This window comes from Chiloscyllium plagiosum, unplaced genomic scaffold (genome assembly GCF_037043375.1).
Source record: "Chiloscyllium plagiosum isolate Xiang-an unplaced genomic scaffold, Cpla_swu_hap1 HiC_scaffold_48, whole genome shotgun sequence".
NCBI classification, from domain to species: Eukaryota; Metazoa; Chordata; class Chondrichthyes; order Orectolobiformes; family Hemiscylliidae; genus Chiloscyllium; species Chiloscyllium plagiosum.
The window spans coordinates 9,925,560-9,997,648 of NW_028270186.1; the positions used below are offsets into that span (position 1 = coordinate 9,925,560).

The following is a 72,089-nucleotide window of genomic DNA, read 5'->3' on the forward strand; positions in this document are numbered from 1 at the left end:
TCTACTAAGAAACGCTGCACTCTCTCTTCCAAGATACTTGTTTGGCAATATCATTCATTTCAGGCAGAAGACCAGAAAGAGCATAGCTGCATTTAAGAAACTATAAAAGGAAGAAAGAATAAATAGAAGGTTTTATTGTCGACATATTTGAAAAACAGTTGGAGGAAACTGGTCAAAAACAAACTGGCCCTGTGGCAATGCTCATATTCGCAGTGCGACACCATATGAATAAAGCACTTGGATTTGTCGTGACTTTACTAACATCTATGAAAGACAGTTTTTTGCCAAAAGCCAAGCAAAGCAGTCACTTGGGCCAGCTTCTGTTGTTAACGGAAGGAAATGGGACTGAACAAAGTATTATTTTAACAACAACATGACACTCAAATCTGATTAAGTCAGGTCAACCTGCAGTTTCTGACTCCGTCTAAGCGTGGCCCACAAAAATGCTTTGCTTCATCGGTTCTCCAATCTGGTCCGCATGGCAACAAGTCTTGCACAAACAATTAAATCCTCCAATTTGGGATTACAAGTATCCCACTTTCTCAGAGGCAACAGAAATTCAAACATTCTCAATGAGTTCAGTCAATCGAGTGATGCCGACATGACATTGCACAAAACAATCAGAAGGGTATGAATACCAGAAACATAGCTATTCCAGGTGCTGGTCACATCTGAAGTGGAAAACACCAGCACCAATATGAACGCTGATGTGCAACAGAATATAGACTTCGAGGAAAATTCAGCATGTATGTCTCTTTATTTCTTATGAAATTAGCTGAACAATGTTTTTTAAATGACAAAGCAAATGTAACATTATTTCACAAGCAATTTCTGTTTTTTTTTAAAATATATCAGTTGCTTCAAAGAAAAATAAATCACAAAACAATTTGCACTGTGCACAGCAGAACAGCAAATCGCTCCATTTCAACAATATAACTATGGATCTGCTATTGCAGAGATTCAATACCTGCTCCATGGTTCACACTGGTACAGTGGCAGAGAATATGCAAGGAACAACAACATCCTCTAAATAAAGAAAACTTGGGTTTTCACTTCTTTGAACTTGTCGCAATGTCAATTATCTTCATTCAAATGTCAGGAAAGTCTGTTATACAACTTCCCATTTCTTCAACTCCTTAAAAGAAAACCAAAGAACTTTATTTGACTCAAAAAAATGATAATATCGTTGAGGTGATTCTATCAAACTTACAGCTCCCAGCTGACTTGCTGCTAAATCCAAGATTCAACTTGACACTTGGACTACTTGTCACATTGAATTTCTGTTATATAAGCCCTTCAGTGCAGGACAGAGGCCATTTGGCCCCTTGAGCTCGTAGTCTAACTCTGAACAGCCTCCCAAAGTATTTCCATAAGCCCACATCAACCACCTCTAATCTACCTAGCCTGCATTCCGCATCTGCATCTCCGGACACTACAAGGCAATTTACTTTGGCTCATCTACCTAACCTGCACTTCGTTGGACTGTGGGAGGAAACTGGAGCACCTGAAGCAAACCCATGGAGACATGGGTACAATGTGAAAACTCCACACAAGCAATCACGAAGTTGGAACTGAACCTGGATCCCTGGAAACATGAGGCAACAGTGCTGACCACGGTGTCACCATGCCAACTATTGCTAATTATTTTTAGTTTGGGGTGATAACATTAGTATCCCGGAGTATAAGTGGACAGGAAGGGCAGAGAAAGGGGCAAAAGGAAAGTCAAGTAAATCTTAAAATTGCAAATGAAGTTTGGTCAGACAAAGGCACACTTCCATTGCAATCTCCTTGCCTGTGTAACTTGCCAAAACTTTACTATGCTGCTGTTCCACACCCAACACGAACAGCATTTATAACAGTCAGAGCAGAAAGCAGTTGAAAAAGAAAAAAAACAAAATAAAGTGGCCCAATATGACCCAATTGTTTAAAATATATGTTTCTTAACACATTTCACTCCAGTGATCTGTTCAGATTGCTTTCCATTTATTCCACTGCAAAGCAGTCAGTCTCTGTGGCACTGTTTATTTAGTTTCAAAAGCACAATTAATTTCCTTTCAACTAGTTGCTTATCCGTGGAACCCTTCATTTGTTTTTTCTGATAATGTTTCATTGTCACTTCACTCAAGTTGATAGCTTGACCTGATGGGATTACATAGGGTCTAAACTAACAAGTGCAAAACTCCAGTGAACACATTTATGTTGCAAAATTAATTCTGTCAGCAGTGGCAGGCTGATGTCTATTAATACTTAGCACAGTTAGGCTACAAGCTCGAGTTGTGATACAACTTTACGAACAGAAGCTGTAATTTTACTGCTGTTTGTTTTCAAATTGTACAGAAAATCAACAAGCTTATACGTGACATAAATCCCCATGTTATTTCCCTGTGATATATGAAAATACCTGAGTATTTCTGCTGGTCAACTTAGTTCAACCATGCTTTTCTTCGGAGATTCCTCCAAACCATCAGTAGCTGTATTTCGGAGACACGAAAGTGACCGTCGCCTGAGAGTTCTAATTCTTGCTTGGGATTCAGTTTTACTCGCCAATTCTTCTGCACTGGAAATGTTTCCCCATGGTTTGGTGAGCCTGCAAGATCTTCTGGGAAGCATACTGGTCGTCATCTTTTCGTGTACCGGTTCAGTGCTGGATACCTCAACCCAGCTCAGTCCTGCCACATTTATCACACCGGACAGCCGGGCACTACGCCTCACCTTCTTTTTGAAGATTGAGTTTTCTCTTGAAGAACCTAAATATTTGATTCCCACTTCCAACTGGTCAGCAGTTTCAAATATATTTATATTCATCTGTTCTGATGAACATAAGAGGCCTGAGTTATCAAACAGAGCTCCAAAGTTGGTTTTTACTTCAGCCTCATCAACCTCAATGTTACTTTTATACTTGGGAACAATTCCATTGCCCATCATGCTGTTTACAAGGCTTTCTGTTTGTGATACATTCACAGCTTCGTGACCATTTGTATCATTTGCATCGAATGCCTCATGTCCTCCAAAATAGTCTACAAATGGCTTGTCTACCTGCTTTTTGGATGCCAATTCTGCTGCTCCAAATATTTTGCTCTTTCTGCAGCAAGTTCTGCTTTGAAATATCCCCTGAGTGGCTACAGGTAAATGACACACCCTTTGGTCATTAATTGCAACGGATGGCGCAGTTGCTGTTACAAGGGATTCTTTAGTTACAGTGAAATTACTGGCAGGAGTCAAGTTCTCCATTTTTGCTGACTCTGCTTTCAGTTGCTGGTCACTTTCTTGAACAACATTTGATTCAGATTCCAGGCAAGAACTAATGATTTTGTAATCAGCTGTGTCAACCGCCTCCTTGAAATATTGTTTGAGTTCAATGTCCTTTGGATATTGTCTCTCAAGTAGGGTCTGCACTCCATCTGTTCCTTTCTGATTATTTTTCACCATAGTGAACTCTTCTGAAAGATGCTTCCTTGTAATCTTGTTTGAAAATGTCTCACTCATCCAAGTAGGCTCATTGTCAAGATTCTTAGCACCTGAACTTTCCAAAGCTTCCAACTCATCAAATGTTGTATGTGAAAATACAGGCGATTCATCAGTACCACTGCTTAAATTGTTCTTCACTTTCTCAAGTGCACACTGGTGATCACTCACATTGTTAACCAAAGTGGTTCTTTGCTCACTGTCACTTTCAACAGATTCCTCAAAGTCGTGGAGACTGCTCTTGCACACTCTTTTTGGTTTTCGTACTTGTTCCCCTATGGACACTGCATGCAAAGCAGCATGTCCATCAGCTGGCTTTTCAGAGTTGAATGTGCTCTGTCTACTTTCTTCTTCAATAAGACGACCTGCAGGACAATGAAACAAGACAAGTACAAAACATTCTGTACTTTTGTTAGCTACTTGTGATTCAATGTGAAGCTGGAAAAAAGTCTGTCCAGGGAGAAAGCAATCATAAGACCTACATAGTCTTTAGCAAAAAAGATTTGTCTTCCACTGTGATGTCAGTACAAATCAGAACATTGGCCTGATAACCCTTTGTTGAGGAAGAGAACACAAAGACAGAAGACATCCTGAAGCTGAGACTGATCCAGCTCGAAGTTGATTAAAAAAACAAATTAACAACTGATCAACTAAAACAAAAATAAATAAATAAATGCAGGGCCAGGTGATACATTCTACTTGCATGAATCGGGAACTGGAGGACCCCAAATGTTCTTCCTAACTGCAACCCATGTCGGTTGCTCAAGGAACTCAAGTTAAGAACTGTTAAGCTGGACAATGAGCTTCAGACACTGCAACACACCTCAATGTTTTAGGAGGAGTCACACCCTTTAGGTTACTTGAAATTTGGCCAACAGTCAGGGACAGGACAGTGTGACACAATGTGATGTGCATGAAGGGATCTTCAGTGTAGCACTGGAGGATAGAGTCCTCCATGGGGTGCTACCTACCTGGTACCAGGTAGAGAGTTATCTTCAACTCGCTTCAAAGGATACTGGAAGCCTTGCGCAAGTCAATACAGTTTCAAAAACAACTAACAAGACAGATTAAATCAACAGCCAGGAATCTTAGTTCAGGCATGGCAGGTAATGGCAAAACTATACCAGTTCAATGATTGAACTCGATGACATAAATAAAACAAGTTAATAAAACATTAGTGCTGTGTGACAGGTTTGAGTGCTCAGCCCAAATGACAGTTCAATGCATAACATAGTGTATAAGGAATAATTTAAATGAGCTGCAGGCACAAATTCAAATTGGAGTGTATGACATAGTTACCATGACGAAGACATGGCTGCAGGACTAGAAATTATGTCAGAAACTTACAAGAGAGACAGGGAAAATAGTAGCAGGTCGGAGGAAAATTTGCATGTCACATTGTTCTAGATGGACAAAGGATATGAATCAAGAGGCAGTTGATGAATTTATGTGCCAAGGCACACAAGAGTTATAAAAGGGGAATGAGAACAGTTTAGTGGTTGGTTTTGACAAACACAACCTGTACTAGCGAAAAGGTGTTTCTATGCTCTGGGCGTCTACATCTGCCCAAAAAGCGAAGAGTCATCTTAGGAAGCAGTAGCAGCATTAACAACTACTTACATGAGGTCTATGGCAAGATCATTCTCCCTTTGTGCAAACTTGCTGCAAAGTTCCAATTATTTCTAATTTGTCAACAATGAACAGCAGCAGCAGACGCAACTATAAATTAGCCAGTGATGTTCAGCAGTCAACTGGGAAACTACTCTGCGCGCTTGAAAGCAAATCCTCTCCTTAGTTTTACATTCATCCACTCTGTTATCCCCGACACTTGGGATCACAGAATTGACCTCGTCAAATGGGATATGGTGACGACTGTTGAAAAATGTGTGTGGCACTTATTTTTTGTGAAGAAAATCTTCTTAATTATACCAAAGATACTAATCCCTCAGAGGCAACTTCAAGTGCTTACTTACAATATTTGAATTTTTTCAGTCAGTCAATAATCCGTTAAGTGACAATTAGTATTTCCAAAAATCCTTACCCTCAAGAGGGAGAAGATTGCTCATCCTTGAAGCTTTCCAGTCTGCCTTTCCATCACAATCAGGAAAATCTGCTGGCTCAGGCCACACATTAGAATCCTCGGTGATTGGGCTCAGTAATGGTTTCTTGGAAGCATATTCCCGTTTTCCATAAAGTTCTTTTTTGACTTTCTTTCTATATTTGCCTTTTGTTACCTGCAAAACAGTTTTGCTGCCATCATTCCTGTTTTCCGTCACATACTATTTGAACTGGAGGCATTTAACTTAGATTATGTCATGCTTTCCTCAGTCTCAAATTCAGCCATCACTCCACTGTACAGTACTGTACTTCAACATGTCCTGCATAGTTTCACAATATGATGGACTGAGCATTTGAAGGGATGAAGATTTTATGACCACTTGAAGGTCCTTGTTGTACTAAAACTACAGTCACAGCTGCTTACAAATTATAATAACTGCACTCTGAAAGGAAAATAATTGGCCAACATGCACTAGGGAATATTCTGAACAAATGTGTTGTTCAATACATCAAACACAGATTCCTTACTCATAATCTATTTTTCTGTCTGGTCTTTAAATCCCTCCATGGTTTTGCATGCTCAGTGAACCTCCTTATTGTGCCCTCATCCGAAGTGCTTCCAAAAGCCTACTTGCTCAACCAGACATTAGGTCATCTTGCCGAATTCTGTACAAGACTTGACGTTTTGAGTGGGTCTGATAACACACCTTGAGCAGTCTCCTGGAACATCTTGCTCCTTGAATACATTTTGTTATTAAGGCTTGCTAATGACGACTTCTTCACAACATGCAGGCCTGTATTACATTGCCAAGCAATCGCTTCAGTTTCTTTTGAACAGAGTAAGAATCATGCAAAATGCAAATGCCTCAAACAAGATCTCATGCTGTCCTTCGTTAGCATGCTCAGGCACCAGCTTGGTTCAGTAAATTTACTGATTTCAGTTCAAGGCATCTTCACAGTTTCAGAGCTGAAAATGTGTTGCTGGGAAAGCGCAGCAGGTCAGGCAGCATCCAGGGACCACAGTTTCAGTTTAGCAAACAATTCAGTTCATGACATACTTGATCCTTCAACTGAGCGATCTGCATTTGACTGTCCTGCTCATTGTCTCCACTTAACAAATCCCCTGCCACAGGGAAATATTAACTTAAAACCTAAGCATTCTGGATCAGTGGTGCTGGAAGAGCACAGCAATTCAGGCAACATCCGACGAGCAGCAAAATCGACGTTTCGGGCAAAAGCCCTTCATCAGGAATAAAGGCAGAGAGCCTGAAGGGTGGAGGGATAAGCTCGAGGAGGGTGGGGGTGGGGAGAAAGTAGCATAGAGTACAATAGGTGAGTGGGGGAGGAGATGAAGGTGATAGGTCAGGGAGGAGAGGGTGGAGTGGATAGGTGGAAAAGGAGCTAGGCAGGTCGGACAAGTCCGGACAAGTCAAGGGGACAGTGCGGAGCTGGAAGTTTGAAACTAGGATGAGGTGGGGGAAGGGGAAATGAGGAAGCTGTTGAAGTCCACATTGATGCCCTGGGGTTGAAGTGTTCTGAGGCAGAAGATGAGGCGTTCTTCCTCCAGGCATCTGGTGGTGAGGGAGCGGCGGTGAAGGAGGCCTAGGACCTCCATGTCCTCGGCAGAGTGGGAGGGGGAGTTGAAATGTTGGGCCACGGGGCGGTTTGGTTGATTGGTGCAGGTGTCTCGGAGATGTTCCCTAAAGCGCTCTGCTAGGAGGTGCCCAGTCTCCCCAATGTAGAGGAGACCGCATCGGGAGCAACGGATACAATAAATGATATTGGTGGATGTGCAGGTAAAACTTTGATGGATGTGGAAGGCTCCTTTCCGGCCTTGGATAGAGGTGAGGGAGGAGGTGTGGGCACAGGTTTTACAGTTCCTGCGGTGGCAGGGGAAGGTGCCAGGATGGGAGGGTGGGTCGTAGGGGGCGTGGACCTGACCAGGTAGTCACGGAGGGAACGGTCTTTGCGGAAGGTGGAAAGGGGTGGGGAGGGAAATATATCCCTGGTGGTGGGGTCTTTTTGGAGGTGGCGGAAATATTGGCGGATGATTTGGTTTTACAAATCCACTGACTCCCACAGCTCCCTGGATTACACCTCTTCCCACCCTATCTCTTGCAAAAATGCCATCCCGTATTCCCAATTCTTCCGCCTCCGCCGTATCTGCTCCCAGGAGGACCAGTTCCACCATAGAACACACCAGATGGCCTCCTTCTTTAGAGACCGCAATTTCCTTTCCCACGTGGTTAAAGATGCCCTCCAACGCATCTCGTCCACATCCCGCACCTCTGCCCTCAGACCCCACCCCTCCAACCGTAACAAGGACAGAACTGTCCTGATGCTCACCTTCCACCCTACAAACCTCAGCATAAACCAAATCATCCACTGACATTTCCGCCATCTCCAAAAAGACCCCTCCACCAGGGATATATTTCCCTCCCCACCCCTTTCCGCCTTCCGCAAAGACCGTTCCCTCCGTGACTACCTGGTCAGGTCCACACCCCCCTACGACCCACCCTCCCATCCTGGCACCTTCCCCTGCCACCGCAGGAACTGTAAAACCTGTGCCCACACCTCCTCCCTCACCTCTATCCAAGGCCCTGAAGGAGCCTTCCACATCTATCAAAGTTTTACCTGCACATCCGCTAATATCATTTATTGTATACGTTGCTCCCGATGCGGTCTCCTCTACATTGGGGAGACTGGGCGCCTCCTAGCAGAGCGCTTTAGGAAACATCTCCGAGACACCTGCACCAATCAACCAAACCACCCCGTGGCCCAACATTTCAACTCCCCCCTCCCACTCTGCTGAGGACATGGAGGTCCTAGGCCTCCTTCACCGCCGCTCCCTCACCACCAGATGCCTGGAGGAAGAACGCCTCATCTTCCGCCTCGGAACACTTCAGCCCCAGGGCATCAATGTGGACTTCAACAGCTTCCTCATTTCCCCTTCCCCCACCTCATCCTAGTTTCAAACTTCCAGCTCCGCACTGTCCCCTTGACTTGTCCGACCTGCCTAGCTCTTTTTCCACCTATCCACTCCACCCTCTCCTCTCTGACCTATCACCTTCATCTCCTCCCCCACTCACCTATTGTACTCTATGCTACTTTCTCCCCACCCCCACCCTCCTCGAGCTTATCTCTCCATGCTTCAGGCTCTCTGCCTTTATTCCTGATGAAGGGCTTTTGCCCGAAACGTCGATTTTGCTGCTCGTTGGATGCTGCCTGAATTGCTGTGCTCTTCCAGCACCACTGATCCAGAATCTGGTTTCCAGCATGTGCAGTCATAGGTTTTAATCAACGAGGTAAAAACAAAGCATGTCTAGTGACACATGCAAATGTTCCTAACACCATTGCAAGAAATCCCAACCTCCCTTATAATCCTTCCAGTGCTGATGCTATTTTCCATTCTTGGATATGTGAAGCATCATTATCCTGGCTTTCGGTGCCACTGTTGAGGGCTGATATTGTACATGAGTCGGGATGCGAATTAACCATGGCAGGGTATACACTTCTGACGTCTGAATTTTGACACCTTCCAACTTGAATAACTATTTTATTTGGAAAACCACTTCATCAAATTAGTTTTTGTCATTACATTATCAATACAGATTCTAAACTGTTACTCATCTACCTTGTTGAACTTGTAATGCAATTGAGCAAAAGGTGAAAGTAACTTTTCATTAACTTGCAAGAAGCAACAAGCCCAATAAGTCTGTTCAATCATTCAATGAGATTATTGCTCATTTGATAATCCTCCACTCCATTTGGCTGCCTTTTCCCTATGACTCTATTCCCTTCCTGAAATATTTTCATCTCTCCAACATGAAAACACATGATGTCAATCCTCTGTACCCGTCTGTGGGCATCAATCACACAGAATCATGACTGTCAGCAAACAAATTCCTGATAATCCGTTATGGACCTTATTCTGGAGAGTCAGCCATCTGGTCCTCCGCTTCCACACAACATCTCTGCCATGAATCCCACATTCTTCTTAATTCCAGTGAGGACAGACCCAATTGACTTCATCTTTTCTCACAAGACAGTCCCTCCTTTTCTGTTATCAACCTCGTGAACCTTCACTGGACAGCAGACAACGCCAGAGTATCTCTTGTGAAACAAGGCAATCAAATCTGTTCACAATATTCCACTTCGGGTCTGATTTGTGCCATGTTTCGTTTGAGCTTGGCCTTCATACTTTTATCCTTCTTTATCCTTTTTTGTCCCCCCACCAAAACTTCAATTTCCTCTAATCACCCACCATTCACTACATCTACCAGCCTTGCCTTCCATCTTAACAGGTACGTAGTGTCTCTTGATTCTGGTTCTCACATTTTTGAACGCTTCTCATTTTCCAGCCATCACATGACCTGCAAATATCTGCCCCTCGTGAACTTTTAAAAGTTCTTCCTTAATACTGTCAAAATTGGCATTCACCCAATTTAGAACTTTGACTTTTAGATCCAGTCTATCCTTTTCCACCACTATTTTAAAACCAATACAATTATTGTCGCGGGCCCCAAAGTGCTTCCTCACTGACACCTCAGTCACCTGCCTGCCTTTTTCCTCCTGCCTTATTTCCTAAGTGTAAGTCACATTTTGCACCTTCTCCAGTAGGTACATTAACATCCTGAATCAGAAAATTTTCTCATGTAGACTGAAAAAAATTCTCTCCATCTGAACCCTTTACACTTTGACAGTCCTAACTTGGTCTCGGCTTTGTTCCTGTCTGCCCTGAGTGTTTGCCTCACTCCTTTTCCCAACTTTACCAGTTTTAGCCTGATCTCTTTCCTCTGTATCTCCCTGGGTCCCACCCCACCAGCTTAATAGGTTGAATCCTCCCAAGCAAATTTCTCTGCTGGTATGTTCGTTCCCTTCCAATTTAGGTACAATCTATCCTTCTTGTAGGCCAGTTCGACCCCAGAAAAAATTCCAATGATCCAAAATGACAACCCATCTCCCTGCACCAACTCCTCAACAACACATTCATCTGCTTTATCCTCCTATTCCTACACCCAGCAGCTCATATCAGCAGTAATCCAGACATTACTAGTCAAGGATCTTCTTTTTGAATTCCTGCCTAACTTCCTATATTCTCCCTTCAGAATCTCAACTGTTTGCCTTTCCATATCGTTAGTTTCAATGTGTATAACGACCTCCTGCTGGTCACACTCCCTTCTGAAAGCATTCTGCACCACCTCGGAGATATCCTTGATGCCGGCACCAAGGAGGCAACACACCATTTTGATTTCCACTGTCGGCCGCAGAAACAAATGTCTGTGCCTCTGACCAGAGAATCCCCAAATACAATCCATCACTTGGATCCTGACATACTCTTCATTATACTAGAGCCAGTCTTGGTACCAAAAACTTGGCTGTCCATGATACATTCCCCTGAGAGTCAATCACACCCTACATTTCAACTTGGCCCATTTAGTTTACTGACAGTGTCAACATAGGAATGGTCCATGAAATAAAAGGCAACACAATCCCCATTGACTGATTTTCTGATTCAGTAAATTGCACAAGATGATGCAAAATTAGAAACAGTGTAGGCAAGATGATGCAGAGTATCTTGAGTGTTGTATCCCTGGCTTGTGCGTTGGCTGTTGGCTCAATTTGCATTCAAGAGGCAAATGGATCAATGTGCAGCACAAACAAATTTCCAGTTGAACAGCTTAACGCTTTGTCCACATAATCTCTGATTGATTTATGGGGTCTGATAGAGTTTTTACAGAGTATTTTCTCATCATTAGCTCAAGAATATCAACAAATTAGATGCTCTTTATCATTGCTTGCAGAATGCTCTTTGTACATGAGCACATCAATTTACTTAGTTACTCGGTAGCTTAGAACTTTGTTTCAACTTGAATGCAGTTGCTCTAATTTCTCTGAAGACAAAATACCGAATACTCGATTGACAGAATAGCAGCAAAAAAATTGGACTTAACATAATTGATCAAAGAAAACATTACCTCAACTTAGGCAGCACAAGGGTTAACAACTAAGCTACATTCCATGTGCTTGGCTCACAAAAATTCCTAACTTGACAATTGATCAATAAGCTCATTGAACTCTTCTCAATATAAACAGAATTTTGCATACCATCGTGGAGTTCTTTGAAGTGGTGTTAATCTTGTTCTTCATCCGAGAAGATCTGCGGGGTTCCTCAATTTTGGGCTTTTCTGACAGGTATTCAAGTTGGACCTCTTGCTTAAATTTTGGGCTTACCTCCACACTTAAGCAGAGAGATGGCACTGAAAACATATTAAGACACACTGCATCAGTAGTGACATTCTGAATCCCCAGGCACGCACCTTCACCACAAGACCAGTTTTGCTCCGGTTCATTGGTAGATTCTTGAATGGACACATCGGTGATCTGAAGGTCACCATTTTCGTACTTTTCATCAAGTATACAAGTCACTTGTTGCACATCAGGCTGAACAGAGGATGCTGCTTTAATTCCACAAGACCCCAAGTCACTAATTGTACGAGAACACTTTGACTCATCCATTACCCTTGACAATTTTGACTCATTCACAGAATTGGTTTTCTTTCCACTAAGCACATTTCGGCAAATGACATTGTTATCCCCAACTTGATTCTCTTTGCTATTGTGCTTCGATGAATGATCCACTACAACTTCTTTCACTTCTTCAACATTCATTTCCAAAACATCACAAGGATATTCATCATTTTTCATAGGCTTCTTCTGAAGATTTACATTGCGTTCTGACATCGGAGATGACAGTTCAAGGTTGTTGGGTGCTGAACAATCTCTCTCTTCATTACCAAGCTTAGTTTCAGCAGTTCCATTTTCCATGTAATCTACATAAAAACAAAATGTGAACGATTGACAAGTAATTTTCATGCAAATTTCCCCCTTAGTTATGACTGCCCACATGGCTCACAATCAAGCCTGGAGATGAAGTGCACAAAAATTAACAAGAGTCTCCGAATTCACGGTGTGAACTGACAATAAATATCAGCAAGTCATTCGATCTTGAATCAAGTCACAGTTCAGCACGAACTTACCTCACTTCTGGTCATGAACTCACCAGATATCAATGAACAATGAATTACTCCCAAATTCAGTGCTCTTCAAATCACTTATCAAAACTCAACCAATGCCATGGCTGAACTGAAGTGAATCCTCCATGACACAGTGTAGCTACAAAAGTAGGTCAGAGGCTAAAAAACCTGCAGCAAACAAGGTTCTCAATCCTGAAAGCCTCTCCATTATTTGGAGAGGTACACATCAGGAAGGTGCTGAAATAATCTCCATTTGCCTGAATGAGTCCAGGTACATCACCTGAAGAAGCTTGACACCAGGCAGAACAGCCTGCTTGAACGGCACAACACAAACACTTCCAACACCCCACCGTACCTCAGCAACGCTAAGTCCCACGTACAAAATACACCACAGCAATTCACCAAACATCCTGCCTCACATAGCACATTCCAAATTCACGCCCATTACCACACAAAGACAAAGCAGCAAATACATGGGAAGATCTCCACCCCAATTTATGATTCAAACTACTCACCATCCACCTTGAAACCCATCCCTCCTCTTCCACTATCACTGGTTTAAAATCCTCCAACCCCCTCCCTCACAGAATTGCAAGTCCACCGACACCAAACAGACTGCAACAGTTCACATATGGACATTAAGTGCTGATCTGGCCAGTAATGCCCACACCCAATCACAAAAAGAAAAAGGGCTTATATGCACTTATACCATGCTATGTGGTCCAAACTAAATGAAAAGGTACAAGTAAGACAAAAAACACAATTTTATTCCATTATTGTCATTTGCAGCTCTCTGACGACAAAAATTTCACTCCAGACATGGAAAAAAATTCAATTTCTGCTTATTTAAAAACAGATCATCCGAATTAATTTGTAGTTTCGTTATGTGCAAAGATCAAGCAGGATAGTTAAAAGTAATGCACTATGATACCTTACTTAATCGCAGTCAAATTTGTTGTTATCGCCAATTGTTGTTTCCACATCACTTTTGTTTCTGTGAAATAGGAACAGGATCTTCACTTTAAGGGCAAAGTACTCCATTTACCTGCAGACCATTGCTCTGACACAAGAGATGGTTGAACAAAACCATGTCTGAAACTGGATTGAAGGGTCACTTCCCATGACCCAAGACTCAAAGAGAGGAGGGGGGGGGGGGGGGGGGGGGGGGGGGGAATAGCTGCCACGTTTAGATCATTCGGCCCATCATCGACCAAATTAATTGTGTTTCTATACTTACCATGTTGAAAAGCAGATTTTTAATTTTTAATTAATATATCAAGTCAATGAACTGCTTTGGGTCTCTGAGAATTCAGAACTTCCCAATTACTAAGATGCAACTGACTTTGTACACCTTGCTACCTCATGTTTACACAATGATACACTGGGTTGATCTTTTCCTAAGTTTTAAGACCCACATGCCTCTTCATAGTATTTGTTTGTATGAACTTGTACTAAACACCAACAATCTTGACAAAAATACAGAGCTGCCAAACAAAGTACACCAATACGCACCACCTTCTTCAAATTCTACACGATATGCAATATTTATTTTGTAACACCCATCTGGCAATTGACACCATGAGCCCACAGGTTTATGAGTGGAATTTGACATCACAAACTCTTCTCAAACACTGGAAATGTAAAAATCATAAAGATAACCTGTTCTATAGGTGCAATGTCAGAGAATTCGAAACAAAATAACCTAAAGACACTGTATAACAGACACCTTCGAAGAACCCGTCAAGAGCAAACCGGGAATAATATCTATACGTGACTGCCATCTTTCAGAAATCAGAGGTGGATGATGCACTACCTCAACCAGAAACTAAACCAGGAACAACACCAACTACAAGTAGTCAGGGTTGAAATCAGTCTTTGCAATTCACTCTGTCATATTAAACATTGAAAAAGGTCTCAGAGAATGAAGAATCTCAGGTTGCAACAAATCAGCACATGAACTGGAGGTCAGAACTCCACAGACTTTTTAAACCACAAGGAAAATCCACCCCCACCAAGTCTCGTTTAATAAATAATTGCACCACATACCACAGTGGTGAGCAACACAGACCAGATTTCACTTGTTCTGTAACTGTTTCAAATTTCAAACTTATGTGGGTCAGGAACATCTGGGATACTACAAATGATCTACATCTACACAGTTTGTTGTTCTTGCTCCAGTGACCCCTGCTGAACAGTCATGAATTTTAAACATCCATTTGATGATATTTCAAGGTCACTTTTATTGCCTTCATCTGACTTACCTGTTAATTTTGGCACCAATTTCAGTGATGCGTCGTTGCATTTTTCGTGAACAGCAGGGCTGCTATTGTCAGCCATCTTACTGACCAGGTTCTAACAAATAGAGTTCAAAGTGGAAGCATTACATTGTTGCATCTTTTTAATTAGTTGAGACTATCACAAGCATTTATCAAAAATCTGGATACCTGCATTATATTTACAATCTATCTAGGTCAATAAAAAGTAAGGTTGAAAGCATGAGCTGTAATGTTTAACTTCAAAACAACAACCACGAGATGAAACACTCGAACACTGGTTCAATTGAATTGCAGCAAATTTGTGGATAACAGATCGAATATGAAACCAAAACCCAGTAAGTCCCTTTCCATGGCAATATTTGATGACCCCCCCCCCCCAAATGAAAATGTAGTATCTCACCAGAAAGCTTTCAACTCAAATCACAAACATGAGCTTCTCAAGAAGTATTTCTAAACTTAAACCAAAATATGACAAACATTTGAACACAAACATATTACAGTAAAATCATACTCTGCAAGGAGTTACAGTGGTAGCAGTCATGCAGACCAGTTTTATCCACCAGCAAAAACAGTACATAGTAACTGTTGTGGTTCTGTTCGCCGAGCTGGAAATTTTTGTTGCAAACGTTCTGTCCCCTGTCTGGGTGACATCCTCAGTGCTTGGGAGCCTCCTGTGAAGCTTCCTCCGGCATTAAAAGTGGCCTGTCCCTGCCGCTTCCCGGTTGTCAGTTTCAGCTGTCTGCTGTCGTGGCCGGTATATTGGGTCCAGGTCGATGTTTTTGTTGATGGAGTTTGTGGATGAGTGCCATGCTTCTAGGAATTCCCTGGCTGTTCTTTGTTTGGCTTGCCCTATAATGGTAGTGTTGTCCCAGTCGAATTCATGTTGCTTGTCGTCTGCGTGTGTGGCTACTAAGGATAGCTGGTCGTGTCGTTTCGTGGCTAGTTGATGTTCATGGATGCGGATCGTTAGCTGTCTTCCTGTTTGTCCTATATAGTGCAGTCCTTGCATGGGATTTTGTACACTACATTAGTTTTGCTCAAATGTACATCGACAAACTCCATCAACAAACACATTGACCTGGACCCAATATCCCGGCCACGACAGCGGACAGCTGAAACTGACAACCGGAAGCGGCAGGGACAGGCCACTATAAATGCCAGAGGAAACACCACAGAAGCGCTTCACAGGAGGCTCCCAAGCACTGAGTATGTCACCTAGACAGGGGACGAAACGTTTGCAACAAAAATTTCCAGCTCGGCGAACAGAACCACAACAACGAGCACCCGAGCTACAAGTCTTCTCCCAAACTTTGAGTACATAGTAACCTCTTGCAGCCAATTGTTGCTGGTCACCACCGTCATCTTCCTACCGGTCAGCTGACTGTACATTTTCATCTGTCAGGAAACAAAGAACTTCCTTCACGTCACTCAACTTTTCCTTTGGTGATTTTGTGCCAGTTTCTTTTATTGTATTTCTGATTAATGAAGTACTTGAGTGTATTTTTTTATTATTATTAACTGGACTGAACTTCACTGCCATCTACCTGCTTTGTGGGCTTTCAGATTTAGCAAGCCCTACTTTGAATTAACCTACCTCATTAAAATTCCCCACCAAGAGCTCTTTTCCCCTTCACTTTTACTACTTCACATTGTTCCCACAGCATGTGGTATGATCTGTTTTTACTTAAACATGTAAATCATACACACTTCAAAATATGCTCTCATTTCAGATGAACTTCGCAGTTTGCCACTCTGGTTGCACAACAAAACTTCAAACCCTACAAACTTAATCTCTCAACTTAAACAGGCCCTCGTCAACCAACAGAAATTTACCATTCGCGCTCCCAAACCGAATTGGACCAATGACACTTGCTTCGGAGCAGAAAGAGGACCTTCCCTTGACAACATCTTCTGACACATGAACGTTTCTCCCGCACGCAAAGGAGTGTTGGATAGGAGCCTTTTGTCAAACACTTCAGGACTCAGTTCTTCAAAAGTCACCTTTTTCTTCAGTGGTGGTTTACTTCCACTCAAGGAGAGGATATCACGTTGTGCTGAACAAGTTGGACCTGAAATACAAAAATCGTTTTTTTGGTTGGATTTAGGTAATCTTATTAACTGCTCACATAAAACTAAAATTTCACTGGAAATGCAATGATGCCTTTCTCTTACAAAAAGTAATGACACCGACTCAAGATCACCAAACTAAAAACCAATCACTTGTCTCCCCTGTTGCCTGCTGAACATCAACACTGTTTTAATGTTTATAAACCATTGTTGAATAACAGATTACTTGGTCCTTTTCATGATTAAGAATAACTTGTCCAATACATTGGCTACACCTTCAACCCAAATTAACACTGCTCTATGAAACATGCCTTTTGATTGATACAAATTTAATACAGCCTCCACTGCAAAACATGACCTCGGAATGCAATGGGACGTTTTCAAAGAGGGAACAAGATAATGGAGTACTCGATGCAGGCTAAGTCACAAGAAAGCTCAGAGGAATAGAGGGGATCTTGGGATGCTTGTCCACAAATCACTGAAAGAGTGATAGTATTGGTTAATATAGTACTTATTGCATTACATGGGACACTTGTCTTCATCAGTCATTTCATAGGCTATGAGAGCATTAAGATCATGCTGGAGTTTCACCTAACTTTGGTTAGACTACAGCTGGTTTACTGTATGCAATTTTGGTCACCATACAATCGGAGGGGATGCAAAGAAGATTCACCAGGACGTTGCCTGCAATGCAGCGTTTCAGTTATCAAGACTGACTGGATTGGGTTGGGTTACTTCCCTTGGAACAGCTAACGGAGAGAGGGGCAGCTCATAAAAGGTGCATTAGATTATTGAAGGCACAGAGTGAATAGAAAGCAATTTTCATCCAAGGCTTAATAACAGGGAGCATAATTTTCACGAAAAAGGCAGGACGTTTGGAGGCAATTTGGGGAAAACCTCTTCTCACCCAGAGGGTGAGAGGACCCAGGAATGCACTGCCTGGAGTAGCTGAGACAGGAAACCTTACAAACTTTTAAAGAAATACTTGCATGAACTCGAAATGTCATAACACCAGGCTATGGGCTTCGTGTTCAAACATGAGACTCGTAGGTTGTTGGACATTTTTAGTGGTGCAGACTTCATGGACCTCTTCTGTAACTGAATGATTCTATGACATTGCTAGCTTGTTTTTTGTTTGTGGGATGGTTCAATTCAAATCAAGAATGAAGTCCTGACATTCAGGTCAGAAACTGATCTCAGTAAATGATAATGTATAAGCAGATGATTAAGAAAACAAAACATGAAAACCATATCCTGCAAGAGTGAAACTTGTCAGCTTCAAAGTGAAATTATTTTGTAAAATAGTTGTAATTTAACACTTCTGGTACATGTTAACAGCTCAGTCAAGAAAATTAATTGTGCTCTTCAAAAAACAAGACTGAAGTCGCAAGAAATCAATTTCTACGAGATCTATTTTTACTGCAAAAGAATCAACCAATCAAACATAAACAGAAAATATATAACCTACAGTTTAACATCGAGAATTAACATGAATAAACAGGCAAATTACAGTTGAATGTAAACCTCAAATTGCAACTTCAATTGCCAGAGCAGATTAGACAGGTCATACAGGCTGATTCCAATTGCATCCAGTTACATTTTGTCATCTTACAGAGTCCAAGTTCTTCAAAACTTGGTCTCCTGCTAACTTCAGTAAATCTGTTCACATTTGCTTTTATGTTAAATTTCGACCAACCAACATGTCTATTCCATTGAAATTGAGTGTAGCGCATACAATATATTTGACAGACTACCTGTTCAGTTTCCATTTATAAAAAGATCTGCCAAAGCAGAGTGCCAAAGGCATAATCTAAAACACAAATGACTGCACAGCCTGCTTAACTTTACCGGCATGCAGTATGGAGTTTGACAGCCTTCTTCAGCTTCCAATGGACACATCAGCTGCTCGCATCCAGCTTGGTCTGATCAACATTTTTGTTGTAATTATGGACAGGATCAGTTATTCCTCAAATTTTGGTTTACCAACCTCAGCTGGTTTCAAAGACAAGAGGGTCAGTTTCATTGCTGTTTACATGGTCTGTTTCTCTTTGCAATTCAGCTTCTGTTTGGTTTTGCATTGGCCTCAAAAAAATGAAAGTTAAATTTGAAAACTCAAATTTCCTCTGCAAGGGAAAAGGTTGTGACATTCAGGTCAATGATTGCTCAGGGAATGGTGGCAATGGTGAATTTGGGTGCCAGACTCTTTGCTGTTCATTTCACATTTGCACAGACAATGCATAGTGAAAGTTTTCTCTGCCTCACTCAGATGTGTTGAGATCAACAATACTCAATGTGCCATACATACAACTCAACAGTAAAGCATAATCCAAAACATAACCCTCACTTGGTTTATCTTTATGCATCAGTCCTCCAGCTAAATAAGACAGCAGCCAACATGACTATGTTATTTCCACATCATCCAAGCCTTCATTCAGACCAACACAACATTCACTGGAAACTATGCTTAGGTCATGGTATGAATTCCATACCTACCATTATGCTGTACAGCAGAGGGATCTGGGGTGGATATACTCCTCTCATCATGTTCTGAATTTTGAAACACGTCCACAAATCCAGTCATCTTGCTCTTCAGCATCGCACCTTTATGGGATTCCTATTAAAAAATACAGGTATTCCATGAGTTATGGATGTTTGTCAGGTTAATGAAAATGTTAAGGTCATTAAAAGTAGACAACATGCATGTATTGGACAACCAAGTATCACAAGTTGTTGATTCTGTTTACTGTTTGAATGTAATCAAGACTAGTCAGTTTCACTTGCATCGTGAAACCTTTTTCAGGATTGATTTTGGAGTTGCATGCAAAAAAAAGGAGGGTTGATTCAACATGGATTTCGAAAAGGGGAAATTATGTTTTAACTCGACTGCTGGCGACTTTTGAAGATGGAACAGAAAAGCTTGATATGTGCAACATTTATCTTGTACAGTCTTCTCGAAGGCGTTTTGCACAACATGGGGTGGGGGAGCTTTCAATTCCACAACATGGAACAACCATGCCATAATGAACACAAGGTTAATAATTTCACTCCATGCTTAAATGCATGTTACCATTTCAACCATTAAAACTGAGCAAAGCAGCACATTTTACCCCATCAACATCTATTGCAGTCAAGTTATCCCAGAGGTCAACTGCAACACCAAACCATTTTAGCAACGAAATTCTGTTCTACCTCAGATCAGTTAAACAAGTAGAGGCTACTGTTTAAAAATGTTCTCGGGTACATTTTATCTGTCAAACATTCAGGACAAACACAATTGTCAAGATACATTGCGTCATTTCAGCAGTATCAGTTATACCTGTAACTGCATTCTCCGTTTGGCAATGTAGCAGATAAGACTATTGGTCTCTGGAGATCCTCTGGCTCCAACAGAAGATGTGCGCCGAGAAAACCGCTTTCTCTCTGCTAAAAACGTCTCTGGAACACAGGTTTAATGCAATTTTAAAGATATGTCATATGTCTCAGACAGCTAAAGGCAAAATCACTAACATAACTGGCACAGAAATTAAGGTCAGGAGTTGAGGGGTGACCTTATAGAGGTTTATAAAACAGTGAGGGACACGGATAGGGTGAATAGCAAAGATCTTGTCCCAAAGAGTAGGGGAGTCTGAAACTAGAGAGAATACGTTTAAGGTGAGAGGGGAAAGATTTGCAAAGAGACCTAAGGGGCAATTTGTTTTCACAGAGGATGATGCATGTATGGAATAAGCTGCCTGAAGAGGTTGTGGAGGTGGGTACAATTACAACAGCACTTAAAAGACACCCGGATAGGTGTACCAATAGGAAGGATTTAGAGGGATATGGGCCAAATGCTGGCAAAAGGAAACTAGATTAATTTAGGATATCAGTCAGCATGGACAAGTTGGACCAAAGAGTCGGTTTCCATGCTGTGCAGCTCTCGGATTCAATGATTGCCAAAGCTCAATTATTCAATTGCCACTTAGTGACCAGCCTTCTTTGCTCCACCATCTGATGGGCATTGTCTCGAAGAAAAAGGGAAATGAAAGCCTTTTGCCTCAGATTTGCTGCTATTATCCTGTCCTAATATCAAGCCTGTTTTGCATGGGGAAAAGGTATGGCCAATTTACATTTCCTTTCGTTTCATCTGTAAAAGCCATAATCTGACTGAGTTGTTTGCAAATCAAAACAACATAGAATCAAAGAAAAACACTAAAACATTGACTTGCCTTTCTTTGTAGTCTTAAAAAACTCTTAATCTTCACATCATCATGCAATTCTCTTTTGAAAGGTCAAATTCAGGTATTGACACTGGTTGTGAAAGAAAATGCTTTTCTTCACATTGATTCAGCTATTTTGCCCCTTCGTTCAAGTTTTGTCTTTTCTGGTTCTTCAGCATTCCAGGATGGAGAACAATTTCTCTCTGTCCACACTTCTCCAAGCTTTTAAACACAGCTCAATCAGAATAGTTCAGTGCCTCTTATAGAGGGCTGATGCAGATGTCATGATTTTATTAACTACATTCTGTTTTGTAACCATGATGATTGTGCCTGATTTGCTGTCATATTTCCTAGTGGAAATAGTTATAGTTACTGAGCTCAAATTTCTTTACAAGTGTTTTTTATATTGCATTATTTTGCAAACCACTCCATCAGATGACTTTTCCTCTTAACTTAAACAAAGGCAATTAGAATCGGCTAAAGTAGACTAGGCAGATAGATTAGCATGAAGTAAGCATTTACCAAGCAGACATTTCAGGGAATTAATGACTTGCAGCAAAATTATATCCCATTACGGAGGTAAGATTTTATGATAAGGATAAACCAATCATAGCTAACCAAAATAGTCAGACTATTAAATTTAAAGAAAAAGTCTATAAGGAGGAAAACGTCAGTGATGGTGCTGAACAATGATACAAAAACCAAAAGGAGAAGATTAAAGAAGCTACAAAAACAAACAAAGGAGGAATACAATAAGTAACAACAAGACCTTCATTCAAAGATACAAAAAAGAAAACTGTGCTCGAAACACAAAGTAGGAGTGGGAGGCAGCTTTTCAGCTCTTGGAGCCTGCTCCACCATTCAGCCGATCATGGCTGATCATCCAACTCAATAGCTTAATCCTGTTTGCTCCCCCCATAGCCTTTAATCCCATTCACCCACGTGCGATACCTGGCCACCTCTTGAATACATTCAATATTTTGGCATTAACAATTTTCTGTAGTAATGTTTCATTAAGAACAGAGAAGGTGGTAAAAGAGGGGGGAGATGTGGCATTGTTAGTGAAGTAATGTAATACGGTGGCAGAATGGACATTTGATGAGGACTTGTCTTCTAAGGTAGTATGGGAGAGGTTAGAAACAGGAAAGGAGGTAATCCTGTTGGAGGTTTTCCACGGGCCTCCGAAACGATCCAGAGATGTAGAGGAAAGGATTGCAAAGATGACCCAGGATAGAAGCCAAATTAATAGGGTAGTTGTTATAGGGGCCTTTAACTTTCAAAATATTGACTGGGAACCAGATTGTTCAAGTTTTTTAGATGAGTCAGTCGTCGCCCATGTGTGGAGAAGGGTTTCCTGATATATTAATTAGATAAGCCAACAACAGGCAAGGCCACATTGAATTTGGTACTGAGTAATGAACCAGGCCAGGTGTTAGAATTGGAGGTAGGTGATGATCACTTTGGTGATAGCGACTGCAATTTTGTACGATGGAAAGAGATAGGGCAAGAGTTATAGCCGGGGGAAAGGCAATGATGATGCAATTACGCAAGATTTAGGTTGCTTCGGGTGGGCACGATTGAAATGTACAGCTTGTTCAAGGAACAGCTACTGCGTGTCCTTGGTAAGTATGTACCTGTCAAGCAGGGAGGGCAAGGGAGCCATGCTTTACTGAAGAAGTTGAATCTCTTGTCAAGAAAAAGGTGGCAGCTTAGGGCGTTGGAGAGTTACAAGATAACCAGGAAAGACCGAAAAAAAGAGAGCTCAAAAGAACCAGGATGGGACATGAGAGGTCTTTGACAGGTAGGATCAAGGAAACCCTAAAGCCTCCTATAGGTACGTCAGGAATAAAAGAATGACGAGAGTAAGATTAGGGCCAGTCAAGGACTGTAGTGCGAAGTTATGCATGGAGATCAATGAGATAGGAAGAGGCGCTAAATAAATATTTTTCATTCACATTCACACAGGAAAAAGACAATGTTGTCAAGGAGAATACCGAGATTCAGGCTATTAGACGAGACAGAATTGAGGTTCACAAGGGGGTGGTGTTAGCAATTCTGCAAAGTGTGAAAATATCCCCTGGGATGGACGTGATTTATCGTAGGATTCTCTGGGAAGCTGGAGGGGAGATTGCCAAACCTTTGGCTTTGATCTTTATGTCTTCCTAGTCTGTAGGAATAATACCAGAAATGTTGTCCCCTTGTCCAAGAAGGAGAATAGAGACAATCCTTGTAATTATAGACCAGTCAGCCTTACTTCGGTTGTGGATAAAGTGTTAGAAAAGGTTTTAAGAGATAGAATTTATAATCATCGAGAAAGGAAGAAGTTGATTAGGGATAGTCAAGGCAGTTTTGTGAAGGGTAGGTCGTGCCTCAAAATCCTTACTGAGTTCTTTGAGAAGGTGGACAAACAGGTGGATGAGGGTAAAGCAGTTGATTTGGTGCAAAGGGATTTCAGTAAGGCGTTTGATAAAGTTCCCACAGTAGGCCACTGCACAAAATACGCAAGCATTGGATTGAGGGTGATTTAGCGGTTTAGATCAAAAATTGGCTCGCTGAAAGAAGACAGAGGGTGGTGGTGGATGGGAAATGTTCACTCTGGACTAACGCAAGGATCTGTTTTGGGTTATTACTCTGACATTTTTATAATTGACCTGGATGAGAACGTAGAAGGATGGATTAGGATATTTGCAGATGATACTTTAGATCGGTAGAGTTGTGGATATTGCCGAAGGATGTTGTAGGTTACAGAGGGACGTAGATAAGCTGCAGAGCTTGGCTGAGAGGTGGCAAATCGAGTTTATGCGGAAAAGTGAGAGGTGATGCAAAGTACTGGGCTAATGGTAAGATCCTTGGTAATATCGATGAGCTGATAGATCTCGGTGTCCAAGACCATAGAACCCTGAAGGTTGCCACCCAGGTTGATAGGGTTGTTAAGAAGGCATACAATGTGTTCGCTTTTATTGGTCGAGGGATTAAGTTTCAGAACCATGAGATCATGCTGCAGCTGTTCAAAACTCTGGTGTGGCCTCACTTGGAGTATTGCGTACAGTTCTGGTAACCGAATTATCAGAATGAGTGGACGCTTTGGAAAGGGTTCACATGAGATTTACCAGGATGTTGCCTGGTATAGAGGGAAGGTCTTACAAGGAAAGGCTAAGGGACTTGGGGACTCTCAAACCTTATTTCTGGTCACTGGAAGGATGTGGAAGCATTGGAAAGGGTGCAGAGGAGATTTACCAGAATGTTGCCTGGTATGGAGGAAAGGCTGAAAGACTTCAGGCTGTTTTCGTTAGACAGAAGGTTGAGAGGTGACCAAAGGGAGACATACAAGACGACCAGAGGAATAGATAGAATGGGCAGTGAAGGCCTTTTTCCCTCAGATTGTGATGTCAAACATGAAGGGGCAGAGCTTTCAATTGAGGGATGATAGGTAATCGGATAGATATCAGAAGTAGGTTCTTTTATTCAGATAGTAGTTAGGGGGTGGAACATCCTGTCTGCAACAGTAGTAGACTTGCCAACTTTAAGGGCATTGAAATGGTCATTGGATAATGGAATAGTGTAGGTTTGATGGGCTTCAGATTGGTTTCACACATTGTCACACTGCTGGGGGCCAAAAGGCCCTGTACTGCACGGTAATGCTCTATAATAAATTCCAGGCTCACCACTCTTTGGGTGAACACAAGGTCTCATCGCCTTCCTAAATGGTTTCCCAATTCCTCAAACTGTGACCCCTGGTTCTGGATGTACGCACCATCAGGAACATCCTTCCTGTAAATCAACCCTGTCTCATCCTGTTACAATTTGGCAAGGCTGAGGAGATCCCCCCTCACTGGTCTGAACTCCAGTGAAAACAATCCTAACCCAGTTAAATCTCTCCTCATACGTCAGTCCTGCTATTCCCGGAATCAGCCTGATGAATCTTTGCTGCACTCCCATGAGAGCAAGAGCAACTGTCCTCAAAAGGCGGCCAAAATGGCACACAAACTGATATTCTTGCTGTGGCCTCACAATAGCCCTGTATAACTGCAATAACACATCCCTGCTCCGAGACTCGAATTCCTCTCATTAAAGGCCAACATATCATCTGCCTTCTTGACCACCTGGTGTCACCTTCAGCGGATGGTGCACAGGACACCCGGGTCCTGCTGTACACTCCCCTTTCTTAATTTCTCAATGTCCTAGACTGCCTTCTTGTTTTGGTAAAAGTGAATAACCTCACATTTATCAAATTGTGCTGCATCTGCCACTCATTTACCCACTTATCAAACTTGTCCAGGTCATTGCTGAAGGATCCTCATCACAGTTCGCCCTCCCACCCACCTTGGGATCATCTGCAAACTTCGACATCAAGATGAACATAGGACCCTCAGCTCAATCAATCTGTTCAATTTTATGGAACAAAGGAATGGGAGCAGAGTTAAGCAGGTCGTTCCAGTGAAGGATATTTCAAAATATCCCATTAAATCTGAAGACTACAGAGCAGAAATGAAATTCCAACATCAGAACAGAGGTAGAATTAAACAAACTAATGGGGCTAAAACCAGTTAAGTCCTCTGGTCCTGATGGCTTGCATTCCAACATACTAGAAGTAGCAACAGAGATGGTGGATTCTGTACTGGTATTAGAGGATTGCTCAAAAGTGGCAACATTAATCCCACACGCTAAAAAGAATTATGGAATCAATTATTAAATAACTAATACCAGCATTTTAAGAAAATATCAATCTAAAGCAGAAACAGCATGGCTACATAGGCAAATTTTGTCTGAGAATTTATTGTATTTCAAGGAAGTGACAACCAGTGTGGATAAAGAGGATCCAGCAGATGTGTTCTGTTTGGACTTTCTGAAGGTGTTCAAGGACAAGCAGATCGAGATGTAATGGGCAGGAAACAGCAATTGTTAAAGGGCTCTTGTTCAGGGTGGTAGGGTACCACAGGGATTGGTAGAGAGATTGCACAAGGTTCACAAGGCTAAGAGGGAGGAACCGAATGTCTTGCAATCAGATTTGCAGACCACACAAAAACAGGTGGAAAGGCCAAGTGGGAGACAAACAATTTACTGAGAAAAGGTGATATGATAATTAAGTGGGCAAAGGATTGCCAGAGTATAATGTGGATGGACTAACTCAAGAAGCCTGTCTGGACTTCTTACTGAACACTACAATAGAATCACTGGTCATGGCATACACAGGTTACTCCCAGCTTGGGAGTTCTGCAGACCTCTTCCTGGATCTGCTGAATTTAACTTCTATCCAGAAGTGCTCTTATGTACAACTGAACGGCTTTCCCACTATCAAATCACCATGACAACTAAGTTTATCCGGCTGCTGACACCAACACACCTTGTCTGACACTCCAGAACACAATTCCTGCGAAAGTTGGATTATTCCACCTGTGCCACCTTTAATTCCAGTTCTGGGTCAGCTATACTTTATTTTGATTGGAGTATCCTAAAAGGGCCACATGACCTTATCCCTGTGCTGTACACCTGCACGAGCACCAGTGAAACACAAGAGCCCTACAATCAGAGTTTAAGATATTTCCCTTGTCAACCTGTTCAAGTTTGGTAATACATGCTGTGATGACACAATGGCTTTAAAAGCTGTATTCTGTCCTGGTTTTTTAATCACGAAGAGGTTGAGACAGAGGTGAGAGCTGTCTGTTCTGCTCCAAGCCAATAAACAGCTGTGACACTTTGGGTTTTTTTTGGAAGTGGGAGTTGTAGAAGCAGCCTGAATGGGTGGAGTGAGGTGCTCAGAGTACCAAGTTTTAGTCTCGCTTGAAGTAGTTGTTGGGGTTTTGAAGCTGCTACATCTTTGTCACAGCCAAAAGATTGGGTTCTCTTCATGCTGCCAGAATTGTGTGAGAGACAGTCTCTTTTACTGTGGCTTAGCCAAGGTTGCATCTAAGGGATGTTACTTTATGAGAAGAGTTGCTGTTTAGATTAAATTAGACCTACACTGTGGAAACAGGCCCTTCGGCCCAACAAGTCCACACCGCCCCGCCAAAGCGCAACCCACCCATTCCCCTACATTTACCTCTTTACCTAACACTACGGGCAATTTAGCATGGCCAATTCACCTGACCTGAACATCTTTGGACTGTGGGAGGAAACCGGAGCACCCGAAGAAAACCCACGCAGACACGGGGAGAATGTGCAAACTCCACACAGTCAGTCGCCTGAGTTGGGAATTGAACCCGGGTCTCTGGTGCTGTGAGGCAGCAGTGCTAACCACTGTGCCACCCTAGTTTAGTCATTAGATAATCTGTTGCTGTGTTAAGTTTGTCAATAAAGTTTAAGTTAGACCAATTCCTTCTTGCATTTCTATTTTAACTGTAGATTGACAATGCAGTGTGTAACCAATTGAATTACATTTGGATCAAGCACCTTATACTTGCCTTAAAAAAACAAAACATTAGGATTTGGCCGTCTCCTTGCTATGCTTGCTTGGGGCGGCACAGTGGTTGAATGGTTAGCACTGCTGCCTCAGACCTTCAAAGACCCGGGTTAGAGTTCAGCCTCAGATGTCTGTGCAAACTCCATAGAGACATTCTCCCCGAGTCTGCATAGGTTTCCTACAGGTGCTCCAGCTTCCTCCCCCCCACCCCCAAACAGAGTCCAAAGAAGTGCAGTTTAGGTGAGTTAGGGGAGTAATGAGGTTGGGGAATGTGTCAGGGTGGGATACTCTGAGTGTCATTGTGGACTTGTTGGGTTGAATGGCCTGTTTCCACACTGGAGGGATTCTTAAAAAAAAATTTTGAAGAGCATTTGGTCTAGTCCATTGCAGTACCTCTGGAGCATGTGAGTCTCTAATCCAGCCTCCACAATCCTGAGCTAGGAACAACAACAAAACATCACAACAGCTCTTTTCTATGTCTGCTTTATGATCTTTTTGAGCTAAATGTTTATTCATCTTCTGGTAGCTATGCTGATATTTTTAATCAGCTAGCTCAAATGCATTATGATGCATCTGTGAAGCAAGTGGGACTTCAACCAGGACCTTCTGACCCAGACATGGGATGCCATGACTTTAAAAACAAGAGCTCTTGTTTTTAAATTAGTAATTTTATTTTACATCAACTTATTCAGATCTATTATTACACACCTCAGGGGCAGGTGGGAATTGAATCCAGGCCTCCATGTCTTGGGGTATATGCACTACCAATGCATCACAAGAGGATCTCTTGAGGAGCCCCACAAGGGCTCAGGTAATGAGTTCCAGCTCGGTAGACAAGTCGGCCTCATGGGCCTTGCAGGGGTAGGAAAATGTGAAGGTGGGTACTTTGGAAGGGTGAACAAAAGAACAGAGTATTAGTTAAAAGGGGAGAAAATTTGCAAAATACTGCAACACCCAGAACTTGGGAGTACTTGCACAGTAAACACAGAAAGCTTACATGCAAGCACAGCAGGAATGTCAATAGAATGCTGTCCTTTATTTCGGGGGGTCCGTATCCAAGTAGGATAGCGTTGCTGCAACTGTACAAAAGTGCTGGTGAAACAACATCTGCAGTACTTGGTCCCATTATTTAAGCAAAAATAATAATTTCCTTGGAAGCAGTCACTAAAGATTCATTAGGTTGATTCCTGGTGTGGATAGACTTGTCTTTAGATCAAAGGCTAAAAAGCTTGGGACTCCAATCACTGGAATTGAGAAAAATGAGAGGGGATCTCATTAAAACATATTGGATCAATCAAGGGCTGGACAGCATAAATGCTGACAGGCAGAGGCTCAGACCAAGGGCATAATCTCTCAAACGAGGTATGTCAACTCAGAACTAAAAGTCAATTCAAACTAAGATGAAAAGGGACTACTTCTCTCAGACAGTTCAGTGTCTTTGGAACTTCTTTGCACATCGTGTTCTAGGGTGGAGTCCTAGAGTTTACTTAAGGCTAAAAAAAAAATTCAATCAGTTGGGAATCAAGGGGGGAAAGCACAAAATAATATGAAGAATGGTGGTTTGAAATGGTGGAGCAGGCATCTGTTCCACTTTATGATCTTAGGAAATAATCGTGTGCCATCTCCCAAGAGAACACAGGTTCTTCAGAACTGGAGTGCTTTAGCAAGTCATGACCTTGACTATGCCCTCTCCAATCTCTTGCTCCTTTCGAAAGTGTGGCACTGAATATTGACAGTACTCCATCATAACTTGTTCACTTTGCAACTCTATGCTGCCAATTACAAAGCCCAGGATCCCAAACGCATTCTTAAACACGTTATGATTGTGTTCTATTGCTGACAACCATTTGTGCATATAAACTCCAAGGTCTCTGTTCAGACACCTGCTTTAAAACTGTACACTTGATATGGTGTTCCCCTACTACTTCTAATTGAAAACAATCACCTGACCTTTCTCTGCAACACTTTATGTCTGCCCATTCCACATGCCTGGCTATGACAAATTTCACGTCTACATTTTGGACCATCGCTAAACTCTGCAATCTGTCTCATCAAAATACATCAACACATAATTGATTCCCAAAACCAATCCATGGAGCTATTTCCTCAGTCTTTGCCATCACCAACAAACCATACAATATTATCACTTACCCATAAATTTTGCCCAACTGAACAATTTCAGCCACAACATCTCTCAGAACGAGATTCAGCACATCCTGCTCAAATATTATTTTGATTTACTGTTTAAACCCAATGGTTCAATTACCTGCTATTGAAGCCAATTCATTTCTCCTAACTGTCCAGACAGATTTCCAAAGGCTGACAATATTGGATGAACAAGACCAAGTAGCCAAGTTGATTTTTTTGTTCTGGAGATCAGAGAAAGCAGAGCCAAGTGTGGCAATTCAATTAACACCAGTAACAGCCAGACATATGACATTCCACCACTTCGCTCAGTTCCATTACCTGCTGACTTAAGGTTCAATATGTCTGCTGTGACTCCCAGTTGATTTTCAGTGACCACTGAAAAATGCATTGGAGTGGAGGGTGTTTTTGTACAAATTGAAACCAGAGCAGGGGATTGTGCCTTGTCCTGTTTCATCAGACCATCGAATTGTTTATTTGCATTATTTTCTGTTTTCTGCGCAGCAGGCCTGATGCCATCATTCGGCGTTATTCGAAAAGAATTGTTCTTGCCAATGCTCTCAAGTGTTTCAACTGTTGGTCCTGCAACACAAAATAATCAATCAATTTCTAAGAAGCAATGCAAATTTAGACAACATCCAAGTTTGGATCCACAAGCTCGCAATGCTTGCTCACAGCTTTGAAGCAGATGCAAGTTTCAACTGCCCTGAATGCACTGGGCTTGGGATGATCAACGTTTCTGGTTTTAAACATTCTTGCTACTCCTACTGTTAAGTGTGTCAATTTCAGAGAGGACAGGTTTATATTCAACTGTGTCTTAGTTCAATTGGATGTGTTGCTAATTTACTGGAAGGGTGAGGAAGGACAGAGATGCAAACTGCAAAGAATAAAGATAAGCAAAATTATTACTTTTTTTAGAAAAAGATAGAAATGAATTTTCCCATCACTTTGTTTTAATTCATTCTCATACTTTGCACTTTGGGTTACTTGCACCTGTACATGATGGCACTGTTTTGGAAACAGGTTGGAGTCCACAATGTCCTCATTTAAAATATGGTGTTGTATTCCTGAATGACAAGTTTGAGTGAAACAAACTACAATGTCCACAGGTATGCATGTAGCCATACAGGTTCCTACAGACATTTGACCATCAGAACAAACAATGTACAAAATAGATTGAAGTACAGTACCTTTTGTCTGTACGCTTACCCAAAATAGCTTACAAAAAATATATCAAAATAAAATAAATACAGTGCACCAAGGAAATCCATGACATTTTGATCAAAGCTTCAAAATCTTGAAACACAAAGTTAAAAGTACACGGATTCCTCACAATTTAAATACTTAAGAAAAAAAACTTTGAAAATATAAAGATCTTCACAAAGAGAAAAAAACTAAACACGTTTTCTTACAAACCTGTTCAGACATTCGAACACTCCTTTGAAACAGCACTTCAGGAGATAGAGACACTATCACTATGCCAAATCATGTTAAAATTACACTCACTTGATCAGGTTTGATGAACCAGGCTCCATCTTGTGGCAACGGCTGCCGCATGCAAGCAAATTTACCTCTGCCATGCAGTTGAGCCAATAACTTAATTACAAGTGCAAAGTTGGAGCCAAAATAAAAATTACACCGAGCCTTTAAAGGAGAGATCAGGCTTAGAGGTTGTGCAGAGAGACTCAAGCACAGACAAAAACTGGCCCGGATAACAAGAGTGGGAGCAGAAACAGAAACAGAGAAAACATCAGAAAAGCAGGCATTCCAGAGAACAAAAAAAAATGACAATGTTAAACCAAATACACATTTTCATGAACAGCACCGAAGCGATAAAGTTAACCAAATTAACTCAAAACAGGAACTTAGTATATGCCCACACATTACCTGGAGTTTCTGGACCAACAGGTCTCCGGTGTAAGCCATCAGATTGAATTAAGTCTTCGGTCTGGAGGTCTAATTCTAATGACTTTTTGGTCGAATAATCTGAGGCACTTGGACAGGTTGCGTGTGATCCTTCAGAAGCAATCGCTAGTTGCCCATTTCGGGGATGACACTTGGTTAAATCGCCAACTTTTACCTTTTCTTTTTCTTGTAAATTTAATGGTGAACACAGTACATTGTTGGCTTGTAACGGTCTTGCACAAAACTGTTGCCTGGTGCTTTGATGTTGATTTTCAACTATTGACATTGTTATTTCACGCAAAGGATCATGCCTCAATTTCCTTTTGCCTGTGAATCAGAAACAAAATATTTTTTCATGTCACCAACTGCAATCCCAAAATTAGCCCCATTTAAAACAACACAGAACCGTGCAGCTAAAAAAAAACTTTTCAGCCACCATGTCTTTGTAAATCATGTCATTCTGAACTAATCCTATCTGCCTATACTTGGTGCATATCCCCTTACTCACTACCTGTTCATGTGTCTAAATGACTCTTAAATGTTCCTACCCTACCAGTTTGTTCCACCTCCCTTGGCAGCACATTCTTGTCATCCATCATCATCTGCATAATAAACTTACCCCTCACATGTCCTTTAAAACTTTACCCCTCTCACTTCCAACATAAGCCCCCGACTTGACATTTCCAACCGAACGAAAGGAATGTCAACTAGCCACCATATCCAAGCCATTTAAACATTTCACATACTTCTATCATCGCTCCTCAGCCTTTGAACACATTTGGATTGTATTCATTGGAGCGTCAATCTCTCATTATTGCTAAAGCACTCCAGTCCAGGCAACATTCTGGTAAATCTCTTCTGCATCCTCTCTCCAGCCTTCACATTCATCCTATATTGTGATGACCAGATGTGCACACAATACATCAAATTTAGCCGAAGATTTTATATTGCTCCAAAATGACTTGCCAACTTACAAACTTGATGCATCAAGTGAAGACAAGCACACTGTTTGCCTTCTTTGACGCTTTATCCCTTTCAGGAAAGTGTGGACTCTGATTACATTCCATCTGTCTTTGTTCCATGTTTTCCTCTTATATTTCATCTCCTCACTTGCCCAGATTCTACTCCACCTGCTATTTTTCCACCCAACCTTCTGCTGTATTGTTTTCAACCTTCCTTGCTACCAACAGGTCCGATTTTGTCATCAGCAACTGACTGATCAGACCACCAACATTCCAAGTCCTTAATGTATAATACAAGCGCCAGCACTGATCCTTGGAGAAAACCAGTGGTGACAGACATCCAAACAGAAAAACAGACCTCCACAATGACCCTATGTATGAACAATGCCTACACAGCACTCACCATGGATCCGAAGTGACTTCCAGACCTGCCATGAAGAACCTCATCAAACACTTTAGGAAAGTTCAGATCGAAAACATTCATTGCCTGACCCACAGTCATCTTTGTCACTTCCTTAAAAAAATTCAATCAAGTTTCCAAGATCTCCCCCACAAAAAAAAATGCTGGTTTGCCAACAGGTCTATTCTTTTGTATGTGACAAAATCCTGTCACTAATCAGCCTCCGCAATAATTTCCCTTCTTAAACGTAACAAACAACTTGGGCTGTTTCCAGTCAATTGGATTTTTGCCTGGGGTTGAAGAGGATTCAAAGATCTCTGTCAGGACCCAAACAATCTCCTCCCTCACATGTCTCAGTATTGTGGCCTAAATCCATCAGCCCTTGTGGACTTGTTGAAGTTAACGTTTATCAATGCACCCAGAACAACTACCTTCTTAATATCAGCATACTGCAGAGCATCAATTTCCCTTCCCTCAACTTAGCACCATCCATGTCCTTCTCCTTGGTGAAAACCAATGCAAAGTGCTCATTGAGCACTGCACCCATCTCCTCTGGCTCCATGCATGAATTCCCTTTTATCCCACATAATGCTCTTAATATGATTATGAAACGCCTTGGGAGTCTCCTTAATCTTACTTGCCAAAGATATCTTGTAGACTCTTTTAGCTTTCCTCATTCCTTGTTTGAGCTCTTCCCTGCTTCCTTCATTTTCCTTAAGGATATCAGTTTCCTAAACATTAAACAAGCTTTCTTTTTGTCTGAATAAACTTTCAATACCGCTCATCATCCAGGGTTCCTGAATCTTACCATCATTATCCTTCATCTCCACAAGACTTTGCATGCCCTGAACTCTGCTCAACTGATCTCGAAAAAAGTGTCCCACTATCCTCAAACTGCACCCTCACAACCTAATTTCTCCAGTCCCTGCACAGTATTTTAACTAGCCTTCTCCCTGTTTAGCAATCTTACCCAAGAACCAGTCATATCCTTATCCATAACTATCTTAAACTTTAAATCCAACTATAACCACTGTTCACAATAGGCTACCTGCACTGAATCTTCAATCACCTGGCCACAGTCATTCCCCAAGTTCTTGTGTGACCTTTGCCTCATTGCAGTATCTACATAAACTTTCAAAAAAACCCTCTTGGAGTCATTTAAAAGACTCTATCCCATTGCAATGCTTGTTCAAGTTTTAGGCTTCCTCAAATGCTCCTAAAGGTCGAACAACCCATGCTTATGTAAAACATTTAATTTCCTAAAATTTGAGGAGGTCCCACTGGTGTTGGATTGGGGTGGATGAAGTTAAAAATCACACATCAGGTTATAGACCAACAGGTATATTTGGAAGTACTCGCTTTTGGAGTGCTGCTTAAGTTCCTGCCCCACGAGCTACCTGATGAAGGAGCTAGTATTGTGCAATTTTTAACTTGCTAAAATATACCAAATTTGACACCACGACTGACATGGTGAAAGTTTATATGAATTGAAGGTGGGGTGGAGTCAGGCAAAGTACATTCCTGCTCCCTCAGGTGCAGCACATGATTTCCCACACATCCTCCTTGCGTGACTAACTGCAGGTGAGATCCAAAATGGAAACAGACAGTTATTTTCTGTACGTAAAACCCACACAACATGAACTTCTCTTTCAAATTACCACACATCGAGATGACCAATTCCCAAACGTGTTTCCTTCTGAAACGTCCACATTGCTGAACTTCAATACTGTGACGACAAGGTATCTTTCTGATAATGGCATCAACATGAAGACAAAAGTTTCTCCCATCCCAGTTCAATACTGAAGAAACACAGCATCTCAGCAATATCACATTTCAGATAAAAAGAAAATAAATACCTGACCTCCTCCGGAGGCATTTGGCACTATCCGAGCAAACATAATGAAGTAAACTGGCAACATCAGCACTGTGATCCAAAATAACCCACTACATGTTGGGTATAAACAAGTTATTAAAATGATTAAGCAATATGGGCAAACTTTTGTACTCTACCAGATGCATTCCTTGTTGCTTTCTTCAGTCGATGACTGTTCGATGAAAGATTCTCCTATGACAGTAATATACATGTAAAAACATACACCAAAACAAACAAACATTCAGAATAAAATCAACCTTATGTTTCAATGAATATGGTTGGATTTTATTTATCTCAGGAATGTTACATAACACTTTTGGACCAGGTGAGAGTTGATCTGGTCTTCCTGGTTCATTAGCACTGTGCCACAGAACCTTCAATTGTTGGGCTTCCCACGTCTTGCAACCGACCTGTCCAGAGTTGTTCTGGCATACCTTTGAAGCAGGTGACATTTCAACTGACATGGCTTAGTCCAAAAGAAGGACACTACCACTGCATCACAAGAGGCCTTGACTACAGAGTTTAACTTAGCCTTTCTTCAAAAAAAAAGCAACCACTTCAGTGTTCACACGTGTTAAATGACTCCCATTCATCTTTCGAAGAAACTCAAATTTATATTTCCCCCAGGAACCTGGCCAAATATGCCATGGATGCAGTGAGGTGGGATTTGAACCTGGGTCCGCAGGCTCAGAGATAGAGACCATTACCACTGAACCAATGGTTATCTGCTTCGATCCGAAAAGGATGCAAGATGCACAGAAACCAAATGGTCCAGTGGGTTTCACCTGAAATTTACTTAACTATAAACCTAGTTTCAATCACAACTATAGGACTCCATTTGTTGTCAACAAGGCTATTGCAGCAAATTAGTTTGCCTTTGAGAAGTAAAGTTTCTATGGAGCACCGCACAGGACTAGAAATAATTCTTTCCAAAAAAAAACCAAAATCACCCTTAGATAACTGTGTGGACGAAGAACATATTTCGCCTTGAAGCAATCTCCAGGATAAAATCAAGGCATAGTACTTCAATATTGACTTTGGGCTTGATCTTTATTGCAGCTCAGAATTTATTCAATTCAGTACTGAATTGAAACCGGATACAATTCAAGCAAAAACCTATTGAGGCAGCTAAGTCAGTGAAATGGCCTGAAATTCAGTTTGAATTCAAGGGGATTGTTCCTGTTGACACCTTGGTTTCCCAAGCAACATTGGCATATCTGAAGTCAACAGTAAACTCACAAAAACATTGCAAGACAGAACCTTTTAAGATTTAAGCAAGAGTGAGTGAGGGGAGAGTTCAACAACTCACAATTGTTGTACACCAATAACTGCACTGAAACAAAACTTGATGGACAATACAGAATACGGAATGGTTGGTAACCTCCGAAACAGCCACGGGTCATTCAGAAAAGAAAAATGGGCGGACAAACCCTGGGCAGCTCATAAGAGGTCATGGGTTCTCAACTCTTTTAGGATTTGAGGAGGATGCAGATTGATCGTGAAACCATGACATAATAATAATTCAAAAGTTATCCTAACTCCAAATATAGTTACGTAATTGCTCCCTCAATTATCTAGCATTTGATTATCCAAATATCGGATTCTCCTGCAAGATCGCAAGTTCCCAATGCTTGGCTAAACTATGTTACCCAGCATTCAATTAACCAAATGAATAACTCCTTACCCGTGTCCTCAGATAATCAAGGTTGCTCTGTATTTCTATTGCAAAGATCATTCTGTTTCTTAACGACTTTAAATTAAAGCAGACCAGCACAAGAGGCAGTGCTTAATGACCACACTGAATACAACTAACATGTAGTAGGATGACAAGGACATACAACATTAATTAGTCACAACCACATTCCCAATTCATTTCATTTTAGCACCACAGGAACACAAAGGCCTATCAAACCAAATCTCCTCCTTCCAGTTAAGTACAAAACAATCAGGTTGGTGACTGCACAACTTACAGCAGCACACTTGAGGCCCTTGTGTTCATAGCCCAGCAGGAAACACACTTCTCACCAACCTCTCTTTTTAGCATCTCACACTCACTGCACCTGGCCCAGTCTGGGTCATCATCTGACAGCTCACTCTCCATTACCCACTTGTTCCTCCTCTCCCAAGGTTTGCATATCATAACTCAGATACCATATGCAAGTCAGCAGAAAGCAATTGCCTCTGTTTGGTGCCAAGAACTACAGTGATTGCATCATCCACCCTGCCCTCGGAGGAGGCTGTTACAGTCAAGGGACAAAACGGAGGTCTCTTGGAGGTGCAGTGACAGTCTTCCTGCTTGGTTCAAATCTCACCTGCTTTCGAAAAGTGTACAATGACATCACTGAATGAAACTCCAAACCTTATACCCATGGTCAATTAAATCACAAAAGTAGGTTTTAACCAGAAGTTACCTGTCAGGAGCATAACTAATGCTTGTTACGTGTTTTCGAAATCAAAGTAATTTTCATTTAACACACGTTCAGTCAGCATAAGAACTTTAAAGAACATATTAGAAGTGTAAAAACAATAGATGCAACTGCTCGTACAACATTTTCTAATTTGAGTGCAAACAGATTTTCAGGTATTCTTGTCGTGTCTCGCAAAACAAGTAACATGGTAATTGCCCCTGCACAACGTCTATGTATCGCTTCTGTTGGAACTGACTCTTAATGAAGCGATGCAGTGACAGGTTATGAGCATTATGAACAGGATCGGACTGTTTGACAAGTGAAAAAATATCAAAGCCAAGCTAAAACATTAATTAAAAGCCTAATTAGGTATCATTTTCTCTTTTTTATAAACCTATTCAAAAAGCGGTCAATGATCAAATTATTTATGGCCCACAGGCCATTGTGTCATAAACCTATCAGAACATCTCATCAACTGCCTTGGCTGAAATAGTTGGCTCACCAAGCACAAGTATTTGGTTTTATACCAGCTCTTATTGCTCTCTCTGTTACAGTTAAATGCTGGGAATTGTACGTGAGGCAATCCATTTCAGTGAATTTGGTTTCATACTATGACTGTTGCGTAGCTATTACATCTCAAATCTTATTCAGAATAAAGAACTATTGCCAGTATTAAATGACATACTTGTGTTTTTGCATCCATGACAAACCCTGAAGTGAAGGCTTCTAAATCTTGGTTCTCAACTCTGTGGATGAAGTACACAGAGTTATTAGTCAAATCAGGAAAGTACAATCACGAACCTGAATTCCACAACAAAAGGATAACTTCTTCAATTATCTGAAAGTTGTTGCGTTCCACAAAAAGACCCCATCAATACAGGCATTTCAATGATTCAAAAGTAATGACTCTAGATCATTTTTAAATCTTTGTCAACTCACCTTAAACTTATGCCATCTAGTGTTGGACTCCACTACCCCAGGGAAAAGACCTTGCCTATTTAAACTTTCCATGCCTTACAAGTTTCACAACATATTCGATACTATGGCGAGAAGAGGTGAACACAACACCTTATGCTTACTACTAAACTAAGAAAGAGTTAGGGTCCAGATTACACTCTTAACATACTTTGAGAGTTTGATGTGCCCATAACACAAGCAATCATGCATCATTTGTTGAAAATTTATGAACCTTCCAAATAATGGTTTTGACTCAAATGCAGAGACAAACAAATGCTGATAAACTTTCGATCAAACTTGAACACCTATTATTATCCATATTTGCCTCGACTCCTAAAAGCAAACACTCAATTTTGATATATAAAAATGAATTACAGTTACAGTAGGGACTGTCAACAGCAATCAATGCATTGGCCATTAATGCCCTCTGAAACATTAGCCCAATCTAAAAGAACCACCAGCTCTGACAACTGTTCCATCCAAGATCATTAACCTTTTAATGTGGCAAACTGGTATCAAGGGTAAAATTTGCAACTGATACAATTGATTGGAAATTTGTTTCATCTTCATTAACAGGACAGAGACATCTTTGGCCAAACGAGCATTTAATGCCCATAGTTAACTGCAAGAGCCATCAACAATGCAGTGAGACTGCAGTCACATATAGACCAGACCAGGAAAGTACTGCCTTCCACAAAAAGGAGTGAATCAGATCTTTTTTTTCTGAAATGAATTATGGCTTCATGGTCTTTGGAATTCTTGATTTTTAAACCAAATTCAAATTCATTTCAGATTCGAACCCAGGTCCCCGAGAACATGACCTGGGTCAGTGGATCAATCATCTGACGATGCTATCAGTCGGTCATTGCCTTCCTTTAATTCATACTCCAGAAACTGATGCATCAAGTAACATAACTTCAACCTCAGCGAGGACCTTTAAACCATTTGGTGATACATGCGGTTTCTTCCTGTGTTTCACAATCTGAGGAGATGGGAAATACCAGGACTTACCAGCTTGAAACTTCAACCAGGCACTCAGCGATCAAAACAAACATCTGGATAAATTCAGCAGCGTCTATCAAGAGAAACAAAATCAAGGTTTAACATTACGACTTCCATTATCACTCTTGCAGAGTACCATCACCATCGGAACACTGAACAAACTCGGAGGAAAACAGCTTCAGTGTGAATCGAACCCAAGGCTGGAATTAAGCAGCCGGTCTGATGCGGGCAAAATTCACTTTCGGAAACTCGCATCGTTAACTCAAGTTTTCTAGCTGTCAGACCTGCTAAATTACTCGTTAAATATCATGTCAGATGTCCGCATCGCGCAGTATTTGGAAGATTGGAAACAACCCCTTCAATCGATACAAACTGCGCTCAATGGCGCACATCCCCAGCCCGCCCGTTAAATCAGCATTAAAACTCCACCAGCAAACAAACACCCACCCACCGTCAATCACCAATATCGTTTCCAATACCAGACAAAGATAATTATTTCTGCGACGTGAGGTAGATGTTTGAGACACCTTACTGCTCCACTACCCTCATGCCTCCAGAAAGGAAAATATTGGAAACGAGACCGGCGGGATTCGAATCGGGCCAATTGGAAGGGAGTTCAGGGGCCACGTGGGGACGGTTCCAACCAGCTTGAGGAGGGCGACCGTTGGCGAGCCTGATCACGTGCTGCAGTTTGAAGTTTTGGGGGCGCGCGGTGCGGGAACGTCAATAACTGTCACTCAACCGCTGCTCTCACTGCCACGTCTCTTCCGTCACGGTTTAAACTTATTTATTCTGCCTTCTCTGGGCTTTGAAGCCTTCCACTGCTTCCCAGCATGACTCGACCTACGAAAACGAAAAAAAAAACAACTGCGGATTATGCTGTCAATCTTGAAAAAAATATTGTTAGAGAAACTCAGCAGCCCTGACGGCACGATGAAAGCAGAATTCATATTTCGGCTCCTGCGACCTTCATTTCAGAACGTATCCAGTTTTCTGCTCACTGGTTAGGACTGCAGATCAGTCAAAAAGCGCAGCATCCGTGGAGCAGAAGAGTCGTCGTTTCACGCATAAGCCCTTCAACAGGGCAGACGAACACTTGCCATGCATACTCCTTGCCCTGCCACGCCACACCCCCACCTCAAATATGAAACACTGCGATCTTTTAACTGTTCCTTGCCCAGACTATGGTTTGTAAGGTCTACGACCAATGTGGCCAAGTCTTCAAACCGAACATGATGTTTTTCTTCACTGTCGATTGCCAGAGTTTGGTGCACTTCCAGCTTCTCACCATCTGTGGACTTTGCTTTTACAGAGAGATGTCTGGACGAAGCTGATTTCTGGAACGTCACTGAACTAAATTCGCGGTGCAGTTCACAGTGAACGTTATCTGAGTATAACAGTACCTTGCTTACATGGGCCAATGGGCTGAGATGGGGCAGGGAGAGTTTAATTTAGGTAAGTGTTGCATTTTGGTAAAGCAAAACGCGACAGGATTTTTCCACGTGAGGAGAGCCATGGTAAGTGTTAACCAATACTGAACTAAAAAAATGGAATTGCTTGTAGACAAATGATGAAGAAAGCATATTGCACACTTGCCTTAATTGGTCAGTGGATGGACCATGGGAGTTCAGATCTCATATTGAGGCTGAATAGTACGAGTTAGGCCACTTTTAGAGTACTGCATTCAGTTCTGGTATCCCTGTTCCAAGAAAGTTGTTCAGAGAATCCCAAGTGTGGAAATCGTCTATTTGGCCCAACAAGGCCACACTAATCCGCCAAGAAATCTACTACCCCTGACCCATTCCCCTACCTTAGTAGTCTACATTTACGCTGAAACTTTATTGCTGGAACAGCACAGCAGGTCAGGCAGCATCTAGGGAACAGAAGATTCGACGTTTCGGGCACATGCCCTTCTTCAGGAATGAGCAGAGAGTGTTCAGCAGGAGAAGATAAAAGGTAGGGAGGAGGGACTTGGAGGAGGGGCGTTGGAAATGTGATAGGTGGAAAGAGGTCAAGGTGAGGGTGATAGGTCGGAGTAGGGTGGAGGCGGAGAGGTCAAGAAGAAGACTGCAGGTCAGGAAGGCGGTGCCGGGCTGGAGGGATTCGGCTGAGACAAGGTGGGGGGAGGGGGGATGAAGAAACTGGTGAAGTCCAAGTTCATCCCCTGTGGTTGGAGGGTTCCCAGTCGGAAGATAAGACGCTCCTCCTCCGACTGTCGCGTTGTTGTGGTTTGGCGGTGGATGAGTCCAATGACCTGCATATCCTCAGTGGAGTGGGAGGGGGAGTTGAAATGCTGTGCTACAGGGTGATTGGGTTGGTTCGTCCGGGTGGCCCAGAGGTGCTCTCTGAATCGCTCCGCAAGTAGGCGGCCTGTCTCCCCAATATAGAGGAGGCCACACCGGCTGCAGCGGATGCAGTAGATCATGTGGGTGGAGGTGCAGGTGAATCTGTGGCGGATATGGAAGTTTCCTTTGGGGCCTTGGAGCGAAGTGAGGGGGGAGGTGTGGGCGCAAGTGTTGCACCTCCTGCGGTTGCAAGGGAAGGTGCCGGGAGTGGAGGTTGGGTTGGTGGGGGGTATGGATCTGACAAGGGAGTCGCGGAGGGAGTGGTCTCTACGGAAAGCTGATAGAGGAGGGGAGGGAAATATATCCTTGGTGGTGGGGTCCGTTTGGAGGTGGCGGAAGTGACGGCGGATGATGCGCTGTACATGGAGATTGGTGGGGTGGTAGGTGAGGACCAGTGGGGTTCTGTCCTGGTGGCGGTTGGAGGGGCGGGGCTCAAGGGCGGAGGAGCGGGAAGTGGAGGAGATGCGGTGGAGGGCATCGTCGATCACGTCGGGGGGGAAATTGCGGTCCTTGAAGAAGGAGGCCGTCTGTGTTGTGCGTATTTTGAACTGGTCCTCCTGGGAGCAGATGCGGCGGAGACGAAGGAATTGGGAGAATGGGATGGCGTTTTTACAGGGGGCGGGGTGGGAGGAGGTGTAGTCCAGGTAGCTGTGGGAGTCTGTCGGTTTGTAGTAGATGTCCGTGTTGATTCGGTCGTCTGAGATAGAAACAGAAAGGTCTAGGAAGGGGAGGGAGGAGTCCGAGACTGTCCAGGTGAATTTGAGGTCGGGGTGGAAGGTGTTAGTGTAGTGGATGAACTGTTCAACCTCCTCGTGGGAGCACGAGGTAGCGCCGATACAGTCATCAATGTAGCGGAGGAAAAGATGGGGGGTGGGGCCAGTGTAGTTGCGGAAGATGGATTGTTCCACATACCCTACGAAGAGGCAGGCATAGCTGGGGCCCATGCGGGTGCCCATGGCTACTCCTTTTGTTTGGAGAAAGTGTGAGGATTGGAAAGAAAAGTTGTTCAGGGTGAGGACCAGTTCGGTCAGTCGAAGGAGGGTGTCGGTGGAAGGGTACTGGGTGGTACGGCGGGAAAGGAAGAAGCGGAGTGCTTTGAGTCCTTCGTGATGGGGGATGGAGGTGTACAGGGACTGGATGTCCATGGTGAAGATGAGGCGTTGGGGACCGGGGAAGCGGAAATCCTGGAGGAGGTGGAGGGCGTGGGTGGTGTCACGGACGTAGGTGGGGAGTTCTTGGACTAATGGGGACAGGACCGTGTCGAGGTAGGAGGAGATGAGTTCGGTGGGGCAGGAGCAGGCTGAGACGATGGGTCGTCCGGGGCAGTCAGGTTTGTGGATTTTGGGCAGGAGGTAGAAGCGGGCGGTGCGGGGTTGTGGTACTATGAGGTTGGAGGCGGTGGATGGGAGGTCCCCTGAGGTGATGAGGTTATGGACGGTCTGGGAGATGATGGTTTGGTGGTGGGGGGTGGGGTCATGGTCAAGGGGGTAGTAGGAGGAGGTATCTGCGAGCTGGCGTTTGGCCTCAGCGGTGTAGAGGTCGGTGCGCCAAACTACTACTGCGCCTCCCTTGTCAGCTGGTTTGATGGTGAGGTTGGGGTTGGAACGGAGGGAGTGGAGGGCTGTGCGTCTACATTTACCCCTGCCTAATGCACTCAACCCATACATCCCTTAACACTTTGGTGAATTGGCCCTGCTAAATTGCCCAATTCTTTGGATGGAGGGAGGAAACCAAGGCACCCAGTGCAATCCCACGCAGACACAGGGTAAAATGTACAAACTCTACATAGACAATTGCATGAGGATGGAATGGAATCTGGGTTCTTGGCGGTGAGGCGCAAAAGTGCTAACTACTGAGCCACTATGCAACCCATGAAAGGATTCAAAAAGGATTGCTTAGGTTGGAGGATTTTGAGTTAAATGGAGAGTCTGAAACTCTTTCCTCTGGATCATCAGAGGCTCATGGTAACCCAATCGAGGTTTACAAAATCATGAGGGACATAGTCCAAAATAAGAGGGTAAAAGGTTGAAGGTGAGAGGGGAAAGATGTAAAATGGAGCTGAAGGGCAAATTTTTCACACAGAGGGTGATGCTTGTATGGAATTAAATGCCAGAGGAAGTGTTGGAGATACAAGAACATTTAGAAGGCACCTGGATAGGTTCGTGAAAAGCATTTCAAGGGATACAAGCTCATTGCTGGCCCATAAAACAAACTCGCGAAGAATCAATTCAGTTTAGGACATCAGAACAGATTTACAAGTTGGACCGATAGTTAGACAACACAGAAATCAACCTATAACTTCTGGCAGACGCTCTAACATCTGCTAATATCTTGAAACAGAAGAGGCTGTTCATTTATGCTGAATGAGCTATTGCCCTTAGCACTTGTCTTGCAAGCGAATCACAATTTTACAATGAACTGCTGACTAACAGCAAACCTCCAATTGCAGGTAAGAGATAGAGAATACAATAGCTCATTCAGAATAATGTTCATCACAAGATCACAGGATACTTTGAAATATATGTATGAGATATGCAGTGCCAGCTGTTGCACAGAACTGGAAGAAAAACATTCTTGTGTCTCTGGTATTATAATCTTTTATCAACGGAGGTAGACATGGCTCTATATTAAAAGACTAATCATTTCACAAATGAACACAACCAGCCATGGCTTATGCAAAACATGACAGAGCAATACTTACTCACAATTTACAACTCAATTTATGTTAAAGGTCATTCATAAAATAAAAAGGGAACTGTGAATTTTAAATGGAGACGGTCTCATCTGACCTCACTGAAGATCATTCCTTTTGTCATGAAAGGGTAATAACCACTTCTTTGATACTGATTACAATTTCACATTACTTTAAACTTACAATTTATCTCTTCACATGTTAAAAACCACCTTACACACAGTCCAGTGTTTGAAATTTCAAACATCTTTACAAAAAGAATCTCACATACTATTGAGTCTTTTTGAAGGTAAAATTACAAAATGTTAGAAAATTTCATTTGTTTGAAATGTGGAGAACATCTGTAAATTGCAAAACATATTCTGAGTCGGAAGATCCAGAACAGATAAAGAAACCAAAATATTTCAAATGTGTTAGATTACAAAAATATGAATATTTGGCACTGTGACTGTCCATTCATTCATATTGCACTAAACACAACTCCATGAGTTCCCATCCACCAGGAGACAAGAAATCATCCAACATAATACAAATATTTGTCATTGAGGAGAGCAGGATGATGAAAGATAGGTCAGCCTGCGATAATCATCAAGCAAGGGGACAAATCCAGTCACAAAATTACACCTTTTTGTCAAGATCCTCACTTGTTGGGCCTCTTTATCTAAATCAGCCAAAGCACTCATCTTTGCTTTGGTTTTATTATACACTTGTGCCATCATATTGACATGTTTGTACATCTATATGTGAAAACCAGGAGAGAGTGTTGTGGTCTCTTTTGGCATCAAGAGAGGAACTGCTTCTTCTTTGCAGAGTAGAACACACCTGATTATATTGTGCACTAATGCAGTATGTCATGATGTGTGCACACAGTGGTGGGTTTGGTGGCACTGCAGAGAACAGGAGAGAGATTCATGCAATTGGTATTGATAGCCAATTGCGCCTTCACAGGGCAACATTTCGAAGAAAGTGAATAAGGCTTAAAATTAAGTGCAACTACATTTTCATTTTATAAATGCCTTGCCAAAAGTAAAATTTTAAGCATTCATGATACATGGAAAGGTTGTAGCTCCACCAATTGACAAACAATTCAATCAAAGGCAATGTCTAATGGTGTTTTCAAACCAGAAATCCACATACTGTGCTATCACCACCCAGACAACATTGGTCTCAATTTTAGATTCGTCCATTCAACTGGGCCTAAATTGAAGGCACACAGACAACAGTTTCACATTCTGCCAAGCCACATCTTCTTAATGGATTCTGCAAGTTCTGCTTTAACTCGCACTTTTTGCCTTTCGCTTCTTCCCTTGGGAGGTGAAATGCTTGAGCGGGTTGCGCTTCATGTTTGGCTAAAAAAAAGGGAAAAACAGCCAACATTATTACTCATCTTACACAACACCAAAAGCAAAGCCACCATAACAGAATTTAAGAGGGTAGATAAATGAATGCAGATCTGTTGAAAACACAGCTGAAACACTGGTGACTGGCAAGTTAAATATAACATGTCTTCCAAATGCATCAAAGAATTATTTTGGACCAGACCAACTGAACATCTTCTTGCTGTTTGTTTCAGATTTCATTGGCAGTGGTCCCTGAAGAATGCATCCTCAAGCTCTCCACACTTCTTTCTCAAACCCACCCACTTCACCTGCATCATGCATAACAATGCCTGAAGAGCATCAAAGCACCGTGGACAATTCCAAAATTTGTTACAGTAAAATCACAACACAGCAATACTGTCCTTCCATCCACCACACTTCAGCCACATTTTACTGATAATAGTTGTGACAATGAATTTTGATTGGTACAGCCTTAATATACATATATAGCCAACAGCAAAATAATCTTTTGCTCAGCAAGTAAAAAAATAGGTCACACAATGTTTCTTCTGTTCGACTGTAGTCTCCCACCTTTCTGTTTTTCTGAGTTGATTTTCCTGTGACCTTTCTTCGCCATCTTTTTCTTTTACTGATGAGGGGCTTCGTGATTCCTTTGAGGGTTTGGGGAACTGGCAGGATTAAAATACAAGTTACTTGAACTGCCAAAAACAAACAACTGGAATTTATTGAAGGAAAACAAAACAGTTCAGATGCTGAGAAGCTGAAATAATAACCAAGTGCTGGAGAAACTCATCAGATCAGCAGCATGTGGAGAAAGAAACAGAGTTAGAGGCCAGGATGACTCTTATTGAGAACGATCAACGTCAAACATGAACTCGGTTTCCCACTGCACAGATGCTACCAAACTGGTTGAATTTCTCCAACACTGTTTGTATTCCATTAAAATATTACTTGCCCGCTTCACTGCTACAATGTCAGGGGCAAATTCAGAAGCTATGGGGACAACACTTTTTAAAGCAGGAGTGAATTAACTTCAGGTAGCGTGGTACTGATGTGCTGAGTTTATCAGCATTGCCAACTGAGAGGTAAAAGATGAGAGACCTGGCCATTTTTGCGACCAAGGCAAGTTCAGGTCAAACTTGACAGTTCAGGGAGGTACAAGTTTGCCGACCAAGAACTATGACTCAGTACAAACTCATTCTTTTCCTGCATTACCAATGACTTAGATTAAACTATACATTGTCAATGGAACAAACAGTTTAAAAAGTGGTTCATTCTCCTTCTCAACAACCAAGAGACAACTGAACTCAAAACTTCCTCCGACACTTTCCTGCATGTTCTAGTTATTTGAAATCTTCTTACTTTATGTAAATTTGATTTACATTTGTCTATCCAACGAATGACTAATACTTCTTTTGCCAATTAAATCATTGAAGTTTTTCTGCAATTCCATTTCTTGCCATCCTTTTTAAATTGTATATTCCAAACTATCACGGAAAATAATTCCATGATATAATCTAGTGATCTGGAGAAGGAGACAAAGCATGTTTGACTGAGTACAAGTCGTGTACTCGTAAGTGCAAATTAATACTGCAACTACCTAGGTTTTGCTAGTTTTTGAGAAGTATATGAGATGTGATGGATGAATAGCACCAAGATTATCTCTTTCTTTCTTACCACCTGCATTCTTTTTCTATGTTATTTGAATTTCATCTTGACTTCTCTTGTAAGCAACTTCTTGCACTTGCTTTCTATTCGTACATTTTTCTCTTAGAGATGAGTCCGTGCACTCTCAATGTTCAGAGTCACCCTGAGGCTAATCTTGTACAAAACTGGAGTTTGATTAGGAATGATCAGCAAAGGTCATGTCATGATTATGAACACCAGGTCGGCTGTTGAAATGATTGCAATAATCTCCCTGCTATTTAAGTGTTGCAACTGTACTCTGGCCAAATAAACTCTGTCTTGGCATCAGTGGAGCAAAGTGGACTCAAACAGTTTTCTGACTTTCAACAGTTTCCCCACTACTTCTGCCCTATTAAAATTTTGGGAACCCTTCTGGCCAAGATTTCATTAATTAAAAATCAATCACCATCTCCTTGTAGTTTTACAGTCTACATCACCAGTATACGTTCATCTCAGATAGGGAGAACATCTGTTCTTAAAATACTCTCATAATCCTTTTTGCTGGTCATCTGAATATTGAAGCTCCTGTACCTTTTATTTCAAATCACCTGATTAACAAATAGCATCTATACACTACAGCAGTAAATGATATTCTCCCAGCACAGATCATTTGAACCAGGTCTCTGTGTTGGAGTGACAATGTCTTTCCTCCAGTGGATCACACAGGTAGGACTGGGCACATTTGCATCCACTGGGCAGGCTACTCACTCAAGTAATCCGGTACATTCTTCAAATGTGGCTTCACAATAGCAGGATGCAGAGGTTTATCATGTCGCAACAAATCAAAGTCTCGAGGATTGTCCTCAAAATAGGTCTGCAAGAAAAGAACATGCTCACTGCAGAACATTACTTTGACATGGAGTTTTATTAAACTACCTTAACACTCATTTTTAATTTTCCTGGAGCTACCTCTCTATGATCAGACTGCTACTGCAAATATCTCAGCGCATAAGAAGAGCAATAGAGTTCCACTTTCTCACCTTCAGTTTCTCAGAGTTGAGCAGTTCCTGTTTGATTTCCTTGATGCGAGCCTCTTTGATTGATTGTTTTGTAACTGAACGCATGGCATCCTACCAAGAAATAAAAATATACCTCAATTAACTGCCAGGACAAACGCAATACTCTGGAAACATCTCAACATGAACAGTAGCATCACCTTCTCAAGAACGACTTGGTTATTTGCACAATGTATTTAACCCAAAAATCCGCATGAATTATTAGCATTTTAGATCAAACAACATGTGTAAATTTCAAAAACTGCGCTTCCATTCTGTGATAATGCTTTTATCATGAATGGTGATGGTACTTTGCACTCAGTATTTTCTTCATTGATGAGAAATGCCTTTCACGTCATGGCAGCACCATATCCATGTGCATACTGCTTCATAATACCATCTTCATTTTCATGTCTAAATGCTTATAGATGACTTCATAGTAGTGAAATGCATAATGATCAAAATAAAAGTCCTGGGACAAGGCACTGCAGACAGCAGATAAAGACAAAACTGATTAAATGGCTGACTTGTATGCAGTCAGCAACAGAACCCCCCCAAGAGTCTGGGAGAGGCAGCACAACAATGAACAGCAAATTTCACATCGTCTGTGTCGACCATACCTTACACCGATAGCGGAAGCCCTCAATCTCCTCAATGCGAAACTGATATGGTTTCAAAGCACAGTCCAAATTCTCTGTCAACACAAAGCAATGAACATTAATACAATTACAGGACATGAAACATTTCACACACTCATGTTGCTGAAAACAGAAGCTTTTCTCAATGACTGAGGATGAAAGATGAAATGGGTTTCTGGGGACAGCAGAAACATGGAAGATATTGCATCATTGGTACAACATGCACCACAATTTCTGCATATCTTGCTCTGCTGCCATCGTCCAGGGTGGTGAATAGGCTTTTAACAAAGTTTGGGAGAAGATTTGTAACTCTGGTGCTCGTTGTTGTGGTTCTGTTCGCTGAGCTGGGAATTTGTGTTACAGACGTTTCGTCCCCTGTCTAGGTGAAATCCTCAGTGCTTGGGAGCCTCCTGTGAAGCGCTTTTGTGACGTTTCCTCCGGCAATTATAATGATTTGTATCTGCCGCTTCCGGTTGTCAGTTCCAGCTGTCCGCTGCAGTGGCCGATATATTGGGTCCAGTTCGAGGCATGGCACTCATCCACAGATTTTATCAATAAGCACATCGACCTGGACCCAATATACCGGCCACTGGAGCGGACAGCTGGAACCGGCAGCGGCAGATACAAATCACTATAAATGCCGAAGGAAACGTCACAGAAGCGCTTCACAAGAGGCTCCCAAGCACTGAGGATGTCACCTAGACAGGGGACAAAACGTCTGCAACACAAATTCCCAGCTTGACGAACAGAACCACAACAGGCTTTACAATTAGATACCCAGCAACATGTTTGTGCCACATGTCCTCATCCCTTGACTGTCAGATTGACTGCTGTGCAGAGAGATACATTTTCAAGGAACACTTGAAATACTTCTGATGTGATGCAAATATCACTTTCTATGCTACGATTTGTTGATCAGCCGTAAAGGTAATGGCAAGCTGCCTTTCTGAGCCTCTGCAGTCCACACAGTGCCCACACAGCATTCACCTAGAATTATATTAGACAGGAAGTTCTAGGATTTTAATCCTTCAGCACTGAAGCGAAGTTGATCTCATTCCAACTCAGGATTGGGGTGTGCAGCTTAAATGGAAATTGCAACCTGTATATGTTGCCATGCACCTGCTACTCATTCATGTCGGCAGATGGCACAAATTTGTCCTGTCCAGAAGATGCTGTAGATGCAGACACACAGAGTCGCTGCAGTGTATCTCGCACATTGTGATGCCACAGTGTACCTATCCTGGAGGGAGTGAGTATTGAAGGTGGCAGGAATGCCACTTAAAAGGGCAAGCTGACCCGTGAGCAGGGAAGACTTTGCAAGATTGTGCTGAAAGCATTTACTGCCCATAACATTTCTCCCCTCTCAAACTCACATTTAACTTCTTATTACCTCTTTTAAGCACTTATTGAACCTAAATCGCACATGTTGCCTGGTAACACATTAACTTGGTGCCGAGCATTTGAACTCTGGTCTCCAAAGCATGTGTGCCTCTAGATTTCTTGTCAACAGGTAACACCAGTACGTTACCCATCCCAGCATAAGGCAATTCCTTTCAACTTCATGAATCAACTGATCTGCAAATGTAAAACAGTTCTCTCGTTGAAATACTCAAACTAAGAAATCAGCAACTGCACTTAACAAATCTCTCCTTGTGAAGGTCTTGTAGTTTCGCTTAAGCCTTTTCACTGGATTTCAATGATCTTTCATTAGAAAACCTCACAAAAGAATTCTCAATACAGACTCACACTACAACTCTCCAGTTGACAAACTAAACCAAGAAAACAAGACCAGACAGCATTCAAAGCATCTAAAGGCAGCAACACAGAACAGAGAAAGGATAAATATTAGTCAAAAAGTGTAGCCCTGGAAAATGTCAGGCAGCATCCAAGGAGCAGGAGAGTCGATGTTTTGGGCATAAGCCCTTCATCAGGAACGTTACTTGGAACAAACCTCCAGCAAGTGCATCCTCCACATTCTGTAGTAGTGGCAATTCTGTGTGGGATACAAACGTCAATGCCGTCCCCTGGTTATTTGCACGGGCAGTCCTATGGAAAACAATTAGAGTCAGAATTGAACTATCAAATATGTAACTCATTTCCCATTTCAGTATTCATAAAATAAACAATGCCAGCATGATACCAGTAAGATTGATGCAGCCAGGTGAATTATGTGTATGATACCAAACAGTGACTCAACAGCATCTAAAAGAGAAGCTGCCAGTACGTGAGACAACAGTGCAGCAAGGACGGAACAAACATGAAAATGACATGTGGGAAAGCTGCTTGATGTACAGGTGCACATTATATCTCACCTGCCAACACGATGTATATAGGACTCCACTGAGCGTGGGAAGTCAAAGTTAATAACATTCGAAACATTATAAAAATCCACTCCTCTGGAGACCCCATATTCATGATCCTTGGCTCTGAAAGAGGAGCAGAAAGACTGGTCAACAGCAAATCATAAATATTCGAACCATTTGAACACATTGAATGAACTCTACCAGAAGGAAAGTACAGAGTGTTTTTATTTATGAAGTTGTAGACCAGAGTATGCTAGCCCAATAATTTCATTCCCCAGAATACAGAGCATACTGACATAGTTCCAGGATTAGGTTAGGGCCAGCCAGATATTTTATGTTGATGTTGGAGAGAAAGTAAGTTTATTTTTCAGCACTCTGATATGTAACATGGCGGAGTTAACTGCAAATTAGAGCTATACATGCCCAGAAGATGGCCAAATTCACAGAAGCACAAAATCCCAAACTCAGAGATTTCTGATGAAGGGCTTCTGCCCGAAACGTCGATTTTCCTGCTCCTTGGATGTTGCCTGTTCTGTTGTGCTTTTCCAGCACACTCTAATCTTGACTCAGAGAAAAACTAAGCTAATTGAGACTCAAACATCAAGCAAATTCAAAACAACAAAGCAAGAAATCCAGACTTGTAAATAACAATTTCAGGTAATTTAGAAGACAGAATTTTTTATTCATAGGGCTAAACGAAATTGATCATGCTTACCTTGCTTTTTTACACCATTTCTTTTTTGTCTTTTGCTCTTCTGAGCCACTTAAATTTGTCAAAACATGTTCATCTGTGGCAATGATATAATCATACAAACTCTGATTGAACTGATTGATGATATGACACCTGATGGAAAAATACAGGAAATAAGGTACACCAAAGATGCAATTTATTTGCCCAACTCTCCACATCATAGCACAAGTTTTCCACTAAATCTACAGCTGAAACTTTATTGCTGGAACAGCACAGCAGGTCAGGCAGCACCTAGATGCTGCCTGACCTGCTGTGCTGTTCCAGCAATAAAGTTTCAGCTTTGATCTCCAGCGTCTGCAGACCTCACTTTCTCCACTAAATCTACAGCTAATAGGAAAGAGGTTATTCCAATCTCATCGTCCATATTGTCCTAAATATATTCATACAGAAACTTTCTGCAGTGGTGTGCCACATCTTGTGCATGTACAACCTAAAATGCTTGATTGCCCAGCTCAACAGAAGAAATAATTGTGGCACTGACGAGTTTCCCTTTTAAAACAGATTTCTTATAATATTTCACAAGTGCGAGCAAGTGTTTTTTATCCGCTATTTGATAGTTCTTTTTGTGATCTCTGATAGGAACATGCGAGTATGAGGGCTTTGCGGGGTTTGGGGCAAAGAGCATGTGTACGCGAGAGAAATCAAGCAGACAGCAGTTACCAACCAAGATTCTACCTGGAATGTACCGGTAATTCTGAGTTTAGGACACATGCCAAAATGCTGAATTGTTCCAAGAATAGTTTCAGCCGGTAGCATCTATCAATGGAATTCACAAAGATTATGGTCTTGCCACGGACAAGGGAGAGTTTGAAAAATGTGTAAATCAGAAGGAATTTCTCCTCCTCCTCGCATTTAATGTGGTACTGGATCAGCTGTGAGCTATCCGGAAGCTGAGACTCGGTGAGCTTCAGAATCATCTGAAAGGGTAAAGGAGATCAGGTTACAGTGGACACACCAAAACATAAAACAGGACATGTACCAGTCTGTTTGTCTGGCAATGCCCTATTCCAGAATCAAGCACTTCCATCTACCTTAAGTTCAGTAACACGAAAATGCAGGAAATAGATGCATTAACCCCTCATGCCTTCTCCACATTTCAACAAGATAATGGCTGGCATTACATCTCCCTGAATGTAAAAACAATAAAATACTATCCATAATAATTATTTTTATCATGTCTGTCTCACTGCTCATAGGAATGAAATACCAATTGCATTTACAATACATTTGCTTTAGTGCTCATGGACAAACTGTCTTTGCACAAATTGAATATCATACAATTGACCAGACAAAGAAAGAAATTGGAGTCATACATGACCTTTTGTATCCTCAAGAGACCACGCAGCTCATGTAAAATGAATTACTTTGTGAGAAATAGTCACCGTTTTCAGGGAAGACATAGCTCTCTGTGACTAACACATGCTAACCTGTCAAAATTCATTGTACACGAAAGACAATGCTGACCAAAACACAGGCAGAAATCCCCATTTGACTTCCACAAAATGAAATTGAACCTTTTCATACACATGGTGTATAGATAAATACATCTTCAGATTAAAGTGTCATCTAGAGCTATGAACACTCTTATCTCCTGTGTGGTGCACAGATTATGTGCTCAGTATCGAGACTGAGGACGGAAACAACAATTTCCTGTTTGAGACACAGGGAGAGGCCTCTGTCGCATTTGAGAAGATTTCTTACCGGGTTATGAAGCACCAGTTCCTTCAATGTCTGAACATCCTCATTAAATGTGGCTGACATCAAGAATGCTTGGTAAATCTTTGGAAGGTGCCTGCAAAGAGACAGAATAAGCCTTGAAGACAAGCAATCCATTTAGCACAACCATAACCAAAGGGCCTCAATGTTACAGATACTGTAACAATCAAAAATATAATTACAGGCCAGGGGGTGAGGTCATGAGACTCCAGTAAAACAGCAGTGAAAGTAGCAATATTAGCACAGCGCTATCACTCAGTACACCTGACACACTGGTTTAAAATAAAAACATGGAGGTGCCACTTGGGACATCACACTCTTGTGAGCAGTTTGCAGGACCAACTTGACGAATCCCACAATCCACCTTTTCTCCACTTACTCTTTGCCCCTCTTGAACTTTCCATAATTCTGAAAGCCCCAATTGTACTTACTCTCAGACAATGCATTTCAGAGCCCAGCCATACATCTAAAAGAAATTCCACATGTTGTCTTTGCTTCTTTTGCAAATTGCTTTAAATTGGTGCCCTCTGGCAAAAACCTTTGCAATAACTCGAACAGTGTATCAATCTTCACTTTCTCCAGTTCTGTGATGACACTGAACCAACAGGAGTTTTGAGAAAAAGAAACTTACCCCAGCAGGTTTTTTAGATCATTTTCAAATCCAAATGAGAAGAGTAGATCAGCCTCATCAATGACAAGCATCTCCAGTGAGGTGCTGAGGTTCAGGGTGTGCTGTTCCAAATGTAGCAGAATTCGAGAAGGCGTACCAATAACAATGTCAGGTTTCTCCATTAATATAGGCCTGAAAGAATGTCGTAAGTGAGAACTTACTCAAGTTGTGATACTGAAGACAAGTGCCCCAAAATCATGCACTCATATTTTATACCTTTGTGCTGATACATCCACCTGTCCCGAAACATCAGCCACTCGAACATCCCGAGCACAACACAATGTGAGTTGTCGGACCATCTGCTGCACTTGTTGACCTAGTTCCTTTGTGGGAACCAATATGAGAGCTCGCACTGCTTGCTCGCAGACTGACTAAACAAAGACAGAAAATTAAAGCTTAATTATAACTTTGTTCTGCAATGTTGACAACTCATGCAGCCTGTGCCGTGTGGTAGCAAAAAGATACTTCCCTGACCTAAGAGCGAGCTCTTCATAACACAGAATGAATGAAGGCAGATGCAAACTCGATCATCAGCTACACACGGGCAACGTAAAGTCACAGTCATACAGCACGAAAGCAGATCCTTCGGTCCTGTCAGTCCATGCTGACCACAATCCCAAACTAAACTATTTCCAACTGCCTTCAGTGGGTCCTAATACCTGCAAATATTTCTTATTCATGTACTTATCTAAATGTCTTTTAAAATGTTCTAACTGTACCTGCCTCCACCACGTCCTCTGAAAGTTCATTCCAAACACAAACTACTCACTGTGAAAAAAACAAATTACCCAAGTCTTTTTAAATCTTTATCCTTTCACCTTAGAAATAGGCCCCTCCAAGCTTTGAAATCCTCCACCGTTGGAATTCTGAAGTACTGTTGAGACATGGAGCATAACAGCAATTTCCAAGACAACTTGTTGATCTCGATGCCAAGTAGAGGCTCAAGACTTTTCAAGAGAAGGAAGGAATCAAAAGATGATCTTGGCGCAAGTACAGTGTGAAGTTACGTTTATGTCATCACCGAAATCATCTGAACTCTGCATGTGTAAATATCACATGAACCTGTCCCAGTACTGATCCCAAAAAGATATATCAAACTCATCACATTTATAAATTTAGCATGATTAAAAATGAAGACAAATAAAGTCAATCTAATAATTTGATTACCTTTTTGGTGTTAAGAAGATGTTCTATGATGGGGATAGCATATGCTGCAGTTTTTCCTGATCCTGTACGTGCTCTGGCAAGGAGATCCTTTCCCTCCAGTGCCAAAGGAATGGCTTTTTCCTGGATCAAAGTCGGTTCAGCCCAACTGAGGCTTGCAATTGCCTAAGCAACGTAAAATTTATATTTGCATCTTCAGTCAAAATTTCAAGAAGTTGACATCATCTTTGCTCCACCCAAAGCCCCCCCCCCCACCCGAGTCCAACTCCAACCCCACATTCCATCACTCTTCTTCCATATATGGATTCTGCCTATTATTTTGTACAAGTCTTATTGTTTTAATCTTCCTAGCATATTGTTCTTCATCAGTACACAAGATGAACCATACTGAGTATTGCTAATGGTAACAAGAGCCTCAAAATTCTGGAATATCTGCCACAACAGTATTGTAGAACTACCATTACATGGCAGCAGTGATTCAAAAAGACAGCTCAGCACCACCTTCTCCAGGAGAAAGTGAGGACTGCGGATGCTGGAGATCAGAGCTGAAAATGTTGCACTTTTCCAGCAACACATTTTCACCACCTTCTCTGGGGCAACTAGAAATGAGTAGTAAGTGGCGGTGCAGCCAGCAATGCCAACATCCCAGACATGATCTGTGAAAAATACTATCCTGTCTTTGGGCATTTGCAGTGATTGATAATGCTTTGCTACACTTGTAAGCTTTCATGACCCAGAATGATTCCTTGCTTAACCTGTTCTCCCCACACACCTTGAACTTCAGGTTTGCCATTCAAGTCATTTGGGTTGACTGCTGGTTGTCCAACTCTACCTGTCCCCACCTTTCCCCCCTCCCCCATAACCTCTCCTCACCCTCCATCTACCCATATCCTAAGCTCCCACCCTTCCCACTCCCTCACCCACCTTCTTCCTCTCCTCCTGTCCCCAATCGTCTTCCCCCCATCCCACCCTCCTTCCCTATCTCCCTTATCCCCATCCCCTACCCTCCTCTTCCAATCCACCTTCCCTCTTTCTCCCCAGCAGACACACAGACAGTAAATTTCCAGACCTTCTTCCAAACCCCTCTCGGGCTCTATGACTGACGAAGTGAGTGACTCACTCACCACTTTCCCCTCTCCATCCTGTCGTACATCATACTCACTCGATCTGACCCAGAACAAACATAATATCCCGTCCTTTGTCACACTCGCATTTCCCTTTCCCAACCCTATTTTTATTTTTATCTCTATCCCTCTCCAACCTGTAAAACTCTCTCATCAAGTCCCATCTCGTGGAACCTCAACTTCTCCGCCGCCATCTTGAGTCCCGGTGATATGACGTCAGTGCACCGGTGCTCGCGGCTGCTGACTGTGGTGGCGCCGGGTAACTGCAGCTCAATCCCCCTGCCACCCCACGACTGCAACGGAGGAGTTGGGTCTGTAACATTAAATCAGTCGCCCTCCCAACAAAGCTCTAATCTCAGAGAAACACTTCAGTTAGCATCTCAAAATCCGAAAACAAGAGGCAACTTTAACTTCAAGTTGAACACCTCGGTCAGAACTGTAATAGAAACGGAAATTGCTTGACAAGTTGAGCAAGTCTGGCACCATGTGTGGAGTGAAGCTTTTCAGTGGATTCGAAATGTTAACTATACTTTCTCCACACATGCTGCCAGACCTGCCGAATTTCTCTTGGAATTTTGATTCAGATCTTCAGCATCGCAGTTCATTGCTTTATTTTGATCAGAACTGTGTTACTTGCCAACCTCATTGTCAAGTCAGCCAAAGCATTTTACAACTCATATCCAGATGGAAATCAAATCCATCTTCTTCTGCACTGCATATTAATTTCAGAGCAAAATAGCTAAATTTACTGAAAACACTAAACAGCCCAAGTAAGAACTGAGAAATTCCAGAGCATGTTGAATAGTATGTGCAGTGCACACATGTCAAATACTGACATCAAAGAGAGCATGTAAAATGAATTGTTTTATTATCATATGTATTTTAAAGTGAGAAAAATAGTAAAATACAGTGAAAAGCTTTTCCACTAATGCCGCAATCCAGCATAATTTTGAACAGTTATAAAAGGAAAAAAAAGACAAGGTGCCGCACAAAAGGCTGCTACATAAGATAAATATGAAAGGCATTACAGGCAAAGTATTAGCTTGGATAGAGGACTGCTTAACTAACAAGAAGCAAAGAGTGGTGATAAATTAATGCTTTTCTGGTTGCAAATCAGTGACTGGTGGTGTGTCTCAGGGATCAGTGCTGGGACCGCAATTATTCACAATTTCCGTAGATGACTTAGAGTTGAGGACCATGTGTAGTGTGTCAAAGTTTGCGGAACACAATAAGATGAGTGGTGGAGCAAGGTATGTAGAGGACTGTGAAACTTTGCAAGGGGACATCATTGGTTTAAGTGAGTGAGCAAAGGTATGGCAGATGGAGTACAATGTTACTGAATGTGAAGTCATCCATTTTGATAGGAATAACAGGAGAAAAGATAATTATTTGAATAGTAAATTGAACTGGCTGTCCACAGGATCTGGGTGTCCTTGCGCATGAATCACAAAAGGTTGGTCGGCAGATGCAACAGGTAATTAAGAAGGCAAATTGAATTTTGTCCTTCATTGCTAAAGGGGTTGAATTTTAAAGCAGAGACATTATCTTGCAGCTGTATAGGGTGCTGGTGAGGCCACACCCAAAGTATTGCATGCAGTTTTTGTCTCCTTACTTGAGAAAGGATGTACTGAGATGAGAGGGGGTGCAGAGGAGTTTCCATAGGTTGATTCCAAAGTTGAGGGGGTTGACTTATGAGGTGAGACTGAGTAGACTGGGATTATATTCGTTGGAATTTAGAAGAATGAGAGGATATCTTACAGAAACATAAAATTATGAAGGGAACAGATAAGATTGAAGTAGAGAGGATGTTTTCACTGGTGGGTGAAACTAGGACAAAAGGGCATAGCCTCAAAATTAGGGGGAGCAGATTTAGGACTGAATTGAGAAAGAACTTCTTCACCCTAAGGGTGGGGAATCTATGGAATTCCCTGCCCAGTGAAGTAGTTGAGGCTTCTTCAGTAAATGCTTTTAATGCGAATATAGATCATTTTCTGAACAGTAAAGGAAATAAGGGTTATGGTGAGAGGGTGGGGAAGTGGAGTTGGGCCATGAAAATATCAGCCATGATTTTATTGATCGAAGGGTCAGATGTTTAAAAATGTGTTACTGGAAAAACACAGCAGGTCAGGCAGCATCAAAGGAGAAGGAGAATGTTCTGTGTACAGCTTTGAGACAATCCATCAATCCTGAGCCAGTTCATCAACAATGACACCTATACTGCCACTTACACTGCACCCAACCAATGTTGAAGTAGACACTCTTCAGGTGCCATCTTTCACCACTGGACTGATTCCTATCCACCACTGCCTCGTCCCACCTTGTCGTACCCACAATTTCTCAGTGCTGGGCCCATCTCAACATCACTGTGATGCCCTTCCACCACCACCAGTGCTGGCTCCAACCAACGATGAAGTTGCTGTTCTTCAGATGCCATCCTTCGCTGTTTGGCCTGCGTCGCCAATGTAGCAGCCATCGATTCTGATGCCAGGTCCCATACCTACCTACTCTGGGATCAGAGGGTTTTTTATACAATAAGAAGCTGAGTAAGTTAAGTCTTCATTCCCTCGAAATGGGAAGAATGAGAGGCGATTTCATTCAATCTGAAGGAACTTACAGTGTAGATATTAAGAGGTGTTTGACCTAGTGGATATGAAGAACATGCCTTAGGAGAAAGCGGGGGGACTGAAATAAGGAACTACTTATTCATTCAAAGAGCTGTGATTCTTTGAAATTCTCTCTCCAAGAACATTGTGAATCATCCATCATTGAATGCATTTAAGGCTGCAACTGACATATTTTTGGTCTTTTGAGAGACTTGGGATGTACGTAGCAGGCAGGAAAGTGGACTTGAAGCTGAACAACAGCCATCATCATATTGCATGGCTGTACAGAACTGAGCAGTCATGTTGTCTATTCTTTTGTTGTTTCTTACATTCTTATATTTGGGAATTTCTGAGTTGCTGTATGACTCAACAGCTTAGAGGAACACTGAAATGACCATCAGGTGTTAAATGGAGAGTCCCGTCTGCTCATTCAGTAGTATTGTTTTCAAGAAGACGAGAAGAGTCTCAGTCAGTATTTATCCCTCTGTCAACATCACAAAAAATAAACTGCTGGTTGAGAAGCTTGCTGTGCATAAATTATGTTTCATTTCCAACAATACAACAATAACACCTTCAAGGAATGTTGTTGTGAAGCTGTTGGAATGTCCTGAGGTTTTTAAAGATGATTTATGCATGATTTGTGATTTGTTATTAAGATATAGGGGGCAGTGTTGTCAAAGGCGTTTAAAACCCAGCTCATGAACTCAGTTAGGAGAAAAGTCAAAACACAGCGAAGGTAAAACTAATTCTAAACATTTATTGCATCTGGTCCTGACTATATAATCTCAGAAGAAAGAAGTTTTGGCAAGAAAGTTAGTTGTTGAAAAAAGCTCCAATCTCTCAAGGTGACACTTCATGTCTTTAATACTCCCTGGCAGGGTCCTCTCCTGAATACAACACATCGCTTAATCTCTTGGTGTGTAGAATTGCCAATCCAAGAACACTGCCCTCGGCAGTCAACACACCCCTTGTCGGACTGGAGAGAAGCAATTTGCTGTCACAACACTCTAACCCAAATGCGATTTGTTCCTTTTCTTCAGGCCTCGATTGCAGGTTGGGTTCCAGTGCTTCCAGCTTGAGTCACAGTTATTTCTGTAGATCTGTACGTCATCAATTGCAGCATCGCTCTGATAGCTTGGTCCCAGCACACCTTCGATAATCACCTGAAAAGGTAAAAACAAGTCAGATCTGCCACGAGAAAAATATCAATTATTGGTAACAGATGTTAATGGCTCATTGAGACAACTACTTCACCTCAGCAAATGAACAGAGAACAAACACAAGAGGGATTCAAGCCACTTGGCTCAACCAGTCCATGGTTATCCTCAATGTGAACACAGCCCTCTTCAGTTACACAGCCTGGTCCAACATTTACTTCAAGCAACTTTCCAATTTACATGAAGTGAAGGATGCTAATTGCCCCATTTGGGGGTAATCAGAGACATGGATGGGTATGGGTCAAGGAGCTAGCCTCTGAAAGCTACCTTTTGCACCTCCCTCCAAAGATGATCTGTTGCTGGTCATTTTGCTGCATCATGAGCAGCCAGGCTGATGAGCGTAAAGTCCTTCTGGATTAATCAGTGTCCAGGATATTTTGGACCAATCTGTTCAAAAAGAGGCAGCCAAGAATTTTTTGTAAGGTAAGCGTTTAAACTGCCTTTGCCTGCCCCAGAGGCTTATTGCCATTCTGTAAGGAATGCAAACTCTTGCAACCCCATCAGGTTGGTACCCTTGGCGTTGACCCGTAGCAGTGCAGAGAAGGACAGAGATGTTTCAGAGTCAGTAACTCAAGCTTAAATTTGGTTCACAGCCAGGGAAATATTAAACGGTTTGCCCAACCCCATATCAGTGTGTTGTAAAATGCCTTGCATTCATGGGTACCTAGAATTCCACTCTCAAAAGCTAGAGTCTCAATCCACAAACAGCAATCACATCAATATCCAGTGAGCAGATGGATGCTTCAGGATACATGAAACTACTCACTCAGCCTTCATTGCACCCACATCACCCACCTGGTCACTGCATGGCACAGTCCTCAGATGATAAAAAAAAACAAAGCATGCTGGTTGGTTTAACTACTTCTTACTTTTGGATTGGTTTATTTCTTCAACAGCTTGTACTTAGACACTTTTCCCACAACAAAACACAAATCATATTTTGACTTACTCGGAACTTGTCTCCATTAGTGAAAATATCAATCTCAGCATTTAGCCATTTCCGACCTTGGTTTCCAGAGACAGACCACAGCTTGTGCCAGGAAGTCGTGTGTTCATATTTCAGGAATACATTTAAGGAACCTGCAGGAAAATGGATTCAAGCAGTCCATCAGCAGGTCCAACCTTCACCTGTATTTTTAACTTAGTAATTCCCTCATGGTGCCCTGATTAAAAGGCTTCCAGAAAGAGAAAGCAATTTGTAGCTGAATAGATGGGATCGAAAGTAAATCTAAGATTACACTGCTGTTTCCCCAAAATTCAGCAGCATCTATCTGCCTTTAGTGATCTTTCCTCATGTTCAGTCCTGTTCTGACACCCTCACAGAGCAATCTGGGCCAAACCATAATAGAAACCAGGAGTACCTGCTGTTGCAACACACTCCAACCCCTCCACAATGCCCTTGACACATCATAAGCACTATCTAGATACATGCACTGCTTCTCAACCTCCCTGCTCTGCTTTCTCCATGCATTTGCCTATCGCCAAATGTCACAGAGTTATAAACAGCAGTTTTGTTACGTCACTGTTCTATTCTGGCAAGATATGAAATCAAATTGTTTCCATGAATTATTACAGGTTATGACCAGAGTTTGCTGCTCGGAGCCTCACAACTCACCCATGTGTTTCCCAAACATATTGTACCAGAAGGTCAGGCACTTCTGTTCTCTCAGTGGAGGGCTGATGAGTGCTGCCTGTTCCCCACTCAGCTGAGAATATGAACCTTTCAGGTACAGATAATGACCTGCAGTGAAGAAAAATTAATCAAACACACCATGGAGATAAGGCAGGAACAGGATACTGATAAGGAATGATCAGCCATGATTATATTGAATGGCGGTGCAGGCTCGAAGGGCTGAATGGCCTACTCCTGCACCTATTGTCTATTGTCTAACTACTGTCAAAATATCAGAAATATGTAGCCAAAAATCTATTAGAATTGAGACTGTTTATCTAATTCTTGACACTTCTGAATTTACATGTTCTTGTTATGAATTCTGAATGTACACTTTCAAATCACAAAGAATTTTGAGCCCCACCATCATAAATTCCCCTTTCGTTACTTTGTTCCACTGAGCATATCCCACACTAGTCATCATCACCAAATCCTTCCGTTCCTACTTTCAAGTTTGTGAATCCACAAAGACATTTTCCCAGTGGTTCCGAAAGCCACTATAAACAGGGACTCAGACTGCCCACTGCCTAACAATCAACAATTCCAGTACAGAAGTACAGCTGTCACATCACTGGACTCTGAATGCAGAGGCTGGACGACTAAGTTGTAGCTATGAGTTCCATCATTTTGAGAAATGAAGTCAAAGCAGAGAAATTGCTGGAGAAACTCAGCAGGTCTGGCAATGTCTGTGAAGACAGAAATAGATGTGACATTTCAAGTCCAGTGTCACTTTCCTTCAGATGCTGCCAGACCTACTGCATTTCTCCAGAATCTTTTCTGTTTGTTTAAGACGTCCAGCATTATCAGTATCTGCTTTTATGTGAATTGAAACCCACTTAATTCAATATTACAATCGCAAATTACCATCAGCAAAAATAATCACAACTGGATTGACCTCAAATCCATTGGTTCACTCATTCTTGATTGGAGGGGAAATCTACCAACCATTCCTAACTGGACCAACACATAACTACTGACCCACAGGGCTGAAAAAATGTTGGGAAGGCTGCACACAAATGATTATGGTAGCAACATCCACATCCTTTGAATGGTGAACTAATTTTTAGTCTCTTCGACAGGAGAATAAACACCTCAAATACAAATGTGAGGTTTCTATTTCTAAATATTAATTAACCTTATTTCAGATTTACATACTCAGATCCTTTCATTTCTTTCTCTAGTCTCTGTCTGTTTTGGAAAAAAAAACACTGTTCCACACTTCCCTCTGTGCTGTCATGTTAATGGCTCCAAACTCATCAGATTTTTACTTACCTCCTTGGCGTTTGCACTGGCCTTTCGTATGGTCACGTTTTGGTCCTGTTTCTCTTGAGAATGTTTGGTACCGATGAAGCACCCAATCAAAATCATCTGTCGTGGATTGTTCCCAATCACACAGACCATGTTCAAAGTCACAAAACAGTTCCACAGGAAGGTTGTCAGGCAACACTGACTGAGTGGGAGAAATCAAAGGCACATTATATAAGGGATTAATTGTCACAGGATTGTTGCATGTCGTCAAAGTAAATGGAGAAATTATTGACTGGATGGTTGCTGCACTGTTGGCCACAAAGGAGAAAGATGCCAGGAGTATCTTTGGAGAAGAGGTGGATGCTAATACGGTCTCATTGGGGAGAATTGCTGTTGGCAGAATGTCTGTTGAGGGATTGGACACTGGCAAAGTGTCTGTAGGGGAAGTAGACCCTGGCAGACTCTCCGCTGAGAGAATGGACACTGGCAGAGTCTCTGCAAGGGGAGTGGACACTGGCAGAGTTTCTGCAGGAGGAGTGGACACTGGCAGAGAGTCTGTGGGAGGAGTGGACACTGGCAGATGACCTGTGGGGGGATTGGATCCTGGCAGAGCCTCTGCAGGGAAAGTGGACATGTGCAGAGTCTCTGCTGGAGTGGACACTGGAAGAACGAATGTGAGGGGAGTGGACACTGGCAGAATCTCTGCGGGGGGAGTGGACACTGGCAGACTGTCCGCAGGGGGAGTGGACACTGTCAGATCATCTGTGGGGGGACTGGATACTGGCAGAGCTTCTGCAGTGGGAATGGACACTGGAAGAGTGTCTGTAGGAGGGATGGACACTGGAAGAGTCTCTGCAAAGGGGGTGGACACTGACAGAGTGTCCGCAGGAAGAGTGGACATTGGCAGAGTATCTCCAGCGAGAGTGGACACTGGCAGAGAGTCTGCACGGGGAGTGGACACTGGCAGAATCTCTGCTGGGGGAGTGGACACTGGCAGAGAGTCTGTGGGAGGAGTGGATACTGGAAGAGTCTCTGCATGGGTAGTGGACACTGGCAGAGTGTCTGCAGAAGGAATGGACACTGGCAGTGAGTCTGCAGGGGGAGTGGACACTGGAAGAATCTCTGCGGGGGAAGTAGACACTGGCAGAGAGTCTGTGGGAGGAGTGGACACTGGCAGAGTCTCCACAGGGGGAATGGACACTGTCAGAGTCTTTGCAGAGTGGGTGGACACTGGCAGAATGTCCGCAGGGGGAGTGGACACTGGCAGAGTATCTGCAGGAGGAGTGGACAGTAGCAGAGAGCCTGTGGGAGGAGTGGACACTGGCAGAGTCTCCGATGGGGGAGTGGACAACAACAGGTTATCACCAGGTCGAGTGGATGCCCCCACTGTGGTTGGGGTGGACACCAGTAGGGTGCCCACAGGGTTAGGTATGGCTGTCAACAAAAGGTCACGTGAATTAAATGCCTTGTACCAATGAGCAGGGCTTCCAGTTTTCAGAAGAAAAGGCAGCTTTTTTTTATACGAGGACCCTGTCAGTGCCTTTCTCTGTGTCACCATTCTGTTATGAAACTCTCTGAAAAGAATCTCAGGTGCTCCCATGGTTTCCTTTATTGAGATGCTGGCCTGCAGAGGCCTGGGTGGCATTTCAAACTGACTGGCTGGATTCATTGATTTCAAGTGACCAGTCTTCTGTGTGTGACTGATCAGAGAATGAAAAGGTATTTTTTGTTGATGGCTCTGGTTTAGAATTAGGTCAGGAAGAATCAATGGATAAGTCAAATTGGTCAAAGTTGAAACCAGCCCAACTGACAGCACTGCTTGGTGAGCAACATTGCTGGTTTGTGCATGAGTGTCTGGAAGATCAGACCAACTGACTGGTCGAGGATCTTGCTGACCAGTGGTCAATAAGTCAGCCAGAAACCCCACTGTCGCTTGAGTTTGGGTGTCAGATTTAACTGTGTGCGGAGTTCCTGCCAATGGTTCAATATGATCCGTTAGATTTTGGCTGTTTGGATGCAAAACATGCTCCTTGGTACAACATCTGACACATGCTTTGGGGCGGAGTGCAGGTCCTCGAGTCAGAGACCTCTGCGCCAATGTCGGGGTCATTACATGTAGAGGTGAGTGAGTGGTCAGTGAGTTTGTCATCGGACTCTGAGCAAAGGGCAAAAGCAGAAATGTCTTAGCTTTTCCTTTATGGATCTGTGCACTAATAGGCCTGCTCTGGCCCTCTGAGGCTTCAGTTGCTGATTCCTTGAATGCTGTGATGATAGAAGTGTTGTAGACTTCAGGCCTTGACTTAATCAATTGGCTAATAGGTGCACATTTGCATAGGAGAATGCACTTGGGATATTCATGCACAATGGCGATGGTTTGATTCAATGTGGACGCATTCCCACGCAAACTCACCACCAGCTGTGCTGGTGTGTGAACTCTTGCTTTAGCTGTTTCAGGAGAAATATCTAAAAGAGGTTTTAATCTCTCTGCTTCTTTGGTTCTTCCAAGTTCACGCAAGGAACCACTTTCATTCAGCAAGGGAAGACCTAAGGGTGTTTTGGGTGGGATGAGATGGAAGGAAACGGAATAGTTAAAATCAGGATTTACAACTTCAAAATTCAGCTTATGTATTGAGATAATATAGAACGAAACAACTCAGTCTGCAATACCCATGATGGAGCTATCTATTAGCAGTCCCTCAACTTGAGGAGGATGCTTGCCACAGAGTATGACATGTGTAAAACACCATCACGTTGCAGGTGGGATGGTTGCTGCACAGCAACCACCACACAGTTCTGGCTGGTCAGGAAACATTTCCACTCCTCTTGCTAGCTATACATGTTTTAGAAGGATTTTTAGTTGACAATCAACCTACTTCAGCCACCTTTTCAACTGAGCTTCGGACCTGATGGCCATGGAGGTTACCTGATTTGTTCTCAGCTCATTCTCCATAGCTCAGCAATATTCTGCCCATCCAAATATTTCTCCAGCTCTCTTTTGAATGTGATCCTTGGATCTGCTTCCACCACTCTTTAAGCAAACAATTCAAGATACCACACAATGCATTTAAAAGAAAAACAAAACTGTTCCTCATGTTATTTCTTCATCACCTTCACTGTGTGTTCTTTGGTCATCAATCAGCCACTTTAACAACTTATCTACATTTATACCGTCAAGACCCTCGCCAGTATTGAACACTTAATCAAGTTTCTTTTGCTCAAAAGGCACAATCCTGAATGCAGATGAGTGGACCAAGTTAACAATTGAAAATGATTATGTCCAAATGCATAGAAGAAAGAGAAACATGAACAATGCAGATAGAAAGCTGTGACTCAAGGCTGTTATGTGAAGGACATGGATTGGAATTGAAGAGAATGTGCTTAGACATGGCTCCTGCTATGTCACTGATATTGAACAGTTAAAACCAAATCAGAAGAGATCCAGGCATTTAAATCATAAGACAAAGTTTTCTACTATTTGTGTTTGAACACAAACATTTGTTATGGGATCACGACCTTCTTATGCACAAAGACTTCCGTATCTGAAAGCTAGAAACATACACAAGCAGCAGACTGTACCAACACTGAGATATATCGACATACCATTCTCCTTGTCCAATGTCATTCTTTATCAGACAGATAAAAGGATTCACTGTTCATTGAAGAACAGATGGACACTATCCCGCATATCTAGCTAGAATAAGAGACATCTTCAAACCGCAAACCAACAATTATGTGTTTTCTATCCCTGATCACGTAAGGGGCAATGAATGTGAACCTAGTTTTATAGATTCTGGACATAGCTCTGGATTGAACCCTCCTCTCCTGCACATAATGGCAAAACAATCACCACCTGAAGGTGCAACTCCAGAATCTTTTAATAAAACTGGAATAAGCTCCCACAAAAGCCTTTTAAAAATCTTAGGACAACACACCTACTTATCAGAGGCAAGACAGGTCAAGGAATTCTAATTCAGGAACGCTTCAAGCAACATCAGATTTTGGTTGGCAAAACCTAAATAACCATCAGCATTGTTTTAAAAAAAAAAGTTTTAATTCCCACCATCCCAAATAAAGGATTCAGGTACAAGAAGAAAGCCAGTGTTAGGTGAGAAAAATCACTGGAAACATATGACATGAAGTGGGATCTGAACAGAAAAATCCCAAAAAATGCAAATTTGTTCTGGTCACAAACAAAAACCAGCAGAAACTTTGAGTGACTTCTTCTTTGTTTCTCACACACGTTAAATAAGATTGATAACCATTTGCAGTCTTACGTTTCAATACATTGGCCTTATCTTTGAGATGCATGGTGCAGTTGTATAGTCGATTAACCTTCAACAAGTCGAGCTCACTCAGGCGGTTTCGCTGGCCAATCACAGTATCTGTATCTATTAGTGGTCTCAGGGTTGGCTGTCCATTCTTGGAAAATGCAGTCCTACAATTGAACAAAAATTTTCATGTATATTAAGTCATGTCTTGTGACTGAAAACTTGCATCTTATCACATCAATGGCATAACAAGTCCCAAGGAGCTTCACTGTTGCGTTAGCAAATAAATTTTGAAACCAAGACACATCATAAGCTCTAAGAGTAGATAGAGTCATAGCCATAAAGGTCCACAGCAGAGGAAAATGCCTTTCATTCCACTCAGCCAATGTGGGTCAAAAACAACCAGCTAACTATTCTCATTCCATTTTCCATCATTTAGCCCAGAGGCTTGCATGTCTCTGCATCACAAGTGTACCTCTGAATACGTCTTTAATGTTTCGAGGGTTTCTGCCTCAACCACCCTGACAGGCAGGAGGTTCGAGATTCCCACCATCCTCTGGGTGAAATCATTTTTCCTCACACCCTCTGAAATGCCCCTAACCTTAAATTGATGCTCCCAGTCATTGATCCTCTCCATGACAGGGAGAAGTTTCTTTCGTCAACTCTGTCCATGCCCCTCCTAATTTTATATTCCTCAATCATGTCCGCCTCAGTCTCCTCTGCTCTAAGGAAAACAACCCCAGTCTGTTCAATCTCTCTTCCTAAGTAAACGTCTCCAGCCCAGGCAACATCCTAGTCAATCTCCTCTGGACCCTCTCCACTGCAATCACTTCACCCCTCTAATTTGTATTCCACAACTGTACACAATACACTAATGCAGCCTAACTAATCTTTGATACAATTCCTGTGTCATCTCCCTGCTGTTAAATCCTATGCCAAAGCTAATAAAAGGCGAGTATCCCACATGCTTCCTTTACCATTTTATATTCCTGTCCTTCTACTTGAAGGGACCACTGGGCATGGACACCACGGTCCCTCTGATTGTTGGTGCTTCCCAGGGTTCCACCGTTAGTCATGTATTCCTTTGCCTTTTTTTGACCCACCAAAGTGCATCACCTCACGATTATCTCGATTGAATTCCATTTGTCAATGATCACCCATCTGACCAGCCTATTTATATTCTCTGTAATCTAAGGCTATCCTCCACATGATTTACCAGCATACCAACTTTCATATCGTCCACAACCTTAGTGATAAACCCTCCGACATTCAATCTAGATCAAATATATTTACAACACACAACAAGGGCATCAACACGAATCCCTGGAATAGGCTTCCAGCCACTTGGCTATTTGTAGTTCCAAGGAGCCAAATTTCCTTGGATTCCATGCTATAGGTTTCCCATGTGGGATTTTGTCAAAGGCCTTGTTGACATGTTGGACCACATGCAGTTTGATTCTGATCTGCAGAATTGCTTCCAATAGTTTCCTCATCACACATTAGATTAACTGGCCTGGAGTTTAGTTTCTCCCTTGCTCCCTTCTTTAATGACAGTACCACAATGGCTGTCCACCAGCCATCTAGTACCTCTTCTGTGGCCAGACAGAAACTCAAAATTATTTCCTGCTATTTCCTCACTTGCTTCACTCAACAGCCTGGGTTACATTTCATCAGGCCCAAGAGATATGTCTCCTTTAAAGTCGATCCAAACCTCCTCTCTGCATCAATTCCTTGAGGTAAATCACAGTTCTTCTCCCGCATTGCTCTTCCGACACTGTCTCTCTCATGAGTGAATACGGACACAAAACATTCATATGGAACTATGCCCGCGTCCTCTTGCCCCATGCACAAATTATTAGCATAATCCTGAATGGTTCGACTCTTTCCCTAAGTAACTTTGCAATCTTAATGTACTTGTAAAATATCTACATTCTTTCCTTTATTTTACATTCCATTATTTTCTAATGCCCCCTTTTGGTCTCTTAATTTCCTTTTTAATTTTATCTCTTGTACATATATGCTCCTCCACAGTTTCGCCAAAAGCTTGCTCAGAGGAGGAGATTTAAAGAATTACTTTATAAATAAGCAGAAAAGTAGATATTTAGGGAAGAAATTCAAAAACACAGGGCACAAGTTTATTCACAGAATCCCTGCAGTGTGGAAGCAGGCCATTTGGCCCATCAAGTCCACACACACCCTCCAAAGAGTATCCCATGCAGACCCACCCCTTCCTACCCTGTCCAATCTCTGTAACCCTGCATTTCCCATGGCCAATCCACCTGAGCTGCACATCAATGGACTGTGAGAGGAAACCAGAGCACCCACAGGAAACCCAAGCAGACACGAGGAGAACTGTAAACTCCATACAGACAGTGCCTGAGGGTGGAATTGAACCCGGGTCCCTGGCGCTAACCACTGAGCAGCCATGCTGCCCACAAGCAACAAGAAATCGTGCAGCAATGAAAATCAAGGAGGCCCAAGATGCAGAATTAGTGTGGAGCAGACAGTTTGGAGAGTTTTTGGGTGGGAGAAAGTATCAGAGATAAGGAGGGGGTACAGGAAAGCAACAATCAAGAATCTTTGTCAACAGCGTGCTGGATTGTGGGCTAATGTCAGCCAGCTAACACAAGGGTGATGAGTGAATGGATTTGATGTAATTTAAAATATTAACATAAGTTTTGGATACGTTCAAGTTAACAGTGAATGCAAAGTTGTGGCTAACATGCAGATTAAGAATCGCAGGAACTGCAAAAACTGCATCTCATTTCAAGGTGTTGCAGCAGACGTGAACGCAATACAAGTCCCACTGTTCAGACTGCTGCTCCTCCACATAAAGGTATAAAGAGAGAGAGAAGTGGCTTACCATCTCCCATATACCACCTCGGCACTATTCTCACCTGCTGTAGTGTAAAATGGAGCCATAATCATATTTGGTCTCGAGATTGTTCGTGTTTTGTTTCAAGAAATTATGTTCATAACCTGAAACAGAAGCCAGGAAGTCACTGGTACACACGAGCGAAACACAATTATACTTCATTGAGATATTTTTGTCCTTCAGCATGTTCTGATCAACTAAAGAAAAACTCTACTAAAAATCAAAGGGCATCCAACAAGTCAACAGATTTATTCCAGTCTAGTAGCTTGAACTTTAATCACTCTTCTCTTTCAACAGAACCAATGGACAGTGGTTAATCCAGTTTATAGCAGCTTTTTTCTCAGATTCACACACCTTGAAGAAATGTTTGATTGGTACAAAGCTGCTTTGCCCTTCTCTGGCAACACTTCCAAAGAAGGGTGTGTAAGTAAATATTACAGTACTGGGGCAGATCTTGGCTTAATGAGTGCTTCTTTCAGGAACTGGAGGGATTGATCAGATGGAAGTCCTCATGATAATTAAATGGTTTAATGGGGCAGCAGTGGAAAAGACATATCTACTTGTTATTAGCACCAGAACTAAGGGACATAAATGCAAGATAGTCAAAATATTTCCAATGTGGAATTCAGGAAAACTTTCAGTGTCCAACCAGAGCAACCAGAGGTATCATTCAAGCAAATACTTTAGATGCATTTCTGGGAATCTAGATAAAAAGGGAAAAAAGAACATGTAGATATATTAGTAGTATTCGACAGCGAAGGGCAGCAGAAGGCTCACAGATGGCATATCATAGACTTCGACCTCTTGGGCCAAATGCCTATTTGTGTACTGTGAATATTTTTCATAGTCCCTGGCACAGAAAACCCATGAGCTTACCTTAAGCTTCAATTTGCTGCTGACAAGTTGATAATGCACATTTGTATAAAGGGGCAAGGAATTAAGGGGAAGAAAACACTTTACCAGGCCATACATTCTTCCACTCAATCTTGATGTATTTGCCCCGGTCACTCCTCGCATGCTCATGCCAGAAGCCAAGTGCATGCATAATCTCGTGTTCAACAACACCCTTCCCCTTCTTCAGGCACTGGTGATTCAGTGACATGAGCTGCATTCCACCAACACGGCCTACAGATGAGTAACACCTAATTGACAGAAGTAAATGGTCATTAAACATATTGACAAAAACTGAAACAAGAATTAATATCCAGGGCAAAGAACATTTCACTTGCTTTAAAGCAATTTGGGACAAACAAAGTTCATGGAAAGCATTCGATAAATCTAATACTTCACCTTTAATAAATTATTCCAAGGCTTTTACCTAACCAGCGACCTTTCTCATTTGTCTGATGTCATATGGTGGGAGGCACTGAAATCACATCTAGAAATAAAACTACAGACTATATGATATCAGAATGGACTGAGGTCATTTAGCTCATCTATTCTGCTTACCATTTGATTGGGATTGCTATGTTTCTCAACACCATTCGCCTGCCTCTCCCATAACATTTGATCTAGATTAGAGTGGTGCTGGAAAAGCACAGCAGTTCAGGCAACATCCGAGGAGCAGGAAAATCGATGTTTCGGGCAAAAGCCCTTCATCAGGAATAGAGGCAGACTGCCTGCAGGGTGGC

At 42.2% G+C, this 72,089-nt stretch overlaps 2 protein-coding genes across 8 annotated transcripts; both read right to left on the reverse strand.

Moving 5' to 3' along the window:
• Window positions 1-671: 671 nt before the first annotated feature.
• Window positions 672-40,343, reverse strand: cdca2 (cell division cycle associated 2). Of its 7 annotated transcripts, none has more exons than XM_087984407.1 (15): window positions 40,119-40,343; window positions 39,894-39,994; window positions 39,161-39,224; window positions 37,878-37,938; window positions 34,922-34,976; window positions 31,532-31,876; window positions 29,966-30,226; window positions 20,220-20,338; window positions 19,397-19,517; window positions 16,670-16,905; window positions 14,822-14,912; window positions 11,632-12,356; window positions 5,507-5,699; window positions 2,402-3,830; window positions 672-1,135 (listed from the first exon to the last, which is right to left on the reverse strand). In XM_087984407.1, the coding sequence occupies exons 4-14, from the start codon at window positions 37,893-37,895 to the stop codon at window positions 2,419-2,421; spliced, it is 3,576 nt and encodes a 1,191-aa protein (XP_087840533.1). In that variant the 5' UTR covers window positions 37,896-37,938; window positions 39,161-39,224; window positions 39,894-39,994; window positions 40,119-40,343; the 3' UTR covers window positions 672-1,135; window positions 2,402-2,418. The 7 variants fall into 7 exon arrangements, with proteins under 7 accessions (XP_087840533.1, XP_087840531.1, XP_087840532.1 ...); XM_087984405.1 differs by having other exon boundaries at window positions 39,603-39,994; XM_087984406.1 differs by having other exon boundaries at window positions 39,796-40,343.
• Window positions 40,344-44,067: 3,724 nt separating this feature from the next.
• ddx56 (DEAD (Asp-Glu-Ala-Asp) box helicase 56) lies at window positions 44,068-56,784 on the reverse strand. The gene is made up of 14 exons (XM_043681312.2): window positions 56,713-56,784; window positions 55,455-55,616; window positions 54,504-54,658; window positions 54,249-54,419; window positions 53,603-53,693; window positions 52,577-52,818; window positions 51,866-51,994; window positions 51,160-51,273; window positions 50,799-50,893; window positions 48,830-48,903; window positions 48,195-48,284; window positions 47,923-48,028; window positions 46,099-46,196; window positions 44,068-45,537 (listed from the first exon to the last, which is right to left on the reverse strand). The coding sequence occupies exons 1-14, from the start codon at window positions 56,767-56,769 to the stop codon at window positions 45,463-45,465; spliced, it is 1,659 nt and encodes a 552-aa protein (XP_043537247.2). The 5' UTR covers window positions 56,770-56,784; the 3' UTR covers window positions 44,068-45,462.
• Window positions 56,785-72,089: the final 15,305 nt, after the last annotated feature.

Excerpts from the sequence above, each read along its gene's own strand:
- ddx56 (XM_043681312.2), bottom strand. The coding sequence starts at position 56,769 with ATGGCGGCGGAGAAGTTGAGGTTCCACGAGATGGGACTTGATGAGAGA. Across the intron at positions 51,274-51,865 it reads AAATGGTGTAAAAAAGCAAG|AGCCAAGGATCATGAATATG; the intron begins GTAAGCATGATC and ends CTCCTCTTTCAG. Across the intron at positions 48,904-50,798 it reads GGAGGATGCACTTGCTGGAG|AGAATTTGGACTGTGCTTTG; the intron begins GTTTGTTCCAAG and ends TTGTGTTGACAG.
- cdca2 (XM_087984407.1), bottom strand. Across the intron at positions 19,518-20,219 it reads AACGGAGAATGCAGTTACAG|GAATCCCATAAAGGTGCGAT; the intron begins GTATAACTGATA and ends ATTTTTTAATAG. Across the intron at positions 3,831-5,506 it reads CAATCTTCTCCCTCTTGAGG|GTCGTCTTATTGAAGAAGAA; the intron begins GTAAGGATTTTT and ends ATTGTCCTGCAG.